General features: G+C 43.0%; 4 protein-coding genes, 1 long non-coding RNA gene and 1 pseudogene across 5 annotated transcripts in view; all 6 read right to left on the bottom strand.

The window, feature by feature from the left end:
- The window catches only part of ARHGEF5 (Rho guanine nucleotide exchange factor 5), a gene marked incomplete at its 5' end in the record, with an annotated part of 16430 nt that extends 12541 nt beyond the window's left edge, over positions 1–3889 (bottom strand). Inside the window, 2 exons of the mRNA XM_045052645.1 lie at positions 336–393; positions 871–3889. Coding sequence (XP_044908580.1) covers positions 336–393; positions 871–3889 — 3077 coding nt within the window. The remainder of the gene's footprint in view (positions 1–335; positions 394–870) is intronic.
- A 19623-nt stretch (positions 3890–23512) lies between these two features.
- On the bottom strand, positions 23513–35623 carry LOC123384076. The gene is made up of 2 exons (XR_006594675.1): positions 35572–35623; positions 23513–26543 (listed from the first exon to the last, which is right to left on the bottom strand). It is a non-coding gene; the product is annotated as an uncharacterized LOC123384076 (long non-coding RNA).
- On the bottom strand, positions 26971–28659 carry LOC123384075 (annotated as a pseudogene).
- On the bottom strand, positions 30408–31411 carry LOC101081211 (olfactory receptor 2A1/2A42). The gene has a single exon (XM_003983178.3). It carries the CDS (start codon positions 31392–31394, stop codon positions 30408–30410), a length of 987 nt encoding a protein of 328 aa, XP_003983227.2. The 5' UTR covers positions 31395–31411.
- A 12720-nt stretch (positions 35624–48343) lies between the features above and the next one.
- Positions 48344–49858, bottom strand: LOC101085032 (olfactory receptor 2A1/2A42-like). The gene has a single exon (XM_011279609.2). It carries the CDS (start codon positions 49554–49556, stop codon positions 48615–48617), a length of 942 nt encoding a protein of 313 aa, XP_011277911.1. The 5' UTR covers positions 49557–49858; the 3' UTR covers positions 48344–48614.
- Positions 49859–56155: 6297 nt separating this feature from the next.
- Positions 56156–62996, bottom strand: LOC101084786 (olfactory receptor 13-like). Its single transcript, XM_045052644.1, has 2 exons — positions 61887–62996; positions 56156–56272 (listed from the first exon to the last, which is right to left on the bottom strand). Exons 1-2 carry the CDS (start codon positions 62865–62867, stop codon positions 56156–56158), a joined length of 1098 nt encoding a protein of 365 aa, XP_044908579.1. The 5' UTR covers positions 62868–62996.
- Between the last annotated feature and the right edge of the window lie 8861 nt (positions 62997–71857).

Below are 71857 nucleotides of genomic sequence, written 5' to 3'. Positions count from 1 at the left end.
GTGTGCTGGGGTGTCGGGGCTGAATCCCCTGAAGAGGCAAGTTGTGGCCCGACCTATTTTTAGGCAGTTCAGAGCTTTTCTGGAAGACATACTGAACTTTTATGGGGCGGTTAGTTCATGGCTAACGGGCCTACCTAGGAGGATGGGAGATTCAGACCCAGCTGACGGAACCAGGAAGATAAAAGATGCCCTTGCTCTGGAATCCTGGTCTATGTCTCTTCCCCTCCCCATCTCTGGAAGAGACAGGGTCCCAGAACCCCTGGCAACTAATGGAAATCTCGCTATCCTCAGAAAAGACAGTACAAGTGTGTCTATTAGGAGAAAACATGACTCACCGAAAAACGATGGTGTCTGAAGAGCCAGGGGATTTTTCTACGGCTGGACCTTTCATCTCTGAAAATGGAAATGGTGAAGTAACGGGGTTTTAGAGGCACACTCTGACGGCCAAAGCAGGAAAGACCTAAAGTGGGAGACGTAGGCATCTGGGGGGATATGAGGGCTCAGCCGGGAGGACAGTGCCCAAGCAGAAAGCATGCGAGGACACTACTGCCGGGTAATGTCCTCGTCCCTGGTGTCAGAAGACAAGAAGAGGAAGTTTTCTCTACTACTAGGAGGACACCGAGCCCAAGAGTTGGGAAAAATAAACACAATAAAAGAACACCATGGCGGGTGACAGGGATAGAGGGGAAGGAGAAGGCAGAGTGCTCCAGTGAGCACCACAACACTCTGAGTTGAGGTTGGGTATGTGGATGAGTGAAGCCAGCAGAGGGAAGAGCAGAAGCCCTGGGGACAGAAGATGAGTGAGGTGGAAAGAGTTGGAGAAAGCGTGGTCCGACACGAGTGTCCCCATGATCCCTGCTCTTTGCTCACCTGAAGAGCCCTCAGGCAAGATAGAAGGCCTGCGCAGGCCTTGCCGATTCCAGCCCTTGTGCTTACTGGACCCCTCGCCAGGGTCTGCAACCTGCCCGCTGCCGCCCTCCGGGGGTCTCCCTGGGTCTCGCCTGTGGGGCCAGCTGGATGCCTTCTCCAGGTGGGGATGGCTGAGTTTGTCTGACTGCCTTGCTTGGCCTCGATCCAACCTCCTCAGGCCATTGGCTCCTTCCTGAGGGGCTGTTCTTCTCGAAGATCCTCTAGCAGGGGCCTCAGACTCTTCTGAGGGTCCTGGTTCAGAGGCAGGTCCCTGGAGCTCCAGATTCCAGGGCGTGGTTGGGGAAGAGGGACTCAGAAGGGTTGCCATGTTGCTGAAAGCCATGCCAGGGGACACTTCACTCTTATTCCTGCTGGTAGAAGCCAAAGAGTCTGTCGACCGACCCATAGCTGGGGGCCAGGAGGTACGTCCAACAGAATGGGGAGTGGAGACTGTCCACTCTTGAAAAACAGGTCTTGGCTTGCCCTGACCCCCTGAATTCATGAGTCCTCCCTGAGTGCTCCTGCTCCTCCCCCTGGACTTTGGGGGTAATGGGGGTGGTTCAGTGGGGGGATCCATAATAGGGACAGGGGGTAGAGGCCTGTAGATCCTTGCACTACTAAAAGAAACAGGATGGTGGGACTGGGACAAATCAGGGGTTGGGGGTAATGGCTTGTTGTATCTCAGTTTGCGAGAGAACGAGGTCTGAGGAGGGTGGGGCGTGTCTGGGATAGAGGGCAGAGGTCGGTGCTGCCTTGCCACAAGGGGGTCAGGAACTGGGGGAAGTGGGCCTTTGGGGGGGCCATGTAGCCCCAAACCTGGGGCCAATGGAAGAGGATGGGCACACCGCTTCAGTGTGGAAACCCCTGCATGGAGATGGCTGTCTCTTTCCACCATGGAGGGTTGGACATGCCTCTTCTCTGGGGTAGGAGGGGGCAGAGGTTCATGGATCCTCGTATCTACAGAGACAAGGGGTGGGGAAGAGCCATAGGCAGGAGACCCTGGGGAAAAGGCTGAAGTGTGTGGGGAGCCCCACGGCTGGCTGCTGTGGAGACTGCTGGACATTTCTGGATTTGAAGTGAATTCTTGAGAGTCTTGCCCCAGGGTGGATAATGAACTAGGGGATTCTGGAATGATCCTGTGGTCCCTACCACCTTTCCTGTCCCTTCTTGGAATCACAGAGCCAGAGACGGCAGGTTTGGGGGGCCTCTGGGGCAACTCTGAATGGGAGAAGGAAAGTGATATTCCCAGCAGGTCCGGAGTCGGCTCTGTCCTATGAGAGCCCGGGAAGGAGTTGCTCCTCAGGTGCTGGACAGCCCCTGTAGGGTGGCTGGGGGGGCTCTGAGGGCTGGTCCAACTGGAGCTGGTGGAGATTTCCACGGCGGCCTCTGCAGAGGGGAAGCCATGGAGGGCAGCAGCAGGAGTCTCCAAAGCCCCACAGTGAGATGCCCTGTTGGTCCAAACAGATGCTCTGGAGGTTTCTAGAGAACCTGCAGCAAGAGACGGCTCCCTCCTGGGAGAGGCAAGTGGGGAGCTGGCAGATGATGATGTAGTTGTGCTGGGGGAAACTTCAGCAGGACTGGAAGGAGCGGAGGCTGGTGTCCTTGGAGGAGTCCCGGATGTACTGGCAGAGGCCATCTCAGTCCCCATGACGGACACCGTCCCCTTCCCAGGCTCAGATCCCTCCTGCTGGCTATCCTGAGCTGCTTCTTGGTCAGGTGACTCCCCAGCAGGAAAAGAGCCAGGTAAAGAAACGGGTTGGCAGGACCATCCTCCTGGCTCCAGTGTAGGACCCAGAGCTGTAGGGGATAGTTCCTCAGCCCGAGGCTCCTTCTGAGTCCCAGGAGTACTGGTCATGGGGTAACAGGCGTCTAGAAATAAGTCACAGGGAGAAGAGACCTCAGGGGCTACCAGAGCCAGTGTGGAAACACCATCATGGGCCTCCCCTTCTCTGGTACTCTCTTGTCTGCCCTCTCCCCACAGCGGGTCCCCAACCCAACTCCCTGGTTCCTCCTCACTTGACCCCGCCTCCTCTACCTGCCCCTCCCCCGGCATCACTTGCCCCTGCAGACCTTGACCTTCTTGCCTTCCAGTTACTCTCCCTGATTTCCCCACCAGGCTTTGATTCTCCTCATACGGGGCGTCCACGCTCCCCTCTTCTGTCCCCCCTAACGCCCTCCTCCCCTCCTCTCCCTGCTGTAGACCTCGCTGGCCCCGAGGCTTCCTCTCCTCCTCACCATAGCGCAGACCTTCCAATTCCCCACAAAGCCTCGTTGTTTCTCTCTGTTTTGTGAGCATCACATCACCTGGTGTCTGTTCCTGGCTTTGCCCGTGTTCTCCCTCCGTCCCCTTCTCCGGCTCTGCCAGTTGCTCCTGCTCCCCTACATGCCCACCCTCCCTGACAGTTCCTCCGTCCTGGAACCCCACTTCCGCTAGCCCCTGCTCCTCCAGCCCCTCGAGTGCCCCTCTCCCTTGACCTTCTCGTGCCCCCAGAGACCGCAGCTCTTCCCCCTGCCTGACGGAGCCCCGTGGCTGGTTGGTTTCTGACAGATGCTCTTCCCAGGCAGGTCCAAATCTGGGCCGAGCAGAGGTGTCTGGAAAAGTCTCCCCCTTCTCTTCTGCACGTTCCGTTCCCCAAATCAAAGAAGTGAGTTCTGGTCTAAATTCCATCTCCACGCGGCCACCCAGCTCACTGGATACCGGGACCATGTCCAAGTGTTCATCCTGGGCAGGACAGGCCCCGGGCTCTGCGGGAGCCCGTGTCCTTGCCCGTCCGTCCTCCGGGCTCTGAGGCGCCACCTCCGGATGCTCTGGAGTGCCCCAGGTCTCACCCGCAGCGTCCTCCTGGTTGGTCTCCGCACCTGCAGAGGCTTCCTTGGGGAACGAGGTCATGCTCTCAGCTGCACAGCTGTCCACATCCCTTAGGTCTCTCTGCTGCGTCTCCGAGAGTCTGCGTCGCTCTGCCCAGGTACAGGATGGCACCTAGCCTTCTCGACCTTCGGGCCCCCAGGCGGCGGTCTGACTGCTCCCCCTGAGGGCTTCAGGGGTAACACCGAGCTCTGCTATGGCAGGGATGGGGGTCGAGGCCCTGAGTGGGGGCTCCTCAGCCCGCATCAGGGCGAAGCCCTAGAGAGGAACAAAACACAAAGTGTCCATCACCCTTTCTGCTTCTACCTATCAAAGGAACACAGCAGAAAGGACGAGAGTGGGGGATTTCTTTGGTTCCACTTAGAGTCATTCTTTGAGACAAAAGATACTCAACAAAGTAAGCAAAAGCCTCTATAAAATGTATGTAGGCTTATTTATTTACCCATCTAATAAATATTTACCAATATTTAAGTGAGGGCATTCAGTGGACAGGACAGAGAAAGACTGTGTCCTCATGGAGGCTTGTGGAGGAGACAGATAATAAATGATTCAATTAGAGGGTGAGACCGTTGTCAAAGAGCACCAAGGACTCCCAGGGGTCATTACTCTCCAGATTGCATTAGGTCATACTGTCTCTCCCGGTCTACTCTCTGGACACCAAGCGTGACTCAGTCCCCTATAACTCCCAGACACTGTGAGTGACACACCCTAGATCTAACAGCCCAGAGAAGCAGAGTCTGAAGGCGGAATCTTCCTCCAAAGCTGCTGATTGGATTAAAATAGGCCCGGCCATTGTAGCAAGTGAGTCCGAGGTACTCAGGCGTCGTGTTATCTCCCTATGTACAGTCTGGATTTTACTCCTCTTATTTTCTTCTAGAGTGTCTAGCAGGGCCTTATAACTCATTAATAATTTTGCATGCAATTTTAGAAGCAGCTGTTGTCAAGCGGAATGACAACTAGACTCGGTAGATTAGAACCAGAGCAGACATGGTGCTTGCCCCTTTCTGCCAGGCCCAGGACACCTGCTGGGGGGGTACCCGCTACTCTCTTATACCCCCGCTGCTTTCAACCTTATGAACTCCTCCCATCACTTCTCAGAAGATCGACCTTCCCACCTGTCTTCTCACTTCCAAAAGAACACCACATCCCCCACCTTGCAAAGAATTTAGAAACCAATGGAGAGAGGAGCGGCTTCAACTCCTCGTGATTCAGAGCGCTCTGCGTTTGGCTCTTTCCACTCTTCCTGCTTCCTGCTCTGAAAGCACAAGAGGCGTCCCTGCCCCGAGGCGCCGTGTTCTTTAGCCCGGCTTCTCGTGGCCTGGATTTTCTCTTCTTCTCACCCCTCGCCCCCTCTCTGTCAGAGCCATCCCACAACTGAAGCATGGCCCTCCCTGGCTTTCTCATCTAAACTGTAAAAGAATTGTTCATGCGTGTGGTCCTCACCTCCTCACCTCTCCGCCTGCCTCTATCCATGCCTCACTGGTACCACTGTACCCACCCCCCCCACAATCGCCAATGTCGTGGCTCTTGTCGGTACCGGATACTCCTAACATTAGCACTCTTTCTTGTTATTTGCGAGACTACATACTCCTGGTTTAACCCTGGAAGATTTCCCAGTCCTCTGACCAGGTCACTGGGCCCCTCTGTCTACCACTTACCAGAGATCGTTCACGTCACTTCTCCTCTGTAGCATTTGTACGGTTACCATTCTGTGTGCATCTTGATTTACATCTATCCCAAATAACAGGGGGTAAGCTTCACAAGATCAAGAGCTACGTCCGTCTCGCTCAACTGTCTCCACCTAGCCCAACACCCGGCCCGCATTAAGTGCTCAGTAAATGGTTTTCAATTACAGAACAAAATTCTTGTTTCCCTCCTGGCCCCACCTGCCCCGTATCGCACACGTTGCCAAGTCCTGTGGAGCCCACCTCCTATGCACCTCACGTCTGTGCACATCTCTCCATCCGCACTGCTAGCCCCTGGTGCGCTCTCCTGTCCTCTGTTACCAGGCCACCTGGGGTACAGCCTGGCCACCAGCCTCCACAGAGCTTCTCCTGCCCTGTTTAAAAAAAAAAAAATTTTTTTTTTAAGGTTTATTCATTTTCCAGAGACAGAGAGACAGAGTGCGAGCGGGGAAGGGGCAGAGAGAGAGAGAGACACACAGAATCTGAAACAGGCTCCAGGCTCTGAGCTGTCCGCACAGAGCCCATCACGGGGCCCGAACTCACGGACGGCAAGATGGCGAGATCGTAACTGAGCTAAAGTCAGATGCTTAACCAACTGAGTCACCCAGGCGCCCCTCCTGCCCTATTCCCAAGGCATTCTCTGCTCTGCATGGGAGTGATCCTGAAAAGCCCCATTTGTAGTTTAAATTCTTCAGTGGCCTCTGACCGCCAATGGGATGAAACCCAAACATTTAGCCTGGATTATATGCCCTCCACGCCTGGCCTCTGCCTTACTGCCCTCTGCCCCCGAACCCCCTACTCCCATGCTGTGGGCCTCTGCTGCTCCTGTGCCCGGCATCCTCTTCTGCCCCAGTGAACCCTTTATTTCTCTCACACTCACTGCACTTGTAATTACCAAGTTCATGTCTATTTTCCGGGCTAGAGAATGAACTTCATCAGGGCTCAAACACTGCCATGTTAGCTGCTCAGTCTCTTTGCCTGCAGCTTCCTTTGCTCGCCACAAAGATTTATTGCATGGACGAAGAGAGGAAGAAAACAGAGTCAAAAGAACGTCGCTCGATTTTTAGTTCGGTCTTTTACATATCTTGCTAGTTCTGCTCGTTGTAATTTCAGGCAGTTGTAGGAATCCTGCAATTTATTGGAACGGCCATTTTCTTATCTTTAAAAAGGGTTTAAATTCTTTCTTTGCAAGGAGTTCTAATGAAGATCAAATAACATTAAAACGTACAGTGTCAACTTCAAGGGTCACAGAAGCGTTAGGGATTGTAATTACTGCTGAGCAAAGAGAAAGAAGAAAAGAGAAATGTAGGATTCATGAGCTGGAAGGATTTTTAGGGACATACAAGAGACGCTTGCAGATGAGGAAAGTGAAGATCACATAACCCAGGCACTTGTTCAGACTTCTTAAGCAAATGGTACAGGTGAACTCAAACCAAGGTCTCCCGAAGCAAGTCTGTGAGAAGCAGCCCCAAGTCCTGCTGGAAGAAGCTGGCAGGTGGCTGGCCTAGAGAAGGTCCCAGGGGCCTACGGAACCCACAGCTGCCCCTGGACCCGCACATTTCCTATCTTCTCTAGGCTTAAAGTGGGAGCCCAGCACCCAAAACGTCTGCTGTCCTGCTGAGATACTGCACACACATATACACGCTGGACAGGCACCCATCCACACGTGCACACAGGCCATTAGCCGCCCTTGCAGTTTCTACGCAATAGAGCCTGATATAACCAAACAGACAGGTCCCCAGCCACCCCGCAGATGTAGCGTGTGACAGGTTCCTGGCCACCCCATAGACACAGATCCCATCTGTATGGGGCACAGAGCCACGTCTAACATAAGCATACTTGCATAGAAGAATTTTTATGTCCTTTTCCAGTTAACTGACACGGTGCGTGACTTGCTCCCTATTTCTAGACCTAAGTACAAAATACTATAATCACTATGGATGATACTGTGACGTGACCCTATTCTCTCAACCACACATTAAATATAGTTGCTCGCCGTAAACACTTTGTGAAACTTGGCTCCTACAGGCCTAAGAAGACTGTGTAAGCCCTAAGTCTTCTGTCACCCACATCTGTATTGTCCTGGCCCTGTCCCCACACACACTCTCATGTCCTCAGGATGGACGGCCTCTACATACACCTGTGTCTTCCTGCTCTGTTCAGGCTGCATCTCTCTGTACCCTGTGCCGCACAGACCTCTTCAGTTCAAGTTACACGATGCGTGTCTGTCTCCTACAAGCCCACTGACACTATTCCTGACACTGCCTCTATCCACTAGGAAATAATGGCAGTCACCGGATCAGCCACCATTTATCACAGAGGAAAAACATACCCTGTGTCCCCTATACCTGATCCTGTCCTAGTAATGCTATTGCAATCAGGCACGACCAAGTACAATGTAAGAAAGCTGCAAGCCATGGTTCCACTCGCATAAAGGCATCAGGAGAGAGGCTTTTTGGATTGCCCATTATGTTAGTTACCTCCTCATCTCCACTGGGGGGAAGGGGGTGAATAACCACCAATTATCAGAAAACAGGTAAACTGTGGCATCATGGTAAACTGGTCTTCCTCTAGACCAGAGACATTTTGCATCTGCTGACCCCATCCACATGTAACTTCTGGCAAGACAAAGCCCTAAGTCGCTCTATTAATAAATACAGCGACAGAGCTCAGTGTCTCCCTTGGAGCCCCCCAACACCTTAGGTCTTGTCCATTTCTAGTCACCAGACAGGGAATTGTATTTCACAGATTATCCCCTCCTCCCTATCATACTGCTTGTATTTTGAACCGATGTTGAGTGTCATGTGTATTTTTCAGGACCAGGCTTCCCAGATTTTGTACTGTCAGATTCAAGTATTCTAGAATCTGACTTACACCAAACATCACTGCAATACTCTTGAGATTACAACACTACTGAATTTACACGATATCGTCTATACTCCGGCTCACCTTAGGAAAATACCGCACATATCAAAACGTTCTCATTTTGATTTAGAAAATAAGACCACCATACAGATATGTGCCTTTACTCACTCTTTGATAATATTGCCCGCAGCGTTACAAAGATACTAAAATAAGAGAGCTTTCTGGACCACTAGCTTGCTAACACCTGTGTTCTATCCATTTGAGGAAAGCCCCACCATCCCGATGAAAAGTGTAATAAACATCTCTTATGTGTTCCCTGATGCTTGAAAACACCACATCATCCACTGTCTTGTAGACCACACGGGCTTACCTGGAACATCATTAGTGGCAAATGACATATACCCCACAAATCCATCCACGGCCCTGGTGCCATCCACATAGATAACATGAGTGTGAGCGCCCTCTGTGTGTCCTTAACACAGATCCTGAGGGGGACCTTGTTCTGGTCCACTTTGCAGACGCTATAAATGACCAGCTCCTGTTCACTCTATACACACAGTGACTCATCCTGTCTACAGCAGAAGCTGCAAGTCACTTGTTTTGAGTCTACACCACTGACACTTCAGCAACACTGTTCCTGTTCGACCCATGATCCTGTGAGTGACCCCATTCTTGTCCACACCGCATTGTGACCAACCATTCCACACACCACAAATGACACGTTCCTGTCTATCCTACAGACACCATGCTTCATGTGGGCACAGACAACCTCAGACAGACTGTTACGGGAAGCCATACACTCTGGGGACCCCTAATATATGAGGACCCCTGACTATATTTAGAATTACTGTACTCTTTTAAGAGTACCTACCTGCCTACCTCCCGGCCTCTCTCCTCCCCACTAGGGTAACAACATGCAATCCTCCTGCTAAAGAGACTCCCTGAGAACTGATATCCCCATCCTTCCTCCTCCCCAGCCCCCAAGAACCCCCTCACTAGGCAGGTCTTCGGTTTTGTTAACCCAGGTTGGTTAACAAATGACCTCTGCTTTGCTGGGGCCTGGGGCCAGGAGCTCCCTCAGGCTCCATGTGTAGGTAAAACAGTAAGTCTGAGAAAGAGGCCACATGCGGAGCTGTGTAGCTAGGAGCTGGGACTTCCGCAGGGGGCCAAGGCTGCAAGACCAGGAAGGCAAGTCAAGTCGGGGAGCAAAGGAGGGAAGAAACTGGAAAGGAAAGTCACCCTCTCTCCCTGGTCTGACACACCCTTCCCCCTCAATCTGACAAGAGCCCTGGCCAGAGTTCACTTCTAGGTAGATGGGAAGGCAAATCTGTCTCGGGAATCCAAGATCCAGGAAGGGGAGAGGGCCTGAGATCTGAAACCCCAGGGACATCCGGATTAGCTTTCCTAGGGCAGTCCTGCTGAAAGGCAACCATAAATGATGCTCAGAACTAGCGTTGATCCAGCACCCCCACCGCAACCCCATCTCACCTCCCCAACTGCAGAATGCAAAGTCACCATCGACAGAAGCTTTGGAAGTACTTCGAATATATGGGGGAATAGGGTGGGGGCAGGGCAGGAGTCCTTTTTACACGTTCAGGCGCTTCGTGGGGCAGAGGAGAGGCGTGTACTTAGACGTACACAGCATGCGAATCCAGAGGAAGATAAATGAAGGAAGGCCCAGGCCCGGGGAAGAAAAAGGAGACGACAAAAAACACCTCTAGTTAGGGGACAAGGACCACAAAGGGAACCTCAGTTATTTCTTACTCCCGGGGGTTAGGTTTCCCCAGGGCCGAGACCCTGAAGGCAGAGGCCCGATTCTTGGCCGGGGGAACATCTGGGGTCCGGGTGCCCACTTCCAAGGCGGGGACCAGGCCGGAAGCAAATTTTTCAGGCAAGAGCCTTCCCTCTAGCTTCCTTCCTCTTCGGACCAGGGTACTCGGTCACACACCCCGAACTCTGCCTAGCTGCCCTGCCCCCCCATTTCCGGAGCCCGTGCCCGGGGACCCAGCTGGGGCTGGCCCGGGGTGGGGGGTGGGGGGGGTGAAGGCCTAGGCTCCCCGTCCTTCCCGGCCGTCCCTCACCTCCGCCGGGGCTCTACAGCCGCCCCGCCCGGGGCCCCCGAGCGGCGAGGGAGGAGGGCACCCACCTGGGCAGTGTCACATGCCGTCTCGGCCCGAGAGTCCCCTCCGGGTCCCAGGCGCCGGCCGGCCGTCCCCGACGCAGGCCCGGCCGCCCCAGCCGCCCCACCCGCGGCCCGCCCCTCCCCGCCCGGACGGGAGGGAGGGATCTGGCGCTCCTAGGAAGTTTCAGGTGTGGAAACCGCGGACACACCTTCCTGGGGGAGGGGCAGGGCCCGGCCGCGCCGGGGCCTCATTGGTGCGAAGCAGGCTCCCGCGTCAGAGCTGGGAAGTGGCGGGCGGGCCCGCAGGGGAGCCCGGGGCGCGGGGCGCGGGCGGCGGGGCGCGCGGGGGGCCCCGCGGAGGGCGGAGGGGGGGTGCTCTCGGGGGTCGCGTGGGTCCCCGCGGCGTGCCCGGCTGTTTCTCCTCCCGTGTTTTCTCCGGGTCGCCGCCTGAGCCTGCCTCCGGACCCCCCGCGATCTGCCGCTTTCTGCGGGTGCTTCTCTTTTGGCCGATCTGTGCCCGCGGAGGTCTGAGTCGGTGTGCGCTTTGGGGCGCTTGGCTCGGGGCCTCCGTGTTCGTTTCCCTCCCTTGACGTCCACCTGTCTCCATCTTTTAGGGCCCAGAAGCATGCATCTCTAAAACAGCACGGCCATGCCTCTCCTCTCTGTATTACCTGTTTGCTTCTGTCGTTTTTAAGGTTCGTTTCAGTTTGATGATGTGCCTTACCACATGCGTTCCTTCTGCAGTCTTCCCGGGACGTGTGTGTGTTTGTGTGTTTATGCCTATGTCTCAGGCCTGTGTGTTTTCTCATGCTTGTACTATTGATTTCTTTTTTTTTTTCTTTTTTTTCTTTTTTTTTTTGATTCTTCCAGGGAAACCTCTGTTCTGTTGGTCTCGGAGGCCACGCTTGGGGTGGGGGTGGGGGGGTCTATCCTTCTACCTCTGCATTGACTTCACCGAATGCCACAATGTTCTAAGGGGGCAGCCACACACACGTAGGAAGAACCCCTCACCTTGAGGGACCCAGATTCTTGGCCTTTTTTTTTTTTTTTTTTAAATCAAACCACCACCCCCTCCCCAGCCCCAGTCATTATTCTCCAGGGCTTCCCATGGGGCTATGCCAAGTAGAATCTTACTAGGCTCTCTGGCTGTTTTGTTCTTGGGAATGCCGTGATCTACACACCCAGGTATCTAAGTGGGTTAGACCGTTCCCAGATTACCCTGTGCATTGACCGCTCCACTGATCCCGTCTGACCACACCCACCAGGTTTTTGAAGACTTTAGGAGAGAATATCATTAAGGTAGAACGGTGTCTTCTCCAATAAAGTCCTGAGGCATCTCTGTGTTCAGAGAACGAGCCGCTTCAGTCGTCGTTACTCTGAAGGGTTAAGCCCTCAACAGTTCAGCAGCCTCCAGCCTGCTCTGAGCTGCTGCGTAAGGTGTGGTAAGCAATGAGGAAATCAGAAGGAGGAGTTCAGGTGCGTAAGGGCAGGCCCAGCAAGTGTCACCAGCTCAGTGAGAGGTTAAGAATGGGAAGTGCATGGGGCACCTGGGTGGCCCAGTGGTTGAGAGTTCGACTCTGGACTTCCTCTCAAGTCGTGATCCCAGGGTTGTGGGATCAAGCCCCGCATCAGCTCCTTCCCTCTGCCCCTCTCCACTTGTTCTCTCTCTCTCTCTCTCAAAATAAAGAAATAACCTTAATAGTTTTTTTTAAAAAAAGAATGGGAAGTGCAGTAGGTCAAAAACTTCAAACTAGAAGTGTCTCTATATCTAGGCTAGGAGAGAAAAATGCAGTCCAGGGTGCGAGGAGGCCGATGATTTCTAGGGGGGAGCAAAGTTAGTTAGTACACTTCTGATCCTTGGGCCGAACTTGCTGATCCCTGCTAATCCGCCCTGCCTACAGGAGTGGGCAATGTGGTCAGAGGAGCTGGAGCTGCCTTGGAAACCAGCCTGGCTATTCTTTCTGTCACCTCCATCTTGACTTGGTTCTCCCCAGTGACAGACAGCTCGCTGTGCCTTAGTTTCCTCCAACCGTCAGGCAGGTCTCTCAGACCAGACCTCCTCTTGTTCTGCCAGCTCTGACCTATCAGCATTTTTTTCTTAAGTCACTGCCCTTGATCGATGACCTCTGGGCTCTTGTCCAGAGAGTGAAGCATATGAGGCTGGACCTGACTTTTCAGCCGGGAGTGACATGTAGGAAAGTTAAAACTTATCCCGTAGGGGGTTGGCTCCTCCCCGGGAGCATCCCTGTCTGCAGGGTGTACACATCTGGGGGCCAATGCAGCCCTCTTGGCTCCTCTCTCTTCTTCCCTCGAGTCTGCAAACCATGGTTCTCATGTTATTATTTTCTTTGTCTTTCCATCTTTCTTTCACAGAGAGGGAGAGCACAAGTAGGGGAGAGGGTCAGAGAGAGAGAGAGAGAGAGAGAGAATCTTAAGCAGGCTCCACACTCAGCATGGAGATGGACACAAGTCTCGATCTCATGACCTGAGCCAAAATCAAGAGTTGGAGTCAGTCGTTCAACTGACTGAACCACCCAGGTGCCCCTTATTTTATTCTTCTTTTCCATTTCTTTTTTTTTTTTTTTTTTAGTGTTTATTTATTTTTGAGAGAGAGAGAGAGAGAGGGAGCAGGGGAGGAGTAGAGAGAGAGAGAAACACTATCCAAAGCAGGCCCCAGGCTCTGACCCGTCAGCAGACAGCCCGACGCAGGGCTCTAACCCATGAACCATGAGATCGTGACCTGAGCCTAAGCCGGACGCTTAACCGACTGAGCCACCCAGGCGCCCCATCTTTTCCATTTCTTGATGCTTGCTTGTGGTGCCCGGGTTTCCTAATCAGGCCTTTCATCCTGTCCGAAGATTTTGATATTTCATTTGGGCTTATATTTCCTCTGTAAAGTCCTAGAGAGGAGAGAGGATGATACACTGGAAGAAGGATGGGATTTAGGTGCAGATAGGGGTGCATCTGAATCCTACCTTCCCCACTTACTTAAGGCAAAAATTTGGCATAGTAACCTTCCTGTGCTTCGTCTTTACCTTACTGTGCTTCATTTCCTCATGTCTTAAATGAGGATAATACTGTTTAATAATACCTGCCTCCCTGCTTCAGTAAGGTATCATATAGAGGTCACCTTGCTACAAGCGTAGAAGGTGATTGATATGAGTTAGTTTTCTTTCCTAATAGAGCCCGTTGTTATGCAAGTTGAATGAATACATTTACAATCACAAGGTGATAAGGGTTGGGAAAGGTAAGCAGATTCAACATAAAGTTAGTTTACAGTGAGAGCTGTATTAGATGGGGGAAGAAAAAGTATAGGTTCTGGAATTTGGGAATATTTAATTGGAGACAGTACCTTTGAGATCCAGCCATGGAGGGGAAAGGACAGAGAACTGTCCTGTGTAGTTATGGGCATCAAAGGAATGATAATGGCTGTTTTTAAAAGCAGGACCTCATTAGGGGCACCTGGCTGGCTCAGTCGGTTAAGCATCCAACTTCGGCTCAGGTCATGATCTTGCTCAGGTCATGATCTTGGTCGTGGTTCGTGAGTTTGAGCCCTGCGTTGGGCTCTGTGCTGACAGCCCAGAGCCTGGAGCCTGCGTTGGATTGTCTCCCTCTCTCTGCCCCTCCCCCACTAGTGCGCTGTCTCCCTCTAAAATAAATATTTAAAAATTAAAAAAATAAAATAAAAGCATCAAGATATCCCTGGGGCTGTCACTGCCCTGACTGGACACCCCCCTGGTGCCATCATCCCCTGATGTTGGCTACACTGTTTCTCACTTGGTTAACTCTGACTCTCAGCGGATCCTGTGCTAGTTTTTTAAATTCTGCTCTGGCTTTTCTGACTCTGCTTTTTGCCTGATCCCATGACCCACAGTTGAACCTTTTTGAAGTGGTTTTTGAACTCAGTTCTTTTCTTAACTGGGCTGACCCTGGTCTCTCCTTCCTTTTCCTTTAAATCCACCCTGACTTGGCTGCTCTGGTTCTTAGCTCTCCTGTTCCAGTCGGAGCCCGCCTTTGGTTTCCCTTTATTCCTTCCCTTCCCTTTCCTTCCCTTTCCCTCCCTTCCCTCCCCCTCCTTCCTTTTTTTTTCTTTTTAATTCAGAGAGAGAGCATACACACAAGCAGGGGAGAGGGGCAGAGGGGGTGGGGGAGAGACAGAGAAAGACAGAGAATCTTTAACAGGCTCCACGCTCGGCTCAGAGTTCGGCACGGGGCTGGATCCCATGACCCTGGGATCATGACCTGATCTGCAATCAAGAGTCAGACCTCAACCAACTGAGCCGGCTAGGCACCTCCCCCCTTTATTTTTCTCTCCACCTTTGCACATTTGAACTAGCCTAAATTTGGTGTTATTCAAGGTATAAATACTAATGAACTCATTCATTTAAAAAAGTTCATTTACTCAATATGCATTTCTCGAAAACCAGATATACAAAGACCAAGTCTCTGCCCCAAGGAGAGGAGCTCTCAATCTAATCAAGGAGAGAAACATGTAGCAAATGATGATAGGAGAGTATAAGTGTTAAGATATAGACAAGGTGCGATGGTAGACAAAAAGGACAGAGCACTGCTTGGGGAATACGAGAAACCTTAATGAATAAGGTGCTGTTTGAGTTGACTTGTCCTAAAAAAGTACTCTGTGCCTGGTAGAGAGGGAATAGAGGAAAGGCATGCCCACAGCGGAAATGGGATATGCGAACATAGCACAGAGCACATTCTGTTCAGGGAAGGGTGAGGAGTGTGGACTTCACGTGAGGCATGGTGAAGAAATGGCAGAGAAGAAAAAGAAAATGTTAACTGTGGAAGGTGATGGATATGTTATGTGGCTGGATTGTGGGGATCATTTCAATACAAATATCATGGGACACCTGGGTGGCTCAGTTAAGCATCCTACTCTTGATTTAGGCTCAGGTCATGATCTCACAGTCGTGGGATCGAGTCTCCAGTAGGGCTCCGTGCTGAGTGTGGAGCTGGCTTAGGATTCTCCCTCTCCTGCCCCTCCCCACCCACGCACATGCACTCTCAGGAAAAAAAAAAAAGTATACAAATGTCAAAACATCAAGTTGTATACCTTAAATATTTACAACTTTCATTTGTCAATCATACCTCACAAAACTGAACAAAACCCTTCAGAGGAGCGCCATCTCTGAAAGTATAAAGTCCACACTCAGTGGCGTGCGTGGCTTACAAGCCCTCTCATCATCTAGCTATCTGACTTCGCACTCTCCCCAGGTCCCTGGAGGCTCATAGTTTTTTAAATTTCTCCTGTAAGCATATCTTTAGCTTGGTGCATGTATCAGAGGAAAAGAGATATGCCTCTCCATCTTATTAAGTTGAGTCTCTAAAATGCCTGGTAAATACTGAGAATGACCAGGTGTTTCCACAGAATGGTCACAGCGATGGGGGAGGGACGGCCGGCCATGGTGGAGAGGCGGCAGGGTCCCGTCCCACATCGCAGTAAGCCGTCCCCAGAAGTGCCATTACTCATTGTCTTCTGTTTTGGCATGTGTTTAGTTTGGGGATGTTTCAGAAGTTTTCCACCCAAGATTCTTGGAAGATAAATATGAGGATGGGGACGGGGATGATCCATTTTTGCAAAGAGACTAAAATCGATGCCATCCATTCAGAGGAGTTCTGGTTCTATCGCCATGGTTTCTAAACCTGGCAAATCGGCAAAATCTCCGGGAACGATTTTTTGTTTGCTATTGTTTAAGGGCCCCCCTGTGATTAAGACAAGAAGCCAGATTTGGGAACCGTGATGTGAAAGCAGTGGTTCTTTACCAGAGGTTTCGGTCAACAATCACCTGACGAACTTTATGAATTTGCCTTTGCTCAAAATATTTGGAGTTTCAATTCTGTAGGTGCGGGTCAAGAAGAACGGTTGAAAAATAGCTCCTTGCTGATTTGGATACGTAATGATAACGGAGACCTTCTGATCTGTAGCAGTGGTCTTAAAACTTCTTTTATCCTACCTCCTATTAAAAAAAAATCAACAGGCACCCCCAATATACAAGTGCTTATTTATTTATAAACTATATATACCTGTACTTTTTAAAGTAGGCTTCACGCCCAGCGTGAAGCCCAACATGGGGCTTGAACTCATGACCCTGAGATCAAAACCTGAGCTGAGATCAAGTTGGATGCTTAACTGACTGAGCCACCCAGGCTCAGTACTTCTGTACTTCTTCTATATACATGTACTTCTACTTTTTTTAAGTATTTATTTATTTTGTTTTTTTTTTAATTTAAGTATTTTATTTATTTATTTTGAGAGAGAGAGCCAAAGCACATAGGAGGGGAAGAGGCAGAGGGAGGGGGAGGGAGAGGATCCCAAGCAGGCTCTGTGCTGTCAGCGTGGAACCGAATGTGGGACTCGAACCCATGAACCATGAGATCCTGACCTGAGCCAAAGGAAAGAGTTGGCTGCTCAACTGACGGAGCCACGCAGGCACCTCCCTGTGCACATACCTGTTTATAATAGTGAAACCCAGGGTAGCCTGTTGTCACTGCACACCCAGGCTTCCACGCACCTGCCGTACCTCCCTGGGGAGAGGTTGCGGTAACAAACGAGAGAGCCCTGTATCACGGTGGCACTGTCTTCATTGCTGAGGCACAGAGGCACAACCCAAGACATAAAAATGGAGATGAAAATAAAAATGAATAGAAAGGGAAATGGCATTCACTTTAGCGGGAACATTCTTCTATTTTTCTTATGATACAAATATACTTGCCTTCGTGGCCCCCTCAAGGCAGGGAGACTGAAGACATTAAAGTCAGAGAGGCAAAACATTAAAAAGAAAAACAGGGGCACCTGGGTGGCTCAGTCGGTTGAGCGTCCAACTCTTGATTTCAGCTCAGGTCATGATCTCAGGGTTGTGGGATCAAACCCCACATTGGGCTCCCATGCTCAGCGTGGAGCCTGCTTAAGATATTCTCTCTCGCTCTCTCTCTCTCTCTCTCTCTCTTCCTCCGTCCCTCTCCCTGGCCTGCTGGTTCTCTCTCTCTCTCAAGTAAATAAACAAATATTTAAAAAACAAAGAAAAGGAAAAAAGATTTATCACTAGATTCTACACCTGAAACTCATGTTACATTGTAGGTTAACTAACTGGAATTGAAATAGAAACTTGAAAAGAAAAAAATAAAAAAAGAAAAAGAGTTAGGAAGACAGTTTAATCCTATCCTTCTAGAGACGATCAAACAGCGTCAGGGGGCCCTTGGGTGGCTCAGTCAGTTAACTGTCCATCTCTTTGGCTCAGGTCATGACCTCATGGTTTGTCAGACTGAACCCTTGTCAGGCTCCACACTGACAGCGCAGAGCCTGCTTGGGATTCTTTCCCTGTCTCTGCCCCTCCCCCCACTTGCTTGCACGCTCTCTCTCAAAATAAATAAACATTAAAAAAAATTTTTTTAAATAAGATAAAAGCTCACATTCAAAAACAAACAAAAACAGCTTCAGAGAGGTTGTGACTTATGAGATCAGAGTCCTAGGTCCTAGGCGGTGGCCAACAGGGGCTGGCATCCCTCCTAATTATTCAAGCCTCCCACCAAGGTTACTGAACGCTTACTTTAGATTGTCTGTGTTCACAGTCTCATTAACTGTGCATAAATTCAGGGTAGAATGCTTGCTGTTATATATGGGATGTACAAAAGGGAATTATGACGTGCACTCTGTCTCAAAAGAATTTGGGCAACTTACATGGAAATGGTAAAATAATATTCTAAAGCAATCTCTAATAAGCCCTAAGAGAGGTAAAAATAATAATGCCAGGGAGACTCAAAGGCAAGGATGATTAATGTGAGCCAGAGGGGTAGGGAAAGCCCTCCCGAAGAGCTGAGTCTTGAGCTGCCTCTGGGGACACAGTGTGGGTGGATGTGGGAGATACGTTTCCAGGACTGGGGACACGTGTGTCACTCCTAATACCCAGGTTCCATTCCTGACACACATACACGCCTCACAGTGTTAAGAGCAGCACTTTGGGAAAGGAGGGGCTGAAGGAGCCTTGAGACATCCACTCGGGGACGTGTGGAGGTGGAGGAAGGCATTCGTACCCGCACAACCTTTACCCTCTTGGCCCAAATCTACCTCCACCAGAACAGAGATTTGGTTCCCGTCAAAAGTAGATTTTGGAGTTCTAGCTCCTGAAGGAAGTGTGAGCGTCTTCCGTGGCAGAAGTTATAGCACCATCTTGTGGAAATAAATGCTTTAGATCACGGAGTTTTGTTCTGGAAACCTTACTCTTCTAAAAAAAAAAAGAAGGAAGGAAGGAAGGAAGGAAGGAAGGAAGGAAGGAAGGAAGGAAGGAAAAGATAAAGAAAACAAATCAATCCCAAAACTCATTCCTGGCTCCAAATCATTCCTGGAGTCCACAGTTTATGGGTAACAAAAAGCATCTCATGTATCCTCAGTCTTTGATGGCTGAGTTAGCAGCTCTCCATCCGTGACAGCATTCTTGTTTTCAGAAATAAAGACACATAGGTAGGATCCAATATTCTCCCCGTTTCAGACTTCTTCAAGGCTGGGTCCTCAGGTTTGGTTTTTAACCATTTGCCAAAGGATCCTGTCTTCTTTGAATTTAGCAAAGCAGCTATAAATCCCCAAAGAAAATAAAGGAAAATAAAGGCAGAAACACTGGCTGTCATGGCCCTTTTCTGTCTCCTCCGTGAGTTGGAAAGAGGAGGTCCCTTAATCTTTAAAGAGCTAATGCTCTGTAATGGGGAGCTCAGAGAAGAATTCATAGCTGCCAGGAACTTCCAGAAACATTTCCTAGAAATCTAATTGGGTCCACTAAACAAATAATCCCCAGGAATATGTTTCATTTAGAGTCATAAATTCATTGGCTCATTGAATAACTAATGAGACTTTGAAATGCGTGGAGAGGGAAGAATGCCCAATCTTCTCAAATCTTTCTTTACCCTGGTTTGGCCTGCCTCTGACATCTGCATCTGTGAAAGTTTGGGACTTCAACAGTCCACCCTTGAGCAGCCTCAGGCTTCGCAACAGTTTGAAGTGAATCGCAGAATTTAAAAAAAATGTGTTTTCACTTTTTCAAAAATCATATGTTGAAAAAGTTGCACCGTGACATGTTTCAACATTTAAAAGCACAAAAGTTTTCCTTTCACACCTGTTCACTGGCCAACCAGCTCCCTGTCCCCGGTCCCTCCAATGTGGCGAGTTGTTTGTGAAATGCTTCCCCAAAACATTCTGCGCTTAGAGGAGATACATTACGTCAGTGGTACCCCACGATGTGTTTTGAAACCTGAGTGTTTTGCTTAAAAATATAAAGAGTGTTTTACAGTGTCAGTACCTAAAGAGCTTCCTGGTTTATTTTTCAGCTGTGCAATATTCTATTGAAGGCAGGTAGCCTAAGTGATCTAGGCAGCCTCCTCCGGAGGCAGTTCCAGTAGTAGGGCAGTACAAACAATGGTGCAGTGGGTAACTTTGGCCTTTGTTGCTGTGCACACGTGCCGTCCCACCCGTAGGATATATTCCTGGAAGCGGAAATGCTGGGTCACATGGGATGTGCATCTGTAATCGTGGGAGGCCGTGGCAACTCGTTCTCCGTGGAGGTCCTTCAGGCCAAACTGAGGCAATGTATGATAACGTCACGCCCTCGCTTCGTGTTATTAAAACTTTCTGATCTTTGCCAACCTGCTGGGTGAAATGCGATCTTTCGGATAGTTACCGTGACGGTTTTCATGACTTTCTTGTTACGAATTTGATTCCATGAAGTCACGTTTTTCACGGGGTTTGGTCACCTAATCGGTTCTCTTTCTCCAAAGCTGCATTGGTAGAGGCACTGATTTTTGGTTTTTTAATTTAGTTTCGTGAACAGGTACAAATGGCTCAGATTTCTAGCAGCTTTCGAAGCATTCTTTGACTTCTCTCTCTCCTGCTTGTCCTCAGTGTGGGACTTACCACGTGTTAGAGAGAGCATCAAGCTTCAGAGCCCCTACCAAGGGCCCATTCCGAGGCTCTCAACTAATGTTGTAGTCATAAATTAACATTCTTTTTCTTAAAGGAGCTGCCTCAAATTTTATAAACTTCAGCATGGATATGCTCCTGCTTGCTGCCATCATCAGGTTGCAGTCCCTCTGCTTGTTTTCTTAAGTACTCCTCCAGAATTATTTTATGCACGTAGAACCACATACAGATATAGGGTATTTACCTCTTTTCCTATTACCCTTACTTTTCTCAAGGTATCTTGGAGATTTCTCTATATAAGCTACGGAGAACGTCCATATTGCTTTTTGTTTGTTAAAAATGGCAGGGCATTCCATTGCCTGGAGGTACTGGTCTTTACTTAATCAGCCCTCTACCGGCGGAACTTAGCGTGTATTTGCTTTGTTTTGTTTTGGCCATTTCCTAAGTTTCCCGGCAGTTTTCAGAGACTGAAAGGGTAGCTAAAAGTCTGGTGTGGACACAGGTTTCAGAAGACGTAAACTAGGTGACAAGGCAGGGGGATCCCAGACTCCCTCACTCCCCACCCTCTTTAGGTATCTAGGACTCTCTTATCCAAACCTGTGATTCACAACGCAGCATGGGTATGTGCATCCGTATATTAAGTTTGTGATTGTGAAACAAAAGATGGTCTTGCTAAAGAAATTCCGAGTATCCGAAGGCAGCAGGGAGAGATCATTGTAAGCCCAGGATGCCTCTGAAATCATACCGAATAGGTGTTGGCTTCTGCAAATAGTCCATGAGGTCATATTACTCTATCAGTGGTATTGCCACAGCCCACAGAAGTATTCCCCCTGCACACACACTAACAATTTGTTCTGCTGTACCTGATGGAGAAAGATCGAACACCCCAGGCATGGAGTGCTGGATATCTTCTGCGCTCTGGAACATTCAGTCCCTTAGAACTTTGCCTCATAACCAACTTCAGTCATTACTTCCTTCTGCTCTTCGGGTTCAATGCCAACACCTTGCGCCTTGGAGGCATCATTTTGGATAGCTAGAAATGCAGCCTTTCCATTCTTCCCACCCTCTTAAAGTATCAGCTGTCCAACCTCCTATTCCTATAACAACCTGCTTTCTGGATAAGAAGGATCATAAACCTGTCTAACTTGGGGTTGGCTACAAGTTCAGTCTCTGAAAACTGCCCTTTTGCCCAGTTACATCTTTTGTTCGGACACTTTCCTTTGGCTCTTCTCTGATATCTTCCTTAGAACCGCACTGTCCTTGATCTCCTTGCAAGGGGGTCAGTTAAAAAATACAGAGAGAATGCGGGGAAGGGGAAAATAAAGGCGAGAGAAAAGAATTGATGAATCTATGCTACAGGACTAAGAACAAGGTTTAGTACTTCTTTTCAGTTTAAAAAGTATTGACAGGTATATCACCTTTTCTGAAGCTCACAACATCCCCTTGGAACAGACAGGGTGGGTCGTATCTCATCACCATTGTATAGATGGGGAAGCACAACAGTGTCCATCTGATCGTGGCATACCTGAACCCAGGTTTACAGGATTACCCACTCCGTCGCAATTCGATGCTTCAGGGCTGATACCCGCCCTGAGACCCTCAGGAAGTGATCTGGGGAGCAGGAGCAGTCTGGAATGTCTGTACTAGAGTGGGTCCCGGGGGATTTGTCTTAAAACTCTATCTGGGTGGTGTTTCACATAAAATTGAAAATAAAAACATCGATTGTATAGATCAGTGGGAGTGCCGCTATCCAAGATCTGTGGAGGAAGATCACACGTCTCTAGTTCTTCTCTCAGTACCCTTTAGAGTTTCACTGTGGTCCTGAAGGGCCACAGGGCTAGAAACTCAGACCCTCTGAGTACTTGTGGCAGAGACTGCTAGATGTTTACCGAAGTAGTTTTCTCTTATTCCCCCCAGGTACATATGGAGACTGTATCTCCCAGACTGCTTTGCGTCTTTGTAAGACCCTATGACCAAGTTTTAGCCAATGGGATGTGAGCAAAAATACCCAGTCCACTTGGAGGTCAGGCCCACTAAAGCCTCCATGCTTTTTCTCCTTCCAACATACGGGACAACCTTGGGAGCCACAAGGTGTAAGGACCTGAGTCCTCCCCCCCACCTTTTTTCTTTTAAATTGCAACACTGGGGCACCTGGGTGGCTCAGTCTGTTAAGTGTCTGACTCCTGGTTTTGGCTCAGGTCATGATCTCAAGTTAGGCTCCACACTTAGAGCATGGAACCTGCTTGGGATTCTCTCTCTCCCTCTCTCTCTCTGCCCCTCCCTGACTCGTGCTCTGTCTTCCTCAAAAAAATAAAAAATAAAAATTGTGACACTAACACTTGATTACCTTGAATTTTTATAATAATGTAGTGTTATTTTCCATAGCACATTTCCCATTTTGAGAGTCATCTTCTTTAACCTTTTTTTTTTTAATTTTTTTTTTTCAACGTTTATTTATTTTTGGGACAGAGAGAGACAGAGCATGAACGGGGGAGGGGCAGAGAGAGAGGGAGACACAGAATCGGAAACAGGCTCCAGGCTCTGAGCCATCAACCCAGAGCCTGAAGCGGGGCTCGAACTCCCGAACCGCGAGATCATGACCTGGCTGAGGTCGGACGCTTAACCGACTGCGCCACCCAGGCGCCCCATCTTTAACCTTTTAATGTTTATCATTTTGAACATTTTCCTGTACCTTAATATGCCCGTAAACACACACACACACACACACACACACACACACACACACCCCTTTTTCTCTACATGAATGAGAAAGTACTATAACAATATGACTTCTTTTACTCACTTATTTTATGAGAATCTTCTCTGGACATTAGAGGGATAAACCTTATTTAAAAAACAGGAATCCCCAGATACCAAATGCCTGCCTTGTTACTTGGAGGACTAAATGTAGATGTTGTTAGTATACTTTGTAGAATATTGTGGACAGAGAAATAAGGCACTTTGCCATTTGGTAATGGAAGGAAGGGCAGCAGATTTAGAAGAAGTACATGCGCCCAAAACCACACCAAACCCAAAAACATAAACTCATGTCTAATGTGTCCAGTGGTCATAGTCAAAGGCTTTGTACTGCTACGAAAATTGCCAAATAGTTTTAATAATACTGGATTTGAAAAAAAAAAGTATAGATTTATAATGTTTTATTTAACAAACTCACTACTGAAGGATATTAGTTTGTGACATTCACTATTGTAAATAATGCTTCAATTTAAAATAAATGTACATGTATATATTTTGCACATATATATGAATATCTCTGTAGGATACGTTCCTAGAATTGGAGTTGCTGCATTAAAAGGAGTGCGAACTTTAATTTTTGAAGATATATTCCCAAATTATCACTGAATCAATTTATATTGCCATCCAGACTATCGCCCACACGCTCAGCAACATTGGAAAATATTCATCTTTTTATTTTAGTCCCATTTAACGGGCAAAAAGTGGTATCTCATGCTTTAAGATTTGTTTCTCTAATTACTAGAGAGCCTGTACATCTATCATCATATTCACGAGTGGTTGTTACTCGTTCTACAGTGCATGGCTCATTTGTCTCCACTTATATCTACGTAATTTTTGCTCAGTTAAAAAACTGATGTGTATATTACTGTTTTGTTCATTATATAGGTATTGAAAACTCTGCTAGCTCTATTTTTATCTTTTTTTTTTAATGGGTTTTCAGAACATTCAGGCTGATTTTCTTGAATGTTACCTAACAATTGACGGAAAAAGATTCCCTGGGTCTAGGCTACAGAGAGGCCCTGTGCTTAGTGGCGGTGGGTGTGGTTTCTGGAGTCAGGCCGACCTGGATTAGAGCCCCAGCTGTCACGTACTTGTAATCACAGGAAAGCTCTCAGTCTCTGTGTCTTTCTTTCTTTCCTTCTTTCTTTCTCTCTCTCTTTCTTTCTTTCTTTTTTTATGAGTGCAATAAAAAGCACTCAGCTCATTAAACTCAGAATTGTCATGAAATTTGGGCGAGATAATAACGCGTATATCTCCGTACAATGCCTGACACTTAGTAAGTGCTCGATAAGTACAAGATACAACAATTACTTACAATGTGGGCAACAGAAATACCAAATTAGATACAAAGTTTGATTTCTGGTTCTAGAATCTTTCCCAATGAAAGTTCCATTTAATAAGATCCAAGGAGGCTAATAAAACTTCCTTTTCTAAAGAGAAGGCATTTCACTTCCTATTATGCAGTTTCAAGAGAGCACTAAAGTATTCAACTCACTTACTGACTCGGGCAGTTACTCTTGAGTTCCTACGATGTTTAAGGCCCAGGACATGTGGTTATCTTTGAGTCCATTTCATTTTCTTCACGTGGAACTTAATTTTTACTCCTCTGAAAAAATGAAAATCCAAATTCCAATGAAATGAGAGGAAATCAACCAAGGGACAGAAAACTAGAAAATAAGAAAGACTCTTAAAGATCGTCTAGCTCAACGTTTCATTTTACAGATGAGGAAACTGAAGGCCAGAGGAGTTAGGCAACTTTTCTAACACAGTGAGTTAGTGCAGGGAGCTGAGAACCCACGCACCCCAACTCTGAGCCAGCGCCGTGTGGACTAAATCCAGACGTGTTCAAGAATCCGCCTCCTTTTGCGATCAAACGATTTCAAAAGTAAAAATTAAAACAAAAAACAGAGAAACACTGATTAAAAAAAGACAAATCAAAATGAACCAATAAAGTTTGTCAAGAAAGCGCGGAGAGTAAGACCCTGCACTGCTAGTTGGGGGGAAGAGTCATGTTTTCATCCAGTGGGACTACATTCCTGCCCTCCTTTCAGACAAAATTCTGCCCTCAACAACCCATATTTAACACGGATGCTTTATACTCACAGCAAATAGTAAACAACAATCCCGAAGGTTGGCGGTTGGCAATCCCTGGTCCACATGCCAAAGATGCTGCAGGTGCTAATTCTAGGCGGCAAGTGAAGCCACCAAGCACAGATCCCCACCCTATCATTTCCAGTGGTTACTGCCCGCAATCGCCTCCACCCTCTTGCCAGTTTTCAAGGGCAACACCCTCACATGGCTCCCCATCTGGCACCAGGATCATCCTGGCCTTCCAGAATCACAGGCGCGGCAGTGTGGCACATTGCTTTGAGACCACTGCTTCCTGCGATAGAAATAAGTAAGCACCCCCAGGACTTTCGATATTTAGTGCTATGTTTCTATCCTAATTTTTCCCTTTCTTCTCTGTAATCTTAGAGCATCAACATATTCTTAATTATTAATGTTCATCATGTAAGAATATACTAAAAGCAAGGGTTGGATACATCTGATGGACTAGAAGATACCCTAACTTAGGGGCGCCTGGGTGGTCAGTCGGTTAAGTGTCTGCCTCTTGAGTTTGGCTCAGATCGTGACTGCATGGAGCCTGCTTGGGATTCTCTCTCTCCCGTGCTCTCTGCCACTCTACTGCTTGCTCTCGCTCTCTCTCTCTCTCTGTCAAAATAAATGAATAAAAGATATCCTAAATTAGAGGAATGAAGGGTAACCCATCCCCAGGCCCATATATTATGGGTAGAAATCTAAATGCAATGAATATTTGTTTGTTCATTCCGTTGAAGTTTACTAAGTACGTACTATGAACAGTTCTGATGCCAGGCACTCAGGTTGTGGGCATCAGTGGATCTGCTACAAAAGAGCAGTTCGGAGTTGATCTAAAACCAGACGGCCTAGTCTTGGCTTGTAGTTCCACCAGTGAATAATTTTGTGACCCTGGGTGAATTAATTCATTTCTCTAAACTTTATTTCCTCATTGTTATGTAATGACAGTAGCAGTGCTCCCTCCACAGATTTGATGTGAAGATTATATTAAAGCATTTTATGTCACGTCTACCTATAGTAAGTGCTCAATAATTACCAGCTACAGTTAAACTTCCACTATACTATAAGCTGCCATTTGAGGCAGGTAAAGAAGGGTAGAAACCAGAAGATAGTTCAACGCTGAAATTTCGGAAGTGAGGCAAATGGATAAATTGTCCTTTATTTACCTATCAGGTGAGTATGTTAAGGGTGCTCGGATCCTGGGGATGAAGAGATGAGCAGATTCTTGTTCTTCTCTTGAGGGAGAGAGGACACATAATTGAGAAAGGTCCTGTAAATCCCAGATTAGAGATGGTACATTTTGGAAATCAAAAACAAAATCTGAAAAAACAAAAACAAAAACAAAACAACCCTGAAATCTGGACTCCTTTGCTTTAGGAAAGGTCCCCCCATGTTTTCTTGGTGGAGGGGCCAGGAACAGGTTCAAAGGGAGAGAGTTTCCCCATGGTGCCTTTGCCAACTGACTCACAGAGAGGTCCCTGAGTCCGGGCTGCAGGCTGGCCTCGGGGAAAGGCTATTTCCTCCAGGGCTACAGGGGAGATGCAGAAGCCCCTGGGGACAAAGGTTTGGGTGACCTCCTCCCACCTTGTGCTCCTCCTGACTAGGGGATGGCTTTGGTACCAGGCTCAAAAGTTTAGCAAGTCTGACAGTATTAGAATAATTTCTGACCTAATGTTAATAATAATAACAGCAATATCTTATGTTTGTGTAGTATTGCAAGTCTTTAAAATGCATCCATTTGCACCACTCTTGTTTGAGGCCTTCAGCAGCCCTGTGGGGCAGCCTAGGCGGCTCTCGTTAGGCATAGTTGATGGATGGGAGATAGAGATTCAGGCAGTCTTAAAAGACTGCCCCTGGAAAGAGCACAGCTAGCAACCAGTAGACCTGGGACTTGAACCCTGTCTGTAGCCACAAATCGTGGGCGTTTAAGGGTCCGGGGCAGGATCTTGGGCTTCCTGGATGCCTGGGCTAAACTTAGGAGAGCACTGCAGAGTCCCGAGTCCACACAGGTGGCTCCCTGGGCATGGTTTCTCTGTCCCACACTTTCCTGCTGCTCCAACTTGTCCCAGGAGAGCTATTTTCCTGTGAGATGTGTCCCTAGAATGACAGCTGTTCACGATTTGTCCTGCCCACTGCACTGCATCTCACCGAATGTCGCCATTCAGCACAGCAACATCTGTCAGGAGACAGATTAAACACTGTTTTAGGAAATATTGGAATTACAAAGTACATCCAATTTAGGTAAGTTACAAGAACACTTTCTAAGGCTCTTCATTTTGGTGAGCCATCAGTTTAAAACTGCATTGTTCACCTTTCTCTTCCATTGTTTTCTGTTTTACTGTCCAGCCTGTCGAAAGGCCCCTTCTCCATCCCTGACTCCTGGAGTCACAGCTTATTATTTTTTTACTTCCTTACCTTTCTTTTTAGTCCAGTATAAAGTCAAGCTGCCTTTTTTTTTTTTAACCCTAAGTCCCATGACAACTGATTATACAGGTGAACCCTGATCATCACGATGGTTTATTGGTAGGATTTCCGGTAGCGGGCACAAGCACCAGGAATGCCAAACATTTTGGATTCACAGTGCTGGGGCTCAGCTACCAGCAGGGTCTGGTCATCCTGGATGAGGATGTCTTTGACCTCCTTTTTGGAAGCCTCATCCACATATTTCTGATAATAAGCCACCAGGGCTTTGGAGATGGAGCCACAGATTGTGGAACTCTGAGCCACGTGACCACCACCACACGGACTTAGAGGCCTCCGGCCTGGCAGGTCGCTCCTTGCCCAGCAGCAGGACAGGTTCCAATAGCTCGTCCTGCAGTGAACGTGGCTCGATTATCTCCAGGGGCCGCTCATTCACCTGGATAAGGCCGCTGCCCCATTTGGAGGGTGCCACCGCTGTGGCCATCTTCTTGTGCCCACTGCAGGGGACCCTTGCACCGCCTGGCTGGGAACACAGACCAGAGCGGCTCACCGCACAGCACGGCACCCGGACAAGGGCTCAAGCTGCCTTCTTTAGCACACATAAGTACCCTTTTTATCTGGAACCCGATATCTATCTCTGGCTAGAGGTTGTGTTTCTTACTCCCTTTCTCCACTTCAATTTCCTTCTTCTGGAACCTCACAATCTCTTTGACTTTTACTTGGTGGGTGGTTATGACTATTGGTTTGGCAGTCAGATCACCTAAGTTTGATCCTGGATTAGGTGCGTATCAGCTGCAACGTTTTGGTTAAGTTACTCAATCTTTTTGTGTCTGTGTTCTCTCACCCAAAGAGTGGTTGATAATAGTCCCTGTCTCATAGAGTTGTTATGAGGGTTAAAAAAGATAATACTTGTGAGGTGCCTGGCTGGCTCTGTCAGTTAAGTGTTGGACTCTTGATATCGATTCAGGTCATGATCTCGAGGTCGTGAGGTCGAGCCCTGCATCAGGCTCCGTGCTGAGTGTGAAGTCTGCTTGGGATTCTCTCTCCCCCACGGTCTCTGCCCCTCTGCCACTTGCATCCTCTCTCAAAATAATTAAACATTTTTTAAAATGCTGTAAAAAAAAAAAGACAATACTTGCAAAGTGCGTAGAACAGGCATCGCCTTAGTAAGCACTTCATAAGTGTGTGTGCACGCATGCACACCTGTGTGCACAATCATGTGGGTGGTGGGAAAGTGGAGATGCCTTCGTTCCGGGTCTCGCCACCATGCTGAGTTCTAAACAGAACCTCAGTGAGAACAGCCTCCATTCCTACCCTCTCTGTGCTCCTCTGAAACTCCTAAGGTTCTTTGTGACCGTGACCATAGGGCTCACTAACCCAGACAAGAAGCCTTCCATACATAGTCTCTGGCTCCCCCAGCCTCATTGTGGCACAAAAATAGACTGAGAAGAAAGCCACATTCACTTAACGTATCCTAGCTTGGGGTAGATTAGTCTTACTCTGAAGGTGATAATATTGATAATGATGTACTACATTTGGTGTTAGGTAGAGAAGGCTCGGGAGTCAGATCGTTGGGGCCCAGGTCTAGCATTTGCTTGTTTGCATCTGTAAAATGGGATGCTAATGAGAAATGGGTTTTTACGATAAAATGAGGTGATCTCTGAAATCAGCTACGTACGTGCAGTGGATGGCACAGAGTGAGTACGTGATAATAATGTTGACTACTACTATTATTATTAAAACCCTTTTTCCCCCCACTCAGTTGCCTCTGCTTGGGACATTCCATCCCTACCTGATAATTGAGAGTTGGGTTGTAGGACTTGCTAATTTCTTTTTTTAATGTTTATTTTTTTAGAGAGAGCGAGAGTGTGAGCAGGGGAGGGGTGGAGAGAGAGGGAGACACAGAATCCGAAGCAGGCTCCAGGCTCTGAGCTGTCAGCACAGAGCCAGATGCGGGGCTTGAACCCACGAAGTGTGAGATCATGACCTGAGCCGCAGTCGGACACTCAACTGACTGAGCCACCCAGGTGCCCCGGACTTGCTAACTTCTAAGTGGAGAGTGTGTGTTTATTCATAGAAAATCACAGATACTCTTCTTGAGCAGATGAGAAGAGTTTAGAAGCAAGTAGCCATCAAAAGCTCAGGGCAGACTGGAAAGGGGATTTCGTTGGGTAATTCCTTGGGATGCCAGCTGAACATGTGTGGACCTATTTTCTGACCCCAGAAATTAGAAACCAGATTACAGGGTTGAATCAACAAAGTCAGTTTTCCCCTTAACCTAAGTAGGCATTTAGGTGCATTGACTATAAGAGGAAGTACAATGGATGGAAAACATCCTAATTGGGGTATAAATGAAAAAGGTATCAATGGGTCCTAAGTCTCTGTGGCTGCAGTATTTTTAAAAATTGTCACTGATGTGGCTACGTCTGCCAAAGCCTGTGTTCTGCTGTTACTGAACATACCTGACCAAGTCAGAGATAGAGTGCCTGTTTGAACTTTTTGGAACCCACAGCAGGGGATGAGATAAATTTATTCCTCTAGATATTCTTAATAGACTATGCAGTTAAATGAAAGAATATGTTTGACAGGATTAAATATAATGATGCAATAAAACCTAAATACTTTCTAGACAGAAAAAGGGAGTGCTTTGCAGTTTCTTGGATTACCCAGTCTCAGACATAAAAAGAGGGATGAGCTTAGTTGTTTCTCAGTACCCAAGGCTCTAGGGGACTACTGAGGCTAAGGATTCCAATGTCACTCCAATTAGGAATGACTTTCCTTGTATAGCACTCTCCTCAGGGCGCCCTTGACCTCTGCATTCCTCAGACTGTAGATCATTGGGTTCAGCATAGGATTGAAAAAACTGTAAAACAGGAAAAGGATCTTCTGCTGCTCCTCAGGGTGGCGGGATTTGGGGGCCATGTACATGACAATGGCGCTTCCAAAGAAGAGCCCCACCACGCAGAGGTGGGAGGAGCAGGTGGAGAAGGCCTTTCTGCGGCCCTCCCCGGACTGGATCCTCAGGATGGCGAACAGGATGCACGTGTAGGACACCAGCACCAGGCAGAGGGGCCCGACTAAGATAAACACACAGGCAACAAAGATGACAACTTGGTTGAGCCAGGTGTCAGCACAGGCCAGCTTGAGGACAGACAGGATCTCACAGAAGAAGTGGTTGATTTCATGAGGCCCGCAGAAGGGCAGCCTCAGGATGAGAACCACATGGACCAGGGCCAGCAGGGAGCCACATGCCCAGGAAGTCACTACCAGGATGATGCAGCCTGTCCAGCTCATGATGACAGAATATCGGAGTGGGTGGCAGATGGCCACATACCGATCATAGGACATCACCACCAGGAGAAGACATTCAGTATGAGCAAAACTCAAGAAAAGAAAGGTCTGTGTCATGCAGCCAGCAAAGGAGATGGGCTGGTCTGGCTTCACGAGGTTTACCAGCATCTGGGGCACCGTGTTGCAGGCATAGGCTATGTCAACGATGGCCAGGTGGGAGAGGAAGAAGTACATGGGGGTGTGCAGTCTGGAGTCCAGCCAGATGAGCCCCAGGATGAGCCCGTTCCCCAGCAGGGTGAAGGCATAGAACAGGGAGAAGAGCCCAAAGAGAAGCATCTGAATCCCTGGGTCAAGACAAAATCCCAGTAGAATGAACTCTGTGACTGATGTCTGATTTTCCCCCATTTCACTATGAAAAAGATAAAATGGATAACTTGGGACAGAATTGTCGAAAAACATCCAGGCATTGCAGTATACATTTTGTCATTTTTTTTTAAATTTTTTTTTTAACGTTTATTTATTTTTGGGACAGAGAGAGACAGAGCATGAACGGGGGAGGGGCAGAGAGAGAGGGAGACACAGAATCGGAAACAGGCTCCAGGCTCCGAGCCATCAGCCCAGAGCCCGACGTGGGACTGGAACTCACGGACCGCGAGATCGTGACCCGGCTGAAGTCGGACGCTTAACCGACTGCGCCACCCAGGCACCCCCATTTTTGTCATTTTTAAAAGATAAACTTTTGACGTTAACAATCTAGTTACACCTGAAGTTAATCACTTAACCTGACAACGAGTTTTACACGAGAGGGTCGTGTCATTGGAGACAGATTACCTAAAGCCAATGACAGTGTAAGGGGGAGGAAGAGTGTCAAGCCAAAAGAGAAAAGAAAGTAACCATGAAATACAGATTATCTTGGAGCTGCACATGCCAGGATTATTCAGAGAAGTTGCTGGAGTGGAGAGGTAATCAGTGCTGGAAGAACTCCAGACATGAGGATTAGAAGAGCCTCGAGAAGAGATGTGAAAATTCGGTTTCTCAACAGAAATATCGGCTCTTCTGCGTTGGGCAATGGAGACCCATCTTTGTGCTCTACAGAAGCTTATACCATCAAAGAAGGAGCAGTTTTGGTGATTGTTTAGGTTGCTAAGAAGGAATCAGTGGATGTGCTACGTATGGGCTCTACTGACTATATTTTCCAATGGGTGATGGATACAAACCGACAATTGGCCACTTAGCAATCTACTGATGGGCTCTCAGTTACTGATTTACCAAAAAGTTGTTTTGAATAATAACACACAAGCTTTGTAGGAATTGGTGTTTCGGTGGGCTGCCCAGTGTTCATGCATCACGAGTCTAGACTTTGTGTGCAGAGGGTGTAAATGTGTGTGAGGTTAGGCGTTCACACTTGATTTGAAGGCTGTGGTGTGTATGGATCTGTGTGAAGACATGTCAAGATGCAGTTCTCTATGCACGATTTGTAATTCACCTCATCTCTACTCCCATTCAAAAAGCAAATCCAGGGGCACCAGGGTGGCTCCGTCAGTTGAGCAACCGACTCTTGATTTTGGCTCAGGTCATGGTCTCACAATTCATGATTCCGAGCCCTGAATTCTGTTCTGTGCTGACAGCATGGAGTCTGCTTGAGATTTCTCTCTCCCTCTCTCTCTCTGCCCCTCCCCAGCTTGCTCTCTCTCTTTGTCAAAAATTAAAGAAACATTATATTTATATCTATATCTATCTATCTATCTATCTATATCTCAAGATCTCAAGGTACTAATCCAGGTACTAATTAGTATACAGGTACTAATATAACTAGGAAAGGCCATACCTGGAATGACACCATGTTGGAGGACTCACTCTTTGTGTGATGGCTTAGCATTTGTATCATGTGCCCTGTGTGAGATTCAAAACCATTATAAACAACCATTTACTAAAAAATGAACTCTGCCTTACTTCAGCAATAGAAAGATCACCAAATGCTTGATAGATAGCTAATTTAATTTTTTTTTTTTTTTGGCAAAGAGATAATTTAGTGAATTTGTCATTCACAGATTGCTGTAGCAATACTCTGGCAGTCGAGTGGGTATTTTGAGACTTCTATGAATTGATGATGAACCAAATAGTTGGCTTGTCCTTATGTCCTCAGTAACAGTTTGCAATATACCATGTAGAAATCAGCATCTTTCAAGGGGCGCCTGGGTGGCACAGTCGGTTAAGTGTCCAACTTCAGCCAGGTCACAATCTTGCGGTCCGTGAGTTCGAGCCCTGCGTCAGGCTCTGGGCTGATGGCTCGGAGCCTGGAGCCTGTTTCCGATTCTGTGTCTCCCTCTCTCTCTGCCCCTCCCCCGTTCATGCTCTGTCTCTCTCTGTCCCAAAACTAAATAAACGTTGAAAAAAAATTAAAAAAAAAAAAAGAAATCAGCATCTTTCTAGTGCACACATTTTGTCAGTGCCTTTACTGGGCAAAAATAACCTGAGGCTGAATGATTAAACTTGTACCTGCTTGCCTCTTGAAGAAAAGGCTCTCCAGGATTACAACAAAGAGAGGTGCTGCTGTTTTAAGACCCTGGTCCAGGGGTGCCCGGGGGGCTCAAGCAGTTAAGTGTCGGACATCAGCTCAGGTCATGATCTCATGGTTCTGTGCTGGCAGCTCGGAGCCTGGAGCCTGCTTTGGATTCTGTCTGTCTGTCTGTCTCTCTCTCTCTCTCAAAAATAAATAAACATAAAAAAAAAAAACCCACCCTGGTCCAGCTGTCATTAATTCCAGTGGAGAATCAATGAGATGCTCCCTGAGGAACTCGAAAATAAGAGCAATAACACTGCTTCTTGAAAACTAGAACTTGCAAATCCACTCATAATGGATGAGAAGAACTGGAGGAGGAAACGTGACAACCGGAGTGAACGTGGAGGTGGGGGTTGTGAGTACATCCCAGACTCCACTCGAGATGCTTTGCTGCAACCTCCTGGGACTCGGGGAGGAGGATCCAACTGTAATTAGGGGACCTACATGTAATAGGTGTGCAGGATACGTGTCTACAGAAAGGCTGAGGGGTAGAGAAGGGGGTGATCCCCGAGGGCCAGTGTGTGCCAGCACATTTTCAGCACCGTCCAGGGAAAGGTGGCCTGCTGATCTGAGAGAGCTGTCCTCCTGGCCAGTGTGGACCCACGGTCCAGATGGCTCGCGTGATCAGCAATCAGCAACCCTAGCTGTCGGGTCTCCAGTGAACCCCCCGCCTCTGCTCTGAGCCCGTGCTCACCAATTAACCAGGAGGTATTAATCTGCCTTCTTGTGCAGATATTGTGACAAAGAGGAAATGTGCTACCAAGCAAAGCTCTTGCCAGTTTTTTTAATGATAAATAATTCCATTCAGATTTGTTCATTGTTCTTTTTCTCCCCCCCTTTTCAGTTTGGATAGTATGAGACAGATGGAAATGTACACACTAAACAAAATTTCCAAAGCTGGATCTACAAAGTGAAGACCAGGCCGTGGGCAGGGAAAACCTCACTGAAATACAACACAAGGAAAATTTCTCTGAGCAGCTAATTGGGACCTGAAGGACGTCCCCATTAGATCCCTCTCAAGCAGCATTAAATGCCTTTTTTTAGAATAATGATTATCAATAAATTGGATCAAGTCACAAATGAATCTAATGACTATACTATGAATTTCTAACACATTATCAGGACTTTTTTCTTTTTCTGGAACAATACTGTGTGAGGACAGCCTTTTAAATTTATTTGGAGGTGCCTGGGTGGCTCGGTAGGTTGAGCGTCTGACATGAGCTCAGGTCGTGAGCTCACAGCTTGTGAGTTCAAGCCCTACATCAGGCTTTCTGCTGTCAGCATGGAGTCCACTTTGGATCCTCTGTCCCCTTCTCTCTCTGCCCCTCCCCCACTCATATTCTCATATTCTCTCTCTCTCTCTCTCTCTCTGTCTCCCTGTCTCTCTCAAAAATAAAAACATTAAAAAAATAAAAATGTTTATGTGGAAAATATACACAGTATATGGAAATGTTTAGTTGTGAAAATGCATTTGAACCCACATCTCATAAAAAGCATAATCTCTTTATTCAGTCCTCCCTTAATTCCTTTCTTAGCTTCCAAAGGGTTACATAAAGGGGAAAAAATTACTTGCCAAGTATGAATCTCTTTGAAACTTAAAGGGGCAGACAAGAGAAAGGAGGGGGCCTAACGAGTACATTAAGGTTAGGAACAGTTGCCCTATGGACTGAAAGTCTGCTTTCTTTTACAGGAGTGGGTGATAAAACACCCTTTGTGAATAAGGAACAAGGGCACTCATTTTGTAACTCTGGCACTTAGCAAATGTTTACTGAGTGAACAAATGAATGAATGAATGAATGAATGAATGAATGAATATACCAGAATAAGTGAATGCCTAAATATTGAATTTTTGAACTCTCCTTGTACTGGGTCTGGAATTTCTAGCTTGCTTAAATCTTGGTTGCCCAATTAAGGACATTCTTCCTGAGGCAAAACAAAAAAAACAAAAACAAAAAAAGCCCCTCTATTACTAGAATCTCCAAAATGTTGAAGCATTGGACACTTGAAAGATACTTCCATTTTCTTTTTTCCCCATTTTTTATTTCATCCCACATAATATTGAAAGCATCTTACCTGTGGCACCTGGGTGGCTCAGTCGGTTAAACGTCTGACTCTTGGTTTCAGCTCAGGTCTTGATCTCACGGCTCGTGAGTTTGAGCCCTGCACCGGGCTCTGTGTTGACAGTGTGGAGCCTGCTTGGGATTCTCTCTCTCCCCCTCTCTCTCTGCCCCTCCCCTGTTCAGACTCTCTATCTCTTTCAAAATCAACAAATAAACTTAAAAATTTTTAAAAATAAAAAGAAAGCATCTTACCTGAATGCAACAGATTAAATTTGCTAACGGACTGACAGAAGTGAGAGGAGGAACTAAAAGAGAAATTAAATGCCTCTCAGTTCCAAATGTAACATTCAGACCTTGCTTTGTGCTATAAATGATACATCCTATATGTATGTACAAGTTAGCAATTTAAAAATTGGCCAACCGTTTGATGACTAATAAATTATCCAGTGTCTTCATGGTTTCAAAGTAAATATCTAAGATTGAAATCATTTCTTTACACAGGAACAAACCTGTCAGTACGAGATGGGGCCTAGGTTTCAAAAGTAAAATTTAAGATCCGATGAGCTGACAAACTTTTCTAATGCTGTAGGCATGAGTCACACAGCATTCCTAAAATGAAAGCTATTTTTAAATCCTTAGTTCAACTGAAGTATTAGATGGTTTGCCTCCAAGAAATTAAAAAAATAATTATTGTTATAACCAATTTATTCAGCATAACCCTTTTCTGTTTCTCCTTTAGTTCAAAATATTGTAAAGTTTCTGAGATTTTCCTCCCTGGCCCATGTGTTAGTTAGAAGAATGTTGCTTAATCTCTGAGTATTTGGGGATTTTCCGGCTCTCTCTCTGCTACTGATTTCCACTTTAATTCCATTGAGGTCTGAGAGCGTGCATTGTGTGGCTTCTTTTCTTTTGAATTTGTTCAGCTGTATTTTATGTCGCAGAATATGATCTATCATGGTGAATGTTCCATGTGAGCTTGAGAAGAATGTGTATTTTGCTGTTGTTAGATGAAGTAGTCTATAGATGTTCACTATGTCCAATTGATTGATGGTGTTGAATTCAACTATATCCTTACTGATTTCCTGTCTGCTGGGTCTACTGCTGATAAAGGGATGTTGAAGTCTCCAACTCCAACAGTAGGCTCATCTATTTGTCCTTTTCAGTTCTATCGGTTTTGCCTCATGTATTTTGACGCTCTGTTGTTAGGTGCGTACATGTTAAGGATTATGTCTTCTTGAAGAACTGACCCTTGTCGTGCATGACCCTCTTTATCCCTGGTAACTTTCCTTGCTCTGAATCCCCTCTCTTGATGATTATGTCTCCCCGTCTTGGTTCCTCTACCTCATTCTATCATTCTCTCTATCCTGATCTCTTTTCTCTCCTGGTCCCCTTTATGACATTCTGTTTCCATTCCCAGTTTTCCTTATCTCTCTTCTACAACCCCCAATTCCCAAAATCTCTTATTTCCTCTTCCACAGTATTTCTAGAGACTTCTCAACAGTTCCAATATTTGAGTGATGTCTTAGAAGATTTTGATTACATAGAAAAATCTATATTTGGGTTAATTGTCTACATTTAGGTTGTCTTATAAGAAACCTTGGGAAATACTATCTTGTAATTCACCATAGCAGTAATATCTGTCAGGACATTTATCTGGGATATTGAAATATTACCTCTTGATATCATAATGACTAATGAGGGCTAGCTACTTGTACTTAAGAATTCATCTAACAAAATATACCCTCAGATTGAAGGAAACTTTTTGATCTAGCAAGTGATGAAAAGATCATATATTGGATCATGCACTGTGCCTGGAACGTTGTAGGTGTTCAATATTTTTTTTGACTGACTGGATATCAATTTGATGAAATATGAGAAAACAAAACATTAATGAGCTCTCTGCATTCTGTCTTGAGCCAGATTCTAAAAAAAAACAAAAATCCAACCCCCCCCCAAAAAAAATCCCCAAATATTGAAAGGCAGCATAGAATAGCAATCAGAGAGCATGGGCTTAGGGGGTGAGATACACATGTACTTCTTTGTATGACTCTGAATATATTTCTTAACTTCTCAAGCCCTATTTTACCACTTTTTTGAAAGGAGCGATTGTATTTATTTCACAAGGTTGTTGAGAAGACTGAGATAATACATTTTAATTAAGATAAGTGTGTTAATTAATTCAATGAATTAATCGAGATAATATATTGAGCACATTCCTTCTGCACGGTGAACATTCATTAACTTAAATCAGTTATCGATCTTTAACAATTACCGATCTTTAACAGTTTCTTGAATAGCCTATGACTGTATGAATCTGACAAGCCCTCCTTTTTTGCGGTTCCAGGAGGTCCCTAGAAATCACTCCCCTTATTGGCCATTATCCTCTTTAAGCCAGTTTTTGCAAAGTCTTCACAACAATGTAAGTCTACAATGTGATCTTGTGGATAATATGTTGTTGAAGGACTACTGAGGCAGATTTGGCCTCCTGACCTTTTGATGTCTTTCCAGGAAAAGAGCACAGTCTGTTGAAGAGCTTGGAGGGATTAAAAAGAGCACAGAACTATAACAAACTATTAAAGACGAGAAAGAGTATCCTCTACAAAACAATGCCTTCTCTTTTCTGCACTTCCTCTAACCTCATCACATGCATACACATACACAGGCACATTCACTCACATGTGAGTCCAGGTTTGGGAACGTCTCACATTTAAAAGCTGAGTACTTTCTGTGTGCCTGACACTGTTCTCCAAGTTATAAGTAATGCAAGGACTGTGTATGGGCAGCATAGACTACGCTTTGTGGTTCTATTGACAGAAACACAAGGACTAAACCAACGTCAGTTTTCCTGAAATGTAAAGCCCCTCCATAATACACCCCAGTGTAAAGTTCTTTGGCTTAAGAAGGTTATTCTACCTATGTAACCTAAGTCTACCATGCAGAAATTTCTTATTCTGTATCTAGCTTCACCATCCACAAGGTTATTGCTTTCATGCAGCCGCTTTGCACCATGTAAAATGAAATTAACTGAATTCTATACATACTTACATTATTTGTGATCAACATGTTCAATCAACTTAGCTTTGGTTTTTCCTCAAACTATCCCCATAGCAGAATAACAATCAGCTCATATTTAGACAAGACTGAATTTCCTTACCTGACTTTAAAAAGAATAGTTAACAGAGTGATAGTCCACTGAAGGGTAGATGTTACTCCACGTCGAAGAGGAATTAATGATGAAGTAAAATAAGGTGGCCTGGTTAGCTCCCACGTTTGGACTCAGGGACCCCAGAAGGGGAAAATACCTCAAGGTTGGGCAGGATCGTGCTTTCTGGGAGCGCCTGCGGGAGCTGCAGAACCCTCACTCCTGTTCCTGACTGCAAAGGTGGCAGAATCCTCAGAAAAGGCGCTTTTATTCTCCTATGGCCCCAGCCTAGTTGGTAGCGTCTAAGGGCTCCCTGGAGGGGTGGGCTGCGAGATACAGTGCATGCCCACTCCACTGGGAAGGGGACAAAGCAGTTCCCTGGTTCTGCTCTCATCCCCAGCAGGACACACGATCAGGAACCACAACCAGCCACAGAGCACGCCTCTGAGACAACACCGGTCATTACGGCCCCGGAAAACTTGGCATTATTTGGATTTCATGAATCCCAGCACTGCCCTAATTCCCAAACCATCAGGTCGTTCAGGGGAACCTAGAAGGAAGCAGAACGAGTGTGACAATGAAGAAGCTCCCGGCATTCACCTCTGTATTTCAGCTTCTCCCCACTGTACTCTGGGCCACCTTGTGTAGCAGCAGAGGGGGGAAGGAAGGACCCTGAAAAATCAGCTGGTTCCAAGCAACAGCTCAAGATGTGGAGATGGCGTAGAGAGCAGGTTATGGCGGCAGGGAGCAGACCGGGGAGTCTGAGGAGAAACACGGAGTCCCAGTGGGGCTTATTAGAACATGCCTGAGGAGGGGTTTTCTAGAACACAAACCACCCAATTAGGTCAATCTTGGAAGGATTCTCTCATCTCTATTCTAAAAAAGGAGCTGAAAGAATCTATTCCATCCGACGAGGGGAGGAGAGAACCCTCTCGAAGGCAGCTTCCCCTCCAAGCCACTACTTCTCCCAGAAGGGTGGAGATATTTGCTGCCTAAGGTCTTCTCATGTTTATTTCTCTATTAAACTAGACAGAGGAGAGCTAGGAATTTCATACCAAGCAATTGTGCAACTTACAAATTAATGAGTTTGTTACAGTATGACCCTGCTGGGGTCATGGCATAAACTCGAGGAAAATCTTGCACAGATTATCACACGTGTCTTGTGAACACGCTTACCCGTGCTCCAACTGTAGATGTCCATGGAGAAGGGCCGCACATTCATCCAGGGACAAAGAGATTGCTCCTGATTAGATAAGAAGCCTGGTGTGCGGGAGGCAATCCATAAACACTAGAATCTTTTCTTCTTGTCTTTTCACACTCAGGTGAACCCAGAAAATGTGGAAAGTAGGAAACACAGATGAACAACAAAAATCCCGCGAAAACAATAGTTAGGACGTGTTTTTCTACATTTGACATCGTGAAAACATCAGTTATAAAAAATCATTTTGGGGCACAAAAAATAGAAAATTTCAACTAAGATGATCAGAAATATAAAATTTTGTGATACCAAACAAAGTAAAATGTAGGCAATACATCAAAATAAGGTGTTTTCTATTAGCATGAAATTGATGCAATTTTAGCCTGTGCACAGCTTCTGAAATGTGGTCAGAGTGAAACAGGACCATGTTCAAAATGTGCAAATATACAAAGGAAAGTAACACACAGAGAACAGACAGATCTTATTTGATACGACTATTCTCTCAAGTGCTTACCCTATATGCCCGGCTGCGGAACAGGAAGCCACCTTTCGTGAGCAAGTACTAAAGTGAAAACCTGGGTTAAGAACGGTTTTAGAGAACACATTTCTATTGTCAACATGTTAGGAATATTGGCTCTAAATAGACATTTTGGTAAAAATGAAAAATTAAAAGTTAATAAGTAACTCAGGATAACATTCGGGATTATTGCACAAACTAACAGGAAAATCCTTCAAAAGATAAACAAACGTCAACATCTATAAACTCAAAATTGTCAATATTCTGTTAAAATTAAACTGCAATAACTTTTATCTTGATCGTGTTTGCTTTTTTTTTTTTTTTTTGAGAGAGAGAGAGCGGGGGAGGGGGCAGAGGGAGAGAGAGAGAAAATCTCAAGCAGGCTCCATGCTCAGTGCAGAGTTTATTTTTTATTTTTTATTTTTAGAGAGAGTGATAGTGTTTACTATTTAAAGAGAGTAACAATAACATAAATACAGGCAAGACTAGGGTACAGAAAAACAAGGTCAGGATTAATTAAAATGAAAACATTATCTGCTAGCATTGGGCATTTGATTTCACCGGACCTTTTCATTTATACCTTTTATGCACGAAGTCAAGTACTGCTAAGATTTGACTGTGGGGTTCATTTGATTGGTATATGGATAAAAATAAGGGTGGAATGGGTGGATTTAATCATCTCTCCAAGTAAATTACCATAATGGATGTTTTTGCACAAAAAGCAGAGGGTAAGGTTGTGACAAATGACCAAGACATGATTTTCAGGATCGCGTTTTCAGGATGGCATGACCACAGTATATTGGTACAGAATGAAAACGGTAATGTTCTCAGTTGTATTTCTTAAGTAGTTATCAGCGAAAAGAGCAGACGTTTGTTTGGAATCCTTAACAAAAGGAAAGAAGGAGGCGGGATTTCCAAGGGCTCTTTTTAGAAATTTTATTTTTGTCCGTTGCTAGTGTTATCTTAAGGAAGACCCAGCTCCTTAAGAGATCCGTACTTCTCTTCTATACACCGTTGTCTCTGGGCTGCGGTGGCCAGCACGTGGCTGTACTTCCTAGCTCTCTGCCATCGGTGGTGGTGGTGGTGGGGTGGTGTCATATTCTTACAAAAGGAACATAAGCAGAAAAGATTTGTGCCGCTTCTAGGGCTACAGTGGGTATGCCTCCCGCACAATTGCTCTTCCCATCACTGGCTGGAAGCAAAGATCTCCAAGGCCAGGAGGATGGTGGTAGGTCCAGGAGATGGAAGGTCCCTGCATCACCGCATGAGGGACTCTCACTTGCCTGCATTGGACTTGGCAGGAGGAAGAAGTAAACTTTTGTTTTGTAAAAATTGCTTTGATTTGGGGCTTCTGTGACACCTTTACCCATAAATCCGTTACTTCACATTGTTTTCGGAGAGAAAAGGAATGAGGAAGGGCTGGTAACTCTCAAGTATTCGTGGCTTCTGAGACCAATTCACGTTGTAAAGAGCATCTCCTTATGGCGCAACATGCGCCATAGGTTTTTATTTATGTCACGTAGCTGCCTTAGAGTCTGGGGAAGCATAGTTTACTTTGCATGTTATTTGGTGTCCCATTCAAATTATTTCGATTAATAATATAGGTCATCTCACCCCTAAACATTACAGCATAGGATTGAATAATGAAGTAAACAGATACAAAAAGGACATTTTCAGAGACACCTTGATACAATTCAGCAGTCCCACAAGATTCTCAACTGCTTTTAATTGCTTCATTCTAGCTTTCCCTAAGATATGTAAAAAATGTGTACTGATAAATATTTGAGAACATAAGGGTCCAGAGGTACCTTGGAAGAAGTTTTTTTTTTTTCAAAGTTGTAATATTAATACATGTTCATTGTAAGATTACTAAAAAACACAGAAGTATGTATTTCTCAAGCTTAGTCTTATTTTTAAAAGCAACTTCTATTGGCTACTTCAGTGTGCATCATCCTTATATTCAGACATCTAAACACACACACACACACACACACACACACACACACACACACCTGCACCCATGTGTATGGATACGTATGTATGAATTCGTGAAGAGCTAGAAGTTTCTCCTACAAAATGAAAATGAATTTTTAAAGTATGACACATTTTCTTCATTTAATTACATTTGATGAGTAATTTCCATGGTAGCCCATTATAGATAATACTTACTCTTTTTCATATACTGCATATATACTTCTTATAATTTACTAAGTCCAAAATTAATACATTTTAGATCATTTAGTATTTTTTTTATAATAAATGTCAACTCAAAATCCTTGTACCCATTTCTTCATGCAATTACATATGTTAAGTATTTCTCTAGACTAGATTCTTAAAATTGCTATTTCCATTTTTAAGCATTGAGTAGATATTTCCAAATTTTTTAGCATATAAAAATCTGTGCCTATTTATACTGCCACCAACAGTGTCTGAATGTTTGCTCTGACCCACAAACTCACCAAAAGTAAAAGTATTGGCTTTGACCCACAATTTGTTGGTCAAAACATGGGTTCGCATTTTAAAGTAGATTTTCCTGGATGAAGATAAAGACATCATCATATTTATTTTTGACTTGTGTTTATTCTATGAATAGTCTGTAGCTACATATTTTCATTTTTTCATGGATTTGTATATTGCCCTTCTGTTTTATATATGTTAAAATATCGTAGGTATACTATTATACCCTTTCTTAGGATGAGTTTTCAGGCCAGTTAAAAATTCAGTCTACTCTTCCCAAGCTTTAGTTTATCGTAGATACATGGGGCGCCATAGGTCAGGCTGTGTGTGGGGACAGTCTAACTTAGTAGTTATAAATATGGTCTTTGGCCTTTGGAAGACCGAGATGAGGGTTCTCCTGTTCCACTCACTAGCTCTGTGAGCCTCAAGGGGTACTTAACATCTCTGTGTCTTGATTATGTTCATATATAAATGAAATCTAATGGTAAAACATACTTCTGGGAATTATTGTGAAGATTAGATTGATATTAATGGATAGGTCCTCATAGAACAGTACTTGATATGACATAAGCAGTCAATAAAAGCGAGCTATTAGTATTATTATGCTAGTTACACAACACCAGACAGAGATCTGGGACCCTTTGCAAGTGAATGGTATTATTAATCCTTCCCCAACAGAATAACAAAACTTTTTTTTTTTTTTTTGGTGGGGGAGGACAATTCATGTAGAATATATCTTATGCCATCCGTAGTTCCAAGATCATTATTATATGCAAACCATTCATTTGGTATTTACTTTTGAATTCCTGTGCAAGGCTCAGGAATTAATTGTATAGATTAGTCTCAAAATAATCCACTTAATTTTGTCTCTTATGTAAGAGAAAAAAAAATTGAAATTTTAGAAAGTTAGTTGAGAGGCATCGAATTAGAGGTACTTATAGATCATCTAGTCCAATGTTTCATTTTCCAGGTAGGGAAACCATGCCCAGAGGAATTAAGTGATTTTTCTAAGGTCACACAGTGACCTGGTAGAATTGAGATAGGAACCCAGATGTCTGGCCCTCTGAGCCAGCCCTCAGCCCTCTAAGGGCGAAACCAGACTGTGATCACAAACACACCTCTTCTCTCGGCCCAACGGTATTACACAAATTAAAAGCAAACAAATAGCAGAGAACAAGCAAAACAAAATACCAGATGACACTAAAACAGTGCTGTAGTCAAAGTTCATCAGGAAGGAAAGAAAGCAGACCCTTCCCTGGGGTCTGGGAAAAGACATCAAAACTATGATGTCCAGTGAGGCCACATTCTAACTCTCCTTCCATTTTCCTCCCTAAGAACGAAAGATTTAACAGGTCTTCTCTATTGCATCAACATTCAAAGTGTGGTCTGTGGCAGCGAGATAAGAGAGATTGTTAGAAATGCAAATCTCTGCCCATCCTATGTCAGGCCTGCTAACCTGCGTTGTTGCAAGATCTTCAATGATTTGTATGCACACTGATGCCAGAGAAGCACTGGTCTACACCATCTAACAAAGAATAAACAGTCATCCTATAGGTCGGTGGTTGTCTGTGCCCACTCCACATGCCAAAGACACTGGGGAACTCGATTCCAAATGGCTTGTGAACTAGCTCCCACCCACAGCATCCCACCCTATCATTTGCACTAGTTACAACCCCTAATTCCCCACCATCTTGCAAGACGTAGGAGGATTAACACCCTCTGCTTGGCTGCTCAGCTCCCACGAGCACCTCCTGGCACACCATAATCACAGGCTTTCACAATTTGGCGTGCTCTTTTTGAAAGGCTCATATCCTCTGTTCCACATGACAGAAATCAATATACATAACTCTTTATGTTAAGGAGTAAATACCTTCTCCTAATATGTTTGTAATTCCCTTGTGATCACTGGCAAATGAAACCTGATTCATCACCATATCTATAAGAAACTTGTAAGAACTGAGTGCATTTGAAACTAAAAGTGACTAATGGACAATCAGATGTCTAACTTTGAAAGAATAATGGCTGCTATATTTAAGTTACGTATTTTATGGAGCTGTACTGTTTTTTGCTTTTTGTTTTTGATAGGAGTTCAGGCTAAATGATCATTCTTAACCAGCATTCACTGAAGTACTACTCTGACATGAGCGTGGTCTAGCTATTGAAGATGTAAATATCAGAAGGTCCTGTTCAAAAGAATCATGCGGTTAATCTAGTTTGGATTTGATGGGATTTGAAGTGTTGGGGTTTGGAGACAACAGTCAAGGAAGAATTATTGAGATGTCTTTGGTGCAAAAAGGTGTTTTATTTTTTTATGGTGGCTTTATTAAAGCAAAGGGACAGGACCCCTGGGCAGAAAGAGCTTCCCGGACTGTAAGGAGTCAGTAATTATATACTAGCGAGTTGGGGGAGCTAAAGAGAAGGGAAAGTTTCCAAAAGGATTTTCATATGCTAAAGAATCACAGGATCCCAGAAGCCTACCTATTGTCAAGCTAGGGTTGTTTTCCCCTCTAGCAAAGTATTAACAGTAAGATAGTAGGGACTTCCTGCAGGAATGTTTTACTCTGCCTGCCTCAAGTATTTGTCAGTGGGCTGCAGGTTATAAGGAAAATTTAATTTTGCCTGCCATTTCCTTCTGCCTTCGTTTCCCACATCAGACTGACTTATTTGAATTCTGATTCCACTAGTGGATTTTTGTGACAGAGAGTATGTTCACTAATTCTTTAAACCTCAATTTCCCCTCTGTAAATGGAAATACCATTAATACTTCACAGCTTTGAGGTGAGGATTACACCTAAAGAATTTAATATAGTGTCTGGTACACAACCACTGCCAAATAAATTTTAGCTGCAATTATTTTCTACCATACTAAAGGATTTTGAAAAATGTGGAAATCATAAGATAGTTTAACATTGAAGATTGCGTGTAGCTAAGTGATAAAGGCTCATGAGTGCACCTGACCAGTGCTCGCTGAGCGCCTCCTATGTTCAAGGCAGGGTGCTAGTGTGGATGAAAAAGAGGTGGAGAGACTCCAGTTCTTGCCCTTGGGAAGCTCCCATCATACCTATGAAACTCGGTACCTTCCTGAGCAATATTCTATAAATGCCACCTGAAAGATTATTACAGCAATTTTCAACACCGAAAAGGAAATCTAAATTCCTTTGTCTTGAGAACGGGCTTCTTTAGGTAAACTACTATCAACTACCCATTCTAATTCTACTCCATCAAGCGAAACTGAAACGTCGGTCTTCTCTTCCACTGTTTCCTGCTTCCCTGTGCAGCTCATGGCCAGAGCCCTCCTCTGGTCTCTGACCCTTGGAGTCAAGGTTCGTTCTTGTTATCACACCCACTGCTTACATAAGTTTAGAGTCAAGGTGCTTCCTCTAGCAAACAAAGCTTCTGTCTGAAGCCTAGTGCCCATCACTTGGTCTTAGTCACTGATTTTGTTTTACTACCTTGATCTCTCTGGTCATTATCCACAGATAGCTCCAAAGGGGCCATGTTGCCCAGTGGTTATGGCTATAAGGTCAAGAAATAGATTGCCTTCGTTCAATCCTGGCCTGGACAGTTAGTATCTATGATACTGGGCAAGTTACTCCATCTCCTTGTGCCTGAGTTTCCCTATATGTGAAGTAGGGATACTGTCTCTTGCCTCAAAGCACCATTTTGAGGATGAAATAAGAAATATATGTAAAGTGCATTAACTGGCCTATAGTGAGAGACAGAGAGAGAGGGAGAAAGAAGCAGAGACAGACAGACTATGGTGTTGCTATCTTGGTGTATTGGTTCTGGGTCTTAGCTCAGTTAAATCACCAATCTCAATAAGAATGGCCTTTATCTTCGTCTTCTTTATGTTTTGTGTTCCTTTAAAAGTCCAATGATTTTTGCGACTCTGCCCATAGGAATCATTGTGCACAACAACCAACTTCCCATAAATGATTTCATCTCCTAGGCCTTACAGAGCACAGATCAGCTCACTGTGGCATAGAAGGCTGGAAACAAGCCCTCCTTATGTAATACATTCACCTTTGGGCTAACTTAGCTTTGTTCTTTATCGATAACACTGATGTTGAGGCACACAATGCATACTGTTAAGTACTGAGGGCTTGGGAGCCAGACTGTCAAGATAAAGGCCAGATATTTGTTACTTTCTGGTATAAGTGTATATCAAACTGACAATAGGACCTTCTTCACAGCTTTGTTATAATGCCTAAATGAGATAGTCCATGTCAAGTGTTATCATTTCATAGAGTATGGCACTGGGAAAGCCATTAACCAAAATGTTAGTATTATAAAAACCCATTTTGTTTTCACATTTATTGAGCTTTGCTGCCCAGTAATTAGGAATTGGGTTGCGTAATTATTATTTTTTTGAAGATTTTTTTTATTTTGAGGGGAGGGGGCAGCGAGAAAGGGAGAGAGAAAGAATCCTAAACAGGTTCTGCACTGTCAGCACAGAGGCCAACGTGGGACTTGAACCCATGAACCATGAGGTTATGTTATGACCTGAGCTGAAGTCAAGAATTGGTGCTTAACTGACTGAGCCACCAAAGTGCCCCTGGGTTGAGCAATTATTGATTCCCAAGTGAAGGCCAACACATGTATTCTTCTGAACAAGTGTTCCATTCACTCTTAATATGAAATTGTGAAAGACTGGACACAAAGTGGCCATTTTAGTCTCCAGGCAGGTTAGAAAATGGACTTTTAGGTGACACTCTACAAAGCCACCTGAAATGTATGGGATTCATCCCTAATCATTGGATTTGTAAAGTGGAATGAATTAGTAAAAACCAGTGCATTACCAAGCCCAAATAGCCAGTTATACTCTACTAGCCACTTACGTTCTCTGGTCAAATTTCCTATTTCAAGGATAAAACATCTAATGAGGGAAATTATGTACATGTGGACAAGCAAGGTGGACATGCTAATAAAAAGACTCTCATAAAAAAGAAAAGCACATATTGAGATACTCTGTACATCTAGATAACTTACAGCTTAACACTCAAAGTTTTCTGGCGAATCCACAAACAACCCTAAATATATGTTTTCTTTGATACCCCTTATCAGCCTATTCAAGGAGAGAATGCCCAGTTTTGCTCTTTTGTTACCTACGAGTAACCAGTTTATCTCCAGAGCTATAAACAATGTGCACTATTCCCATCCTGTCTACAGATTTTTCCTTCTTCTCTCCTTTTTCCTATATTCTTTGCATTAATTTTGTTCTTTCAATCAGCCTGCTTGTTTACTTCCTCATGTGAGTTAATTATCATACAAAATTTCTCACCATCATGCAACATGTTAAGTAAATATCTCTGAGTTTCTTTAACAGTTATTCTTTAATAGGGCAAGTACAATTTTGGGATAATGGACAAGTGTGCCTCTGGGTTTGGAGGGTCATTATACTTCACTGCAGCTTTCTTTTTTTCCCTAAGTCTTATGATATATACAGTTTAGTGAGTTTAAATACTTAGGTTAGAGAGAGAGATAGACTGTGTTCAACCTTTGGGACCTAGAAAATGAACTTAAACATTTTTTAATGTCACAGATATTAAATTCAATGAGCAATAAAAGAAAAAGATCGTATCTGATAAAATCACACCTGTAGATAATCAATGAATACAACATATCTAAAGCTTTTCATTCAAAGGAAGAGGAGAGCTTGTCCTTTAGGTACACTTAAGATGAGAAAAGTGAAATTTCCTGGATTTAGGCAGTGATCAAGCACTTAGTCTGGTGATTCCAATGTCACTCTAATTGGGAATGACTTTCCTTGCACATTGCCCTTTTCAGGGCACTCCTGACATCTGCATTTCTCAGGCTGTAGATCATTGGGTTCAGCATAGGGTTGAAAAGGCTGTAAAACAAGGAGAGGATCTTCTGCTGCTCCTCGGGGTGGCGGGATTTGGGGGCCATGTACATGACAATGGCGCTTCCAAAGAAGAGCCCCACCACGCAGAGGTGGGAGGAGCAGGTGGAGAAGGCCTTTCTGCGGCCCTCCCCGGACTGGATCCTCAGGATGGCGAACAGGATGCGCGTGTAGGACACCAGCACCAGGCAGAGGGGCCCGACTAAGATAAACACACAGGCAACAAAGATGACAACTTGGTTGAGCCAGGTGTCAGCGCAGGCCAGCTTGAGGACAGACAGGATCTCACAGAAGAAGTGGTTGATTTCATGAGGCCCGCAGAAGGGCAGCCTCAGGATGAGAACCACATGGACCAGGGCCAGCAGGGAGCCACATGCCCAGGAAGTCACCATCAGGATGATGCAGCCTGTCCAGTTCATGATGACAGAATATCGGAGCGGGTGGCAGATGGCCACATACCGATCATAGGACATCACCACCAGGAGAAGACATTCTGTTAGAGCAAAAGTCAAGAAAAGAAAGGTCTGCGTCATGCAGCCAGCAAAGGAGATGGGCTGGTCTGGCTTCAGGAGGTTTACCAGCATCCGGGGCACCGTGTTGCAGGCATAGGCTATGTCAACGATGGCCAGGTGGGAGAGGAAGAAGTACATGGGGGTGTGCAGTCTGGAGTCCAGCCAGATGAGCCCCAGGATGAGCCCGTTCCCCAGGAGGGTGAAGGCATAGAACAGGGAGAAGAGCCCAAAAAGGATTATGTGAATCCTTGGACCAAGACAAAATCCCAGTAGGATGAATTCTGTAACCATTGTTCGATTTTTCTCCATTTTACTATTAAAGAGAGAACCAGATAGATGTATGACACAATTATTTTAAAACAACTCTTTTATTATTCATAAATTTTTGGTATGTACAAAATTATTAAGAAACAACTTTAAGAAGTCACTGAATTAAGGAAGAAAGGAAGGAAGGGAGGAAGGGAGGAAGGAAAGTAGGAAGGCAGGCAGGCTTACCTATTTAAACAAATTTAACTGTCTTTAAGCTAAATTCTTAATCTGACATCTAATTTTACAGAAGAGGAATATGTTATGTGATTACCCACATGGAGCCTTTGACACTGTGATGGAATTAGGAAATATCAAACCATATTACAAAGAAAATAATCATGAAATCTGGATTGTTTCAGAGCTACATATGTAAAAATATGTAAGAGAAATTCTAGATAGTAGAAATAAGAGGAGCTTTAAATGAGAATGGTCTCTGGAAAAGAAAATGATTTCACTTACTTCAGCTGAAATCATGATTGAGTTCTATCAGTATCTAAATCCCATGTTCGTGGACTGGAAGAATTAATATTGTTAAAATGTCCATAGTTGTCAAAGCCATCTATTCAATACAATTCCTGTCAAGATTTCAATGACACTTTTATGGAAGTAGAAAAAAATTCTGAAATTTTAAGAAACCATAAAAGACCTCGAATAGTCAAAGTAATCCTGAGAAAGAAGAAAGCAGGAGTCATCACCCTTCTTGATTTCAAGCTATATATGAAAGCTATAATTATCAAAACAGTGTGATACTGGCATAAAAACAGACATACAGACCAATGAAAAAGAATCAAGAGCCCAAAAATAAACTCATATAAATAATATTTGACACAGGAGCCAAAGGAGAAAAGACACTGTCTTCAATAAATGGTCCTGGAATCATTGGATATTCACATGTAAAAGAATGAAACTAGACTCCTACCTCACACTACTCACAAAAATTAACTCAAAATGGATGAAAGACCTAAATATAAGATGAAAAACCTTAAAACTCCTAGAAGCAAACAGGAAAAAGGCTTCCTGACATGGGTTTTGGCAATGATTTTTTAAATATAACACCTAGGGGGGCCTGGGTAGCTCAGCTGGTTAAGCACCTGACTTTGATTCAAGTCATGATCGTATGGTTCGTGGGTTCAAGCCCGCATGGAGCTCTGTGCAGACAGCTCAGAGCCTGAATCCTGCTTCAGATTCTGGGTCTCCCTCTCTCTCTGCCTCTCCCCTGCTCATACTCTGTTTCGCTCTGTCAAAAATACACACACACACACACACACACACACACACACACACACCTAACACCTAAAGCACAAGCAACAAAATAAAAAAATAAACAAGTGGAATTATATCAAACTAAAAAGCTTCTGCATAACAAAAGAAATGATTAACAAAACCAAAAAAAGACAATCTATGAAAAGGAAAAAAATATTTGCAAACTATATATTTGATAAGGGGTTAATATCCAAAATATATGAAGGACTGATGCAAATCAACAGCAAAAACAACAGGGGCACCTGGGTGGCTCAGTCAATTAAGTGTCTGACTTTGACTCAGGTCATGATCTCACAGTTTATAAGTTCGAGCCCTGCATTGGGCTCTGTGCTGACAGCTCAGAGCCTGGAACCTGCTTCTGATTCTGTGTCTCCCTCTCTCTCTGCCCCTCCCCCACTTGTGCTTGCTCTCTCTCAAAAATAAATTTAAAAACATTAAAAAAATTTAAGCAACAACAAAACATGAAAAAACCTCCCAAATAACCAAATCAAAATGGACAAAGAACCTGAATAGACATTTTTTTCAAAGATGACACACAGCCAATAAGAGCATGACAAGATGTTCAATATCATTAATCATAAGGGAAATGCAAATCAAACCCATAATAAAATAGCTCTTCACTGCTGTCAGAATGGCTATCATCCAATAGACAAGGGTTAACAAATGCTGGAGGAAAGGGAGCCCTTGTGCACTGTTGGTAGGAATGTAAATTGGTGCATCCACTAAAGAAAATATTATGGAAGTTCCTTAAAAACTTAAAAATTGTATTTGCATATCACCCAGCAATTCCACTTCTGGGGACATATCCAAAAGAGCACACCATGTGGGAGAGATGTTTGTGCCCCGTATTCATTGCAGCATTACCTATAATAGTCAAGGCACAGAAACAACCTAAGTGACCATTGATGGATAAATGCATAAAGAAGTTTTGGTATACATATATGTTGGAATATTATTCAGTCATAGAAAAGAAAGAAATCCTGCCATTTGTGACAACATGAGATCATTGTGCTAAGTGAAATCAAACAGAGAAAGAAAATATGGTATGTTCTTACCTATACGTGGGATCTAAAACAAATAAACAAATGAAACCAAACTTATAGAGGGAAAAAACCTGATCTGTGATTACCTGAGGAGGGGGGTGGGTGGAGAGGGAATTGGCGAAAGGTGGTCAAAACATCTTCTGATCAAATTGATCAAAAGATCAATTTCCAGTTCTAAGATAAATAGGTACTGGGGATGTCAGGTATAATATCATGACTATAGTTAACAATTATGTATGATATATTTGAGTGTTTTTTTTTTATTTTAATGTCTATTTTTGAGGGGGGGAGTAGGGGAGGGGCAGAGAGAGAGAGAGAGAGAGAGAGAGAGAGAGAGACAGACAGAATCCGAAGCAGGCTCTAGGCTCTGAGCTGTCAGCACAGTGCCCAATGTGGAGCTTGAACCCACAAGCCATGAGATCATTATCTGAGTCCAAGTCAGATGCCCAACCGACTGAGCCACCCAGGTACGCCTGTATTTGAACTTTAAGAGAATGAACTCTAAGAATTCCCATCACAAAATAGAAAACCTCTTTTCTTTTTCTATACACATATGCATATATATATATATATATATACACATACACATATATCTATAGGTGTATATATATACACATATATATCTACAGGTGTGTATATATATACACATATATCTATAGGTGTGTGTATATATATATATATATATATATATAGGTGTATATATATATATATATATAGGTATCTATCTGAGATGATAAATGTTAACTAGACTTACTGTGGTAACCATTTCACAATATTTTTAAGTCAAATCCTTATGCCTATATACTTTAAACTTATATAGTGTTGTATGTCAATTTTTTTTTAATATTTATTTTTGAGAGGAGTAGGGAAAGGCAGAGAAAGAGGAAGGGAGACAGAAGATCCGAAGCGGCTCTATGCTGACAGCAGAGAACCTGATTAGGGGCTCAAATTCATAAACCGTGAGATCACGATCTGACCTGAAGCTGGACTCTCAGCAGAGTAAGCCACCTGGGTGCCCCTGTCAATTTTATCTCAGTAAAATTGGGGGAAAAAATTTAAAGGTCATAACCTAGAATGAATAGAAAGAGGAAATATACTCATCTTGCTGTTAATTCAATCCTTCATATTTGTAACATGTATTATAACTGAAATCCAAAACATAAGAAACTACTATTTACATCAACAAACAGTGGCTGACCACAGCACCATGAGTTAAAATATACTTTATAAGTAGCTAATAGGCACAAATTATTGACCAATGGTAATTCAGTTTGTCTACTGAGAAATGGACACATCAACAAATTAGTGATAAAATACTTAGTCTATGAATTTTATCCTAGACTTGGTAAACAAGAGAATATCAGGAAATATATGACTGGAGAGTTTTGGGAACCTCCAAAAGCCTAGTCAAGGTGCTTTGATACAACCTCAGGGAGGCAGGGCAGGAGGATGTGACAGTGAACCCACGTGTAGTTGCTTGTGTGGGCTACCTGTCTGGAGACAGACTGGAAAAAATAAAGGCGATGATCCATATGGAGCATAGACACAAAGTCTATGAGAGAGGCAGAACTTGTGCGTCTTTAAAGTTTTTTTTTTTTTAAGAGAGAGACAGAGACAGAACAAATGGGGGAGGGGCAGAGAGAAATAGAGAGAGAATTCCAAGCAGGCTCCACACTGTCAGTGCAGAGCCCAATGGGGGGCTTCAAACCATGAAGCCATGAATTCTTGAGCTGAGTTGAAACCAAGAGTTGGACGCTCAACTGACTGAGCCACCCAGGCGCCCCTGTCTGTGCATCTTCAATGGCCTTCAGGGACAATAAGCCTGACCATGTCATGCCTATATGACATGCATTAGTTTTACACAATCAAATGAAATGCAAACAGATTAAATTTCTTATGAGCTGGTGGGGGTTATGAGGGTGGCTCAAAACTGTAATGTGTTCCAGGTCCAAATGTAACCTTCAGGCATAGCGAGGTACATTAACTTACATAGGTACAATTTCAGAATTTCAAAAAGGATAAATTGTCTGGTTAATGAATAATCAGGTAAATCTAAACTTCTAAAGTAAATATCTAAGAGGAAATAATTTCATATATAATCATCAGAACTTGATAGAACCTATGTTTTATTTATTTTATATATATAAAATATATATATAAATATTTATATTTTTATATATTTTAAATATAAATATTTAAATATATTTAAATTTAATATAATTTAAATATATTTAATATATTAAATATATTTTAAATATATTTATTTATTTATATAATTAAATAAATAATATATTAAATATATTAAATATATTAAATATATTTAAATATATTAATATAATTTAAATATATTTAAAAATTTTTAAATATAAATATTTTATATTTATATTTATATATATTTATATATTATAAATATAAATATATATATATAATATATATAAATACATATATATATATACACACACACACATATATATGTATGTGTGTGTGTGTGTGTGTGTGTGTGTGTAATTTATTGTCAAATTAGCTAACATACAGTGTATACAGTGTGCTCTTGGTTTGGGGGGTAAATTCTCATGATTCATCGCTTACATAAAACACCCAGTACTCAACCCAACAAGTGCCCTCCTCAATGCCCATCACCCATTTCCCCTATCCCCTGCCCCCCCATCAACCCTCGTTTTTTCCTCTGTATTTAAGAGTCTCTTATGGTTTGCCTCCTCTCTGTTTGAAACTATTTTTTCCCCCTTTTCTGCCCCCATGGTCTTCTGTTAAGTTTTTCAAGTTCCACATATGGAGTGAAAACATATGATTTCTTTCTCTGACTTATTTTACTTAGCATAATACCTTCCAGGTCCATCCACGTTGTTGCAAATGTCAGGATTTCATTCTTTCTCATTGCCAAGTAGTATTCCATTGTATATATAAACCACATCTCCTTTATCTATTCATCAGTTGATGGACATTTGGGCTCTTTCCATAATTTGGCTATTGTTGAAAGGGCTGCTATAAACATTGGGGCACAAGTGCCTCTATGCATCAGCACTCCTGTATCCCTTGGATAAATTCCTAGTAGCTCTATCGCTGGGTCATAAGGTAGCTATGTTTTAAACAGTAAATCTTGAAGAATGATGAGCTGGCAAGTTCTCCTCTAAAGTAGTGGGCACGGGGAAGGCAGAATTCCTAAAATCACCACCTATTGTTAATCTTTGACTCAGAGGAAGCGTAGGACTACTCACCTGCAAGTAGTAAGGAAAGACTGAAAACTGATTCATCTTATTTGCTTATGTAGTTACAAGCCAAGACTTTGCCGAGTGGTCTTCTGGGGTAAGGGCTGATAGGATAAGTGAGTTTTCTGGATCTAAGAACTATTGTGGACCGTAAAGAACTAGGTGTCAGTTCTGTGTAATCATAGCCTATTGGAGAATCTGTTAAAGGCTAACAGTTGATCATACTCATGAGTGCCCCCTATGTGCTGGGCACTGTGGAAGCACATAGTAAAAGCAGGAGGATGGTGCTGAGCTTTGTGAAGATTTTCTCGTACAAAGGTGCTTCAGAAGAAAGCAGTGACAAATAAAAAGATACACATTAAACACAAAAATCCTATACAAAGAAATGATTGACTATCTCGTCCTTCTCCCACCTCACACACCAGCACCTACCACCGTGGTCCCCTTTCTATACTTTTCCCATCCCCACTGTGCAAACTTATCTTCCAAGCTATGAAAAATCTAACACTTACACATATTTATTGAATACATTCTAGCTGTCCTTAATGCTAAGCTTAAGATGAGCATATGACATAGATTTAGTACCCACTGTACCTGTGTTGACGATAAGTAAATGCCTATTTTATACAATAACCAACATGTTAATTTTCCTGACATAACACCATTCTGTAATATACCCTCCTGTAATTTTCTTTGGCTAAGATTATTCCATATGTTCTGTTTAAATGCATGACACAGGAATTTCTTACTCCTTCTGTTAGTGCTATCTTTTCTAAGTAAATGTCTATCACGTGGATATTTCTCCACCAATGAAGCAAATTAACCAAACTCGAAACCCAAAACATCTTTATATAATTTGTCTATAAAATGTGCATCTAATATTCCCCTGAAACTATTCATATAGAATGTGAACGATGAGCATATATGTTTAACATTAATAAAGAGTATTTACTTCTCTAACATTTAAAAATAAAGATTGTCAGAAACAGAGTGATAGTCCACAGAAGTGTAGATGCTACCCCACGTCTAAGAGGAATTAATGATGAAGTAAAATAAGGTGGCCTGGTTAGCTCCCATGTTTGGACTCAGGGACCCCAGAAGGGAAAAATACCTCAAGGTTGGGCAGGATCATGCTTTCTGGGAGCGCCTGCGGGAGCTGCAGAACCCTCACTCCTGTTCCTGACTGCAAAGGTGGCAGAATCCTCAGAAAAGGCGCTTTTATTCTCCTATGGCCTCAGCCTAGTTGGTAGCGTCTAAGGGCTCCCTGGAGGGGTGGGCTGCGAGATACAGTGCATGCCCACTCCACTGGGAAGGGGACAAAGCAGTTCCCTGGTTCTGCTCTCATCCCCAGCAGGACACACGATCAGGAACCACAACCAGCCACAGAGCACGCCTCTGAGACAACACCGGTCATTACGGCCCGGAAAACTTGGCATTATTTGGATTTCATGAATCCCAGCACTGCCCTAATTCCCAAACCATCAGGTCGTTCAGGGGAACCTAGAAGGAAGCAGAACGAGTGTGACAATGAAGAAGCTCCCGGCATTCACCTCTGTATTTCAGCTTCTCCCCACTGTACTCTGGGCCACCTTGTGTAGCAGCAGAGGGGGGAAGGAAGGACCCTGAAAAATCAGCTGGTTCCAAGCAACAGCTCAAGATGTGGAGATGGCGTAGAGAGCAGGTTATGGAGGCAGGGAGCAGACTGGGGAGTCTGAGGAGAAACACGGAGTCCCAGTGGGGCTTATTAGAACATGCCTGAGGAGGGGTTTTCTAGAACACAAACCACTCAAATAGGTCAGCCTTGGCAATACTCTCTAATCTCGATTCTGAGGTGAGGAGATTCTAGGGGTCCAGTCCCTCAGGCCAGGGGGAGAGAACCCTCTGGAAGGCATCTTCCCCTTGAAGCTTCCTACCTCTTCTGGGTTGGGAGAGAATTTCCTACCTGTGATGATGTCATGTTTATTTGCATCCTACTGTTTTCGTATACTGGATGTGAGGGACTCAAAATGTTATCTGAGAAATCTCTTATCGATCAAGCATGAGATTCACAAACTAATTAGTTCATTACAGTGTGATTCCTGGCTTCCTGGGGCTATCCCATAAACTTAGGGAAAACTGGTTACAATTATCAAGTTTCTTTTCTTTTTATGTTTCAGGTGGCTTGTAGAAAAATGTGGATATCTGGAAACTGATGTATAAAAGAAAAAAAAAATAGTGGCACACTGAAGTTGTGAAAATAATAGGGTTTTTCTCATTCATCACTGTATGACTATCAGTTATAAAAAGTAGGAACTTTGAACTAAGACAATAAGGAAATTAAATATAAATTTTTATGATACCAAACAAACTTTAACTTTGGGAAATGCCTCATCTCAAAAGTACATGTTCTCTAGTACATATCAAGGTAACAGTGTTTTAACTTAGGGACAACTTCTAAAAGTGGTCAGAGTAGGGGCATCTGGCTGGCTCAGTCCATAGAACATGCAACTCTCAATCTCGGGATCATGAGGTCAAGCCCGTGTTGGATGTAGAGCTTACTTTAAACAAAAAGTGGTCAGGGGTGCCTGGGTTGCTCATTGGTTTAAGCATCCAACTCTTGATTTCAGCTCAGGTCACGATCTCACCATTCATGACTTCAAGCCCCATGTACTGTTGACAACACAGGCCTGTTTGGGATTGGGATTCTCTGTCTTCCTTTATCTCTGTCTCTTCCCTGCTCACATTTGCATGTTCATCCTCTGTCTCAAAAATAAACAAACATTAAACAAATGAAAATAAGAAATTTTTAAAAAGTGGTCAGAGTAAAACATAAACATATGTAAAACATAAATGTTTACAAAGGAAAATAATACATAGCATAAGTAACTCTTAATTGCAAAAAATATATTTTTTTAAAAAAAATATGTTCTTTTTTACATTATCTGTTAGCATCAGACATTTTCTAACCACCAATCTTATGGTTATCTCAAGGTCCACCAGAATTTGGACATCATTTCCATTTGGAAGTAGAATAAAAATCAATACTTTGATAATTTAAACACTTCCCAAAGTAAATTGTCTCAATAATTGGTTTGAAAAATGTTGGCTTTTTAATGTTTACTTATTTATATATAGAGAGAGTGTGTGTGCATGCAAGCAGGGAAGGGGCAGAGAGAGAGGGAGAAAGGGGGAATCTTAAGCAGGGACACCGGGCTCGAACTCATGAACTGTGAGATCATGCCCTGAGCCAAAACCAAGAGTAGGACACTTAATTGACTGAGCCACAGGCGCCCTAACAAAATGTTGGCTTTTAATTGATGAACTAAGTATCTGAGTTAGGGATGAACATATCTTCAGAAAGTCATAACATATATAATTAATGGAAAATAACAATTGCTATTATCAATGTTTCACTTGGAATCTTGAAAACTGGGAAAATAAAGAGGCAGAATTTGTTAGTTCATTGAGCACAGCCCAAGGTATAGAAACTTCAGTTGTAGACATCTAGGTTCATGATAAGAATAAATTGTGATCTATTGGGAGGATTTTTTCTACAGTTTTGAAGAAGTACCTTTCAGCATTATTCAAATCCATCTGTTCTGATTCTAGGCTCTTTGAGCCATGTATTACTGTTTATTCATTTCTTGGATTTTTGAAAAGAGAACTGGGTTATTTTGGATAATAGGTATAGGTACTCCTTTCCCTGGGAAGAAACATCCTTCACTATAAAGGTTGAAATTGCATCTGGGTTAATCATAATTATCTTGTGAGTTTTGTGAGAGTCATTAAGTTCTGACACTTCTGATCAATTCCAGATTAACTGACAGAAAACTAGTTTCCAGACCTTCCAAACTGATGACCAGGACTTAGGCCCCCAAAGTTTTTTTCAAGAGAAGTTGAATTGGGTTTATTTTTTTCCCTTTTCCTGGGATCCATTGAGCCACTGACGACTGTCCATGTGTTCCGTAGTGCCCATAAACTCCCAATGAAGAAGCCTCACACAAGATAAACCCTGAGGCTAAAATTGTGGTTCTATAGCCTGATCATCAGGATTTCCATAGAAAAAGGTTAACCAAGAAAGATTAGTATGCTTATTATTAAGGACTAAACATTAACCCCATAAGCAAGAACATTTGAAATGACAGTTGTTCAATAATATACAACACTTTGAAGTAACTAAGTAGTTTCTTTTAATCCCCCCTATTCCTAACTGTTCAGCAGAGTTTAACTCCACTAAAGCTCGATAGAACTTATTTCTTCAATTTACTTCAGGGTGTAATTTACAATCAAAACGTTCCTATAACTGTGCTTAAAAGACTTTACTTATCTTCAAGTTCAATGGCTTTTCAAGTACCTGAGCCTTAACTATATCCCAAAATACAATTTAAAAATTACAATTTGTAAAAGGTATTAATTTACTGAATACACCTTAAAAAACATGTTATTTTCTTCTATCAGTAGAAAAAGAACTAATAAAATTGTAAAATGTAAAAGTAATAAAAGCATCAAAATTTTGCCTATGTATTTAGCCACCATAGAATTTAGAGTTTTGTTTTTGTTTTGTTTTGTTTTGTTTTTACTTTCATGAGGAGGAAATCTTTGCAACTGCATAAAAACCTCACTTAACTCTTTTTATTTTGAGATTACAGTAATGCACATGGCATTCCATATAGAGAATGAGGAAATTCCTGTTTGTAAGGCTATCATTTGAAATTTATTTCAAGAATAGCCAGTGAATAATAAATCATGCACTTTCCCTATTTTGTTTACTTTTTAATCTTCAAAGGATCAACTAGCCCTTTGGACATTCTATCTTTTATTCATATCCTTTTTATCCATCATTCATCGTGTACCTTTCCTATAAACATTCTCTTACAGAACATCTCCCATATCTCTATTTTCTAAAAACAACAATGGAGAAATCTTGTTAAAGCTTCTACATTGTGTAAGTAGTGGCTTTTGCAAATCCTCCTAGATTTCTGTGAGAAACTTGGTTTTATCTTTAAATTTGTTTTTAATTTTTTAAGTTTATTTATTTTGAGAGAGAGAGAGAGAGAGAGAGAGAGAGAGAGAGAGAGCGAGCACACAAGTAGGGGAAGGGGCAGAAAGAGAGGGAGATACTCTCAAGCAGGCTCCACACCGTAAGTGCAGAGCTTGACATGGGGCTCAAACCCACGAACCACGAGATCATGACCTGAGCCGAAATCAGGAGTCAGAAGCTCAACTCACTGAGCCACACAGGCACCCTGGTTTTATCTTTAAAATCAAGGAGAGAAAAAATAGACTTAGTATACTGGGTAAGCAGTGGAATGCATAGTTTTTTTTATCTCAGATTTAGAAGATTGTGAAATTGAATGAGGTCATTCCATGAGATGTATCTGTAAATGCTGACCCAAGATGAAGCAGAGGGTTGGATTCATTACCTCCAGATGATCCAGCACTGAAAAGGAGAAACAGTTACCCTCACTTTCTTTACCCAAAGAAAGCACACATTCTCACAGGCTTATCTAGGGTATTGTGCTTAGGTCCTCTTTAGAGGCTCACCTTTCAGGAAAAAAATCATTTTGCTCTAGAAGGTGGTTATAGGAAATATTCACAATGAGTCAATCCAGATCAAGATTTCCTGGTCCTGGAAACCGCTAATAAGTGTTACAAAAAAATTGTTTATGTGATCAAATAAATTTGGAAAATATTGGCTAAAAACTGGAATAAAAATCTTCTTTACTGCAGATATTCTTACAGTTTTCACAATGATAATATGAATTGTGAGCTCTAAAGTAAGGCATCTAATACGCAATAATTTTCAAACTTACTTGACCATAGAGTTTATGTTAAAGCCCTCTTGAGGAGCTGGTGTTTTGAGAAAAACACTTTGAGAGGCATGAGGCTAGACCATAGCTTGAGAAAGATGTTATAAAGAGTATTGTTCTAGATCTGCAGCTTCCAAATCTTGGCTCATGGACCAGCTGCATTACAATTAGCTATTGATAATGTTTTTTAAGTTTATTTATTTTGAGAGAGAGAGAGAGAGAAAGCAGGGGAGGGGCAGAGAGAGAGGGAGAGAGAGAATCCCAAGCAGACTCCACATTGCCAGTGCAGAGCCTGACATGGGGCTCAATGTCAGGAACCGTGAGATTGTGACCTAAGCTGAAATCAGGAGTCAGACGCTTAACCAACTGAGCTACCCAGGTGTCCCGACAATATATCAAGATATAGATCTCTAAGACATATCCCACATCCACTGAATCAGTGATCTAAGTGGTAGCTCAGAAGACTGACTGTATTTTTAATAAGGGTCTCAGATAATTCTCATGCTACAGTTGGAAACTCTTGAGATAATATCTTCCTAGTTCACTATCAACCTGACGCCATAATATTTTCATAGGCTCTCTTCATTCCAGGGACTCTTTAAAAAAATATATATATATACACATATATATACATATATATACATATATGTATACATATATATGTATATATATACATATATATACATATATATACATATATGTATACATATATATGTATACATATATACATATATATACATGTATATATATGTACATATACATATGTATATATATTTTTAAAATACATAAATAAATAAATATATATATATACATACACACACACACACACACACACACACACACACACATATATACGAGAGATGGAGAGGACAAGCCAGGAAGGGGCAGAGAGAGAGGGTGAGAGAAATCCCAAGCGGGCTCTGTGCTGTCAGCACAACGTGGGGCTTGAACTCATGAACTGTGAGTTCATGACCTGAGCTGAAACCAAGAGTCAGATGCTTAACTGACTGAGCCACCCAGGTGTGCCCCCAGCACTCTCTTTAAGGCATTCTTCACTTCTGAGTTCCTAAGACTATAGATCAGGGGGTTGAGCATGGGATTGAAAAGGCTGTGAAACAGGAGGAGATATTTCTTCTGCTCCTTGGGATTCCCATATCTGGGCCCAACATACATTATAATGGCCGTGCCATAAAAGAGTCCAACCACACAGAGATGGGATGAGCAGGTAGAGAAGGCTTTTCTTTGACCTTCCCCAGACTGGATCCTGAGGATGGCACAGAGGATGCACATATATGAGACTACAATCGAGGAGAAGGGTCCCACTAGTACGGAAATTGCTCCAGCCAATACCACAATCTCATTGATGTGTGTATCTGCACAGACAAGTTTGAGAACAGCCATGATTTCACAGAAAAAGTGATTGATTTTCTGGGATCTACAGAAGGGTAAGGGTAGAAGTAACATGAGATGAATCAAAGACAGAAGGACTCCAAAGGTCCAGGAAGTCACCACCAGCATGATGCAGACTCTCCAGCTCATGATGACAGGATATCGGAGCGGGTGGCAGATGGCCACATACCGATCATAGGACATCACCACCAGGAGAAGACATTCTGTGACAGCAAAAGTCAAAAAGAGAAAGGTCTGTGTCATGCAGCCAGCAAAGGAGATGGGCTGGTCTGGCTTCAGGAGGTTTACCAGCATCTGGGGCACCGTGTTGCAGGCATAGGCTATGTCAACGATGGCCAGGTGGGAGAGGAAGAAGTACATGGGGGTGTGCAGTCTGGAGTCCAGCCAGATGAGTCCCAGGATGAGCCCATTCCCCAGCAGGGTAAAGGCGTAGAACAGGGAGAAGATACCAAAGAGAAGCATCTGAATCCTCAGAGCAAGGGGAAATCCCAATAGGGTAAACTCTGTGATAGAGGTCATATTGGCTCCCATATCCCTATGATGGAATAGAGTTAATGTATATGACTTAAGAGAAATCATTCGAAATAAATTTATGTTGTTTGAAACCTTTTTTTTAGGACAGAAAGTTATTCAGAAACACTTTCAGTACATTTTTATGTATTTTAATGAATGTTTAAAGACTTTAGTAGCCCTGAAATAAATTTAAAAATAGACACACACACACACACACACACACACACACGTTTCCTTTGTCATTAATGTTTTTAGCAGAGTCTAAATTTTCAAAATAAATACATTGTCACCTGTCAGATACACAGTTTTTGTTCCATTCAGTGAGCTACCCCATATTCTTCAAATAAATTCTGCTTTTCTTTGCCAAAGTCCTTAAACAGCAGTAAGTCTAATCTCGAGTTGGAAGGGCTTATTAAGAATAACAATATACTAGGGTTAGCTATGCCATCAGCCAGATTCACCATTAGCCATTAACCTGTCACCTGCTTGTCTAAACACACTTTGGGGGGGGGGCAGAGGGAGAAAGAGAGAGAGACTCTTAAGCAGGCTCCACACCCAGAGCAGAGCCCAACTTGGGGCTCGATCTCACAACCATGAGATCATGACCTGACTGGAAATCAAGAGTCAGATGCTTAACCGACTGCGCCATCCAGGTGCCCATAAACACATTTTCCACTCCTACATCTACTGTCACCTCTATAGCTAGTATCTCACCAACTCTCTTCTTGATCAAGTGCAAATACTTATTTTCAGCCTAAAATACCACTTTTCTTACTTAGTTTTCCACAATATTTAGATGAACGTATATGTGAATGACGGAATAGCTTTATACTATCATTTATTTAAATATAAGAACAGAATCAAAATTTTGTCACATTTCGACTCAATGTGGCCAAACACTCTAATAATACCAATTTTAGACACTGTCTCTGCAGGGGACTAACAATAACTCCTAGACTTCTGTAAAGGATACTGCAGAAGGGGTCTCTGAAGTCCTTGAGAGATTGAACTAAATCTTCTTTCTTTATGACTTCACAATTAAAGTGTAAGTACATTTTTTTTTCAACCATGTGACTACAGGTAGCCGGTGCCAACTATGAACCAGGAAGAGCATGTCCCTTGATCTTGGACTATGAGTCAGAACTGTGAGAAAAATATTACTGTTATTTATAAGCTAAAAATAAAAAATAAAAAAATAAAATGTAAGTACAAACATGACATTACCCTTCTCGCTTAAACTTTATTCCCAACTTTTACGTAAGACCGTCTTGTCTTGGAGGCAATCAGGATGAACAATAAATCCTAATTTAAATGGCTATAAAACTATAAACTTACTTAAAAATGACCCCATGTGCACTGAAACTCTCTTATAACCACTCCAATAAGAAGTGTCATGTCCAGAATGTTGAAAATAATTTCAAGTATTTACTGATTTCCTGTAACGCACCTGCCATTGTTCTTTGGGTAGAGGTATCATGATAGGAAATCGGGCTTCATACTATCGCACATAATAAATAGATAAGCATTTGCACACTTATTCAACAACCCTGGATAGTCTTTCTTATATATTTAGATATTTGACTTCCCTGTATGAGTGACACATTAAATCTATTTTTTTAATAGAGAAGTGCTGGGATTTTTGTTTAATATTAAATCTTTACCAGAAAGTCACTTGTACATACTTACCTCCTTATCTCGGAAAGAGCTACCAGTCAAAAGCAGCCATTAGTACATTGATTGTATTAACATAATGATATATTAAGAATATATTTTACTCGGAATATCCTATTATTTAAACTATCAGGAGACTTAATAACAATGTACTTTTGCATGATATTAAATTGTGATAGCAAAAGCTAACAGGCAATGAAAATGATGCTAAAATATATTTGGCCAGAACTTACGAAAGCAATTAGGAAACCTGCATGTCTAGAGATGACTGTTGTATAAAGATCCCAATACATCTTCACGCAGAAAAGGCAAACATATCTAGGGTGGCTGAATTTACTGATGGTACTAGAAGCCTTGTTGCTCATCTGAGAACTGTCAAGGAAGGATTTTGGCTCTTCAAGTTGCCTTTAAGAAAAGGCTTTATTAATTTATCATCTCCACAGGGCACCTTCCCAATTGCCATGAGACTCTGTGTGGGATACGAGACAGGTCTCCCCTGTACCAGCATGCTCCCTACAGACACATGAAGAACCGAACCACTGTTATCCTCCTGAGAGGGGAGAGGAATGGCAGTCCCTGTCTCTTTCTGTCTTTCAAGAAGCCAGAGAGACAGTGAAATCTTTAGAAGTTAAGATAAAAACAAGTACTACCTTTCTAGCTAAAAGAATACACACTAATATCAAGTTGTACTTTGGCACCACATGAACATTACAGCTACCCAAATACATGAATGTGTTATAGTTTCATGAATTTTTATGTTGTTCCACATCCTAAATATTCAGGAGGCCCTTGGGAGATTCAAAGATCCATGCCTGGTTATTCTTTGGTAGTGAAATAGAAACATGACATTAATTTCTACAGCCTTATTTCTTCAGGGTGGTCTAGTTCTCCAACCATCCTGAAGGTAGTAGGAAAATGAACCTGAATTCAAATGTCTTAATCATGACATCATTTTAAATAGCAGCTGCATCCTTGATCATGGATCTAGAATGTGTGGGCATCTATGCTGGGAATCCATGGTAGCCATGCCCTGCTACTTGTTGATCTGCCTGGAGGGGCTGAGAAAAGTTCATTTTAGAACATTTTTCCTTTCTGATAACATCTGGTCCTGTCCTTCTGGGAAAGAGTTCTGTAAATGCAGGAGGCCAATTCCTATCCTCTCTACTTTTATGAATGCAGCTAAATATATGTAATCTACCTACCAGTGTAGGCATATACCTATCACAGTATATCCTTCAGGATGTTATCGACAATGCAGTGCCCCAAATCTTTGTGTCAGGTCACAATTTCTATCAGGTCTACAATTTCTGAGTAATACGATATGAGCTGGGAGCAGTGAATCCCTTGGTCATCTGCTGTGAAGCAGGTCTAATGGACTAAGGTGATATTCTGTTGGCAAGCATATCAAAAGTCAGATTTTCTAATAGCCCTCCAATCGAGGTACTGACCAAGATACTACAGCAAGAAAGGGAAATTCATAGTTGTATGTCATCTGCAATCATGATAAATCATTGCTCCATATAGGATAGAAGGAATTCGCGTGCTCATAACGGATTTACTGGTCTCTTTAAGGGGAAGGCACCATATTGAGGGCCCAGCATTGGTCTCTGATGCTGATGGAACATGTAGTCAGCTGAGGAGCGCAGCAGAGTAGAGCCTCCTTGGTGTGGGGCAGCCTATGCTGTTGGATTCACACAACGCCTCCTTCTCTATTGCCATGGCTACTGCATTTGTGTGCTCTCTGTGCATTCACTGGGGTGGCCAAAAACCAAGTTGGCTGACATTCTGATAGAATCATCTTGTACCTGGTTGTTGAATGTTGGGCTTTTAAAAAGCAACAAGTGCACTTCTAATTTATCTACAAACTACCCAGAAGCTATTTTCAAGCCATAATCTGTTAGAACTGCATCCTGGACAGTCTTCGGGAACTGGGTCAACTAATTATTTTCATCATTTTGCTTCATACACAGTATTAGAAAAACAAGGCATTATGTAAATTTAGAGGAAACGTGTGGCTAGCAGCTAAATCCAGTCCCTTGTATTTTATTATTTTTCTTTAGATACTCTGCTTTGCAGATGCAATTTTTCATGGTGTCTTCCTTGGCTGTCCCTTTCAGCTCTTTCTGAGCATCCCACTTAGCCTTGCCTTTGAGGTCCAACATTTCAGGCCATTCTGTATTTATGTCACACACAGTCATTTGCTTGTTAGGCATTAATGTGCAATATACAGATTCTCATTCTTTGTGTTCCATTCACCTAATATTCCAACAGTACTCCTTCTGATCTGTGACCAACCAAACCATTTGCCAATTTCCAGGAGTTTGCACATTCTCACTTCAGGCAACTTCTGTCCCCACAAGGTAGGTGATTAGGTGAATTGCCAGCTATGGAAAATGACAGATTAACCCTTATCTTTAAGGTCCCACACCCACGGTAGATACACTGCACTGAGTGGGAAGAACCATCGGTGATACAAGATACATGAGGATCTGGGCCATTCAGCTTACTTTTGTCTTCTGCACTTGATCTTGTCCTGACTTATACCACATTCTTTTTATGAGGTATGGCTGCTATGGTCACTCAGTCTTATGATTAGGTGGGTTGTGTAACATCTCAGTTCAGAATAAGCAATCCTGCATTTATAGCTACTTGATACTCTATGAATAGTCTGCTAAGGTTCAGTAGTACATCAGGAGTCATGTTTTGAAATGTGTATTGTCTTCTGGTATAGAAGGAAAGACCTTGATGCGGAATTCCTGTTGCCTGTCCAATGACTCACCTATTGGGGCTTGCCAGAGACTCCACATGGCATCTTTGTCTATTAGAGATACTTTCCAATCCGTGTTGTCTGCTGATCATACAGCCCAAGTGCCAAAACTATAAAGTATATAGATCCAATAATTTGTATATATTAACACACCTGTGTAAGCCCCATCCAGATCGAGATGTAGAACATCTTCATCACAAGAGAAAAACTCTTTTTTCTTCTTCCCTCACCCCACCACCTGCCCCAAATCACTTCCTTACTCTGTGGAAGGAATTCTGACCTCTATCATAATAGGTTAGCTTTGTTTGTTTCTGAACCTCATTGGAATAATTATTCAGTATGTATGCATGTTTTCATGTCTGTTTCATACATGTTTTCTTCTTTGGTTCAATATAAGGTCCTTGAGATTTATCCATACTTTTGTATCTTTGTCGTATACATCATTTTCTGATACTGCATAATATTCAATATGAACATTTCACAATTTATTCTACTTTTGTGGAAGTTTGTGTTATTTCTAGTTTTTGGCTATTGTAACTAAAACTTCTTTGAATGTTCTTATACACGTGTTCAGTGTGTATATATAAAAGATAGAATCGCCCAATCCTTGGACAGGCACATGTTGAATTTTAGTAGATATTGCCAAACAGTTTTCCAATGTGGTTTTATAATTTTAGTTTCCCACCACCACTTGATATTAATTTTATAATGTTACCCATTGTGGTATTTGTGATTTTATTGATGATTAGCTGTACTGAACACATTATCATATGCTAACTGATCTTTTGAATAATCTTTTGTATGAAGTACCTGTTCAAATCTTTTGCCCAGTTTCAACTGAGTTGTTTTTCTCCTGTCATTGATTTGTAGACATTCTTTCCAGAGTCTGGATCCAAGTGTTTTGTTGAACATGTGTACTAAGTCTGTCTTCTTCCAGATGTGGTTTGCCTCTTCACCTTCTTACTGATTCTTTTGATAAACAGAAATGATTCGTTTTAATGGCATTCAGCTGAATTTCTTCTTTTATGATTAGTGCTTTTAGCTTCCAACTTAAGAAAACAACTCATCCAAAGGTCATACTCCAATTTCTCTCCTCGAAGAGTTATTACTTACTTTCATGTTTAGATCTAAGATGTGCCTCAAATTATCTTTGTGTGTGGTACGAAATATGGGTTGAGGTTCTTTTATTTATTTTTTATAAAGAGGTCGACTGCATTTACCCATTGAGTTACACTGGCAACATTGTCAAAAATACTGATGAAATATGTATGGATCTATTATTGTAGTCTCTATTCTTTTTTCTATCGATTTATCCTTAAACTAATATCATCAATACAACATTAAATACTAAGTCTTGCAGTCAGAAATGTAAAGCTTCCAATTTTGTTCTTTCCAAAATTATTTTGATATCTAAGGGTCTTTAAATTTGTATGCAAATCTTTGTGTAAGAATTATGTTTTTAATACTTGTTTTCAACTTAAAAATTTTTCATTTTTAGTTAAACTTTTATTTTTATATAATTGTATGTTCATGTGCAGGTGTAAAAAATAATACAAGGGTTATTATATTACCATTATTAAAATACCATACACTCTTTACTGTTTCCCCACATTGGTAACGTCTTTCAAAACTATGATACATCACAATCAGCATGTTGACATTGGTTCAGTCGAGGTGAAAACATTTTCATCACCATAGAATCTCTCCCTGTTGCCTTTTTCTAGGCATGTCCTTCCCACCCTCATTGTAACCACAAAAATATTCTCCATTTCTGTAATTTTGATATTTCAAAATTGTTACATAAATGGAATCATACAGTATATAATCTTATGTGATTAACTTTCTTTTTTTTTCACTCAGCGTAATTCTAGGGAGGTTCATCCAGGCTGTTGCAGAAATCAGTAATTGCTCTTTTTTTATTGCTGAGCTGTATTTTTTTTTTTTTTAAAGAAAGGCAGACTGTCACATGCAGTGCCTCCTTTGGATGTGTCTGGAGTCTTGGAAGCTTGACTAGCCTACATTCTCCTACAAATGGACTATGAGTGCTTGCTTGGAGGTTCTAGAGCAAAGCACAGCTACCTGTATACCCTTAGCCGAAACGGTCCTTCTCTATCAGGGAAGGTTGTCCTCTTCCTGAGGGACAGAAATGCACATGGAGCAGTGAGGGAGGAAGGGGACACCCTCTTAGCCAGCCCGATCAGCCCAAATTGACCCTGGCGATCAATGAGATCGCCCTCACATCTGAGCTGTACTCTATGGTGTGGTTGTGGCACCTTTTAACCATTTACCTACTGATGGACGTCTGGATTGTTTCAGTTTTGAGCTATTCTGCCCCAAAATATATAAACATTTGTGTACAGCCTTTGTTTTTGTTTTGGTGTGTGTGTGTATAAGTCCTTTTCCTGAGATTTATGCTTTGGCAGTTTAAAAATTATGAATTAACTTTCCTTAGTAGTTGTAAGATTATGCGAATTATCTCTTCTTATTCGGTGAGCTATAGTAGTTTGTGTTTTTCGGGGAAGTGGACCATTTAATCAAGTTACTTGTAATTTCCTTTATCATCCTTTGGCATCGGCAGCGATATCCCCCATTTCATTCTGGTATTTTTAAGTCATGTGTTTTCAAGTACTATTAGAGGTTTCTAAATTTTATTCACCTTTCAAAAGAACCAACTCTTTGTTTTATTGATTTACCTATTGATTTTTTTTAAGTTCAATGTTTTCTATTCTTATATTCATTAACTGCCATCCCCTGCTTGCTTTGATTTTATTTTGCTCTTTTTTTTCTAGGCTCTTGAGGTAGGGACATCTATTATTAATTTGAGACTTTCCTTATTTACGTATTTATTCATTTATTAATTTTAATTCCAATATAGTTTACATAGTGTTATATTACTTTCAGGTGTACAATATAGGGATTCAACAATTCCGTACACATCCAGTTCTCATAAGTGCCCTCCTTAATCCCCATCACCTACTTCCCCTATCCCTTCACCCACCTCTCCTCTGATAACCATCATTTTGTTCTCTATAATTAAGAGTCTGTCGGGGCGCCTGGGTAGCTCAGTTGGTTGAGTGTCCAACTTCAGCTCAGGTCATGATCTCACTGTCCGTGAGTTTGAGCCCCGCGTCGGGATCTGTGATGACACCTCAGAGCCTGGAGCCTGCCTCAGATTCTGTGTCTCCCTCTCTCTCTGCCCCTCTCCTGCTCATGCTCTGTCTCTCTCTCTGTCAAAAATAAACATTAAAAAGAGTCTGTCTCTTCTTTCCTTTGTGAATTTGTTTCTTAAATTCCACACATGACTAAAATATGATATTTGTCTTTCTCTGACTTATTTTGCTTAGTCTTATACTGTCTGGCTCCAACCACGTCATTACAAATGGCAAGATTCCATTCTTTTTTATGGTTGAATAATATTCCATTGTATATATGTATATATGTATGTATATGCATATGTATATACATATGCATATACATATGTATATACATATGTATATACATATGTATATGCATATACACATTCATCATCTAATGGACGCTTGGGTTGCTTCCATAATTTGGCTATTATAGTGCTTCAATGAACATAAGCGTGCATGTATCCTTTTGATTTAGTGTTTTTGTATTTTTTGCAGTTGCTGGATTGTAGAGTAGTTCTATTTTTAACATTTTGAGGAACCTCCATATTGTTTCCACAGTGGGGGCACCCACTGTGGGAATCCAGCTTGCATTCCCACCAACAGTGCGTGAGGGTTGCTTCCTTTTTCTCGATAATCTCACCAGCACTTGTTTCTTGTGTTTCCGATTTTAGCCACTCTGACAGATGTGCAGTGATATCTCATTGCAGTTGTGAGACTCTTCCTCTTTTCTAATTGTCTTTATTGTAATATACACATTGATTGAACATTTCCCTCTCAGCGCTGAGGTGTTGTATTTTCATTCTCATTCAGTTCAATGTATGTATTTCTCTTGAGCTGACTTTGACTTATAGATTCAAAAGTAATTTAAAAATTTTTAAATGTTGGGAGAGTTCCCTATTTTTCTTATGTGAATTTCTAGTTTGATTCCATTGTGGTTGGAGGACCCACTCTGTGTGATTATTTCTTTTAAATTTATGGAGATATTTTTTATGGCTTAGACTAAGTCTATCTTGGTTTATGTTTTTTCAGTCTTTGAAAACACTGTGTATTCTGCTGTTGTTGGAAGGAAGGTTTTGTAAATACTGATTAGACTCTTTAGGTTGATGGTGTTCTTGAGTTCTTCCATATTCTTGCTGATTTTCTAGTTGTTCTATCAGTCGTTGAATCAGGGGCACAGAAGTCTCTAACCATTTGCGGACTGTTCTAGATCATCTTCTCAGTTCTGCCAGTGTCTGCATCACATATTTTGAAGCGCTGTTGTTTGGTGAATACACATTTAGGATTGCTTTGTCTTCTTGGTGGATTAAACCTCCTGTCATCATATCCCTTTCTAACAATTTGCTTTCTCTGGTATTAATACAGCCATTCTTGCTTTCCATTCATTAATGCTTGCATAGGATATACCTTTTTGTGTCCTTTTATGTCAGTCTACCCATATTGTTGTCTCTGAAGTGAGTTACTTGCAGACAGCAAGCAAGAAA

This window comes from Felis catus, chromosome A2, assembly GCF_018350175.1.
Source record: "Felis catus isolate Fca126 chromosome A2, F.catus_Fca126_mat1.0, whole genome shotgun sequence".
NCBI lineage: Eukaryota > Metazoa > Chordata > Mammalia > Carnivora > Felidae > Felis > Felis catus.
The sequence above is the reverse complement of the archived record's forward strand: the minus strand, read 5'-3'. Positions and strand labels throughout refer to the sequence as shown.

Coding starts and splice junctions, on each gene's coding strand:
- LOC101081211 (XM_003983178.3), bottom strand. CDS start 31,394: ATGTTTTTCGACAATTCTGTCCCAAGTTATCCATTTTATCTTTTTCAT.
- LOC101085032 (XM_011279609.2), bottom strand. CDS start 49,556: ATGGAGAAAAATCGAACAATGGTTACAGAATTCATCCTACTGGGATTT.
- LOC101084786 (XM_045052644.1), bottom strand. CDS start 62,867: ATGATTTCTCTTAAGTCATATACATTAACTCTATTCCATCATAGGGAT. Junction 56,273..61,886: donor GGGCACACCTGGGTGGCTCA/GTCAGTTAAGCA, acceptor CCACCTTTGCAG/TCAGGAACAGGAGTGAGGGT.